The 72,089-nt window shown below is 38.6% G+C and overlaps 1 protein-coding gene across 1 annotated transcript; it reads left to right on the top strand.

The window, feature by feature from the left end:
• The first annotated feature begins 13,470 nt into the window (after nucleotides 1-13,470).
• On the top strand, nucleotides 13,471-38,799 carry ABHD6 (abhydrolase domain containing 6, acylglycerol lipase). Its single transcript, XM_070933625.1, has 8 exons — nucleotides 13,471-13,589; nucleotides 24,981-25,137; nucleotides 26,116-26,229; nucleotides 31,324-31,456; nucleotides 32,635-32,792; nucleotides 36,255-36,309; nucleotides 37,642-37,742; nucleotides 38,623-38,799. Exons 1-8 carry the CDS (start codon nucleotides 13,471-13,473, stop codon nucleotides 38,797-38,799), a joined length of 1,014 nt encoding a protein of 337 aa, XP_070789726.1.
• The last annotated feature ends 33,290 nt before the right edge of the window (nucleotides 38,800-72,089 follow it).

Genomic DNA, 72,089 nt, shown 5'->3' with positions numbered 1-72,089 from the left:
GCAGCAGGAACGGGACATTCCCCTTTTCCATTAGTCTCTACCATCTATTGACATCTTGATCTGGATCAGCGACATTTTCAGAAATCCATATTATAAGACACTATTGATAATTAATAAATCTTATGAAACAGAAATATCTATAATTAGCCTTATAAATAGTTGTTAACAGTAAATCAATTTGGTATATGAATTTTAAAGAATGAATGGAATAAGGAATTAGAGATTTTCATTTCATCTAAATAATGCACACCTTAAAGTCTGTATCAAAACATATGTGTCTTAAACTACACCTTATTAAATAAAATATAATATTTTGGACTTGTGCTTTTATAGAAAAGGAATGAGAACAACAATTGGACTGTAGGAGATAATAATATAACTACATTAAAATGTGTTTTGTGATCGTCTAAGGTTGTTGTATTTCAGGTAGAAGCCGCTACATATATACTGCATTTTCTGGCTTCATGATTCTGTGATAAGGAGCCAGGAAAGAAATATAATGAACAATAATTAGCAAAAAAAAAAAAAAAAAAGAGAGAGAGAAAAGAGAAAAGAAAACGAAAAAAAAAAGAAAGACTGCAGAAGATATGACAGCTGTCTTCAACTATAAGCTGCCATGTATGGTAAATGATGAGGCAGGATTCTTCAAAACTATTCCAGAAGGTAGGACAAATAAGCTAAACAACTAATTCCCACAACACACTCAAATTACCTACTAGGGCTATATCACTGTTATCCTTCTCATCTTTTCTATTATCTATTTCCTTATCTTCTTATGAGTATAACTTTGTTGCTTTTGTCTAATGATTTATATTAATTGCTTTATTTAGTATCCTAGTATGATGTATGTTGCTTGCATATTTAGTATCCTATGACTAACACTAAGTGTTATATTTTATGATTTATGATGAATGTATTTTATGATGATTATGATCATGATTATATGACTTGTTGCTTGTATGTATAGTGAGAGTTATGCACCGGAGAAAAATTCCTTGTGTATCCAATCACACTTGGCCAATAAAGAATTCTATTCTATAATGAAAATTTTCATTGAAACCCAGGAACAAATGACCTAATGGTAGGAGTCATTCAGCAGTGTGGGAAACCGTTTCAGAAGATGTGGACTTGCTAAAGAAGTTTACATATTTAAGATAAAACAAGCTGAAGTACATTTCCCTGAGGCTCTCTGCAGCCTCAAAGATCTGACAGGAGTTTCCTATTGTTTTGAGATGAGAAAAAGAGAAAAGCTATAAAACAGGTTTATTTCAGTACAAAAAAGAGCAAATTCTAAAATATATATATGTAAATTGCTGTGCCATTTTTATTGATTGTCCAACTAACAGCTTCATTTGGTTGCCAAGATGATTTTCTAATGTTTGATACTCAAAAAGTTGCCTTAGCCAATAAACAAACATCTTATTTTTTTCATTTTTCATAAGAAATATGTTTGCACATTTATAGGATGAGATTTACAAAGAATGTTTGTATTTTTAGCATGTTTAATATGGAATTAATTTGTATGCACAAGAATATTTTGGTGTTTTTTCCATTAAATATTCTTTAATGGAGGACTATGGAAAAGTCACTAAAAGTCACCTTCCATACATCCACCTCTCACAGTACTAGACAACACAGTATCAACAGTAGAGACCTTCAAATTTTTAGGTTCTACCATATCGCAAGATCTAAAATGGACGCCTAACATCAAAAACGTCATCAAAAAAGCACAACAAAGAATGTTCTTTCTGCACCAACTCAGAAAGCTCAAACTGCCCAAGGAGCTGCTGATCCAGTTCTACAGAGGAATTATTGAGTCTGTCACCTGCACCTCTATAACTATTTGGTTTGGCTCTGCAACCCAACAAGACAGGCACAGACGTGAGAGGATAATTAGAACTGCAGAAAAAACAATTGCTACCAACCTCCCTTCCATTGAGGACCTGTGTATTGCAAGAGTCAAAAAGAAGATTGTGAAAATATTCACAGACCCCTCACATCCTGGACATAAACTGTTTCAATTCCTACCCTCAAAACGACACTATAGAGCACTGCACTCCAGAACAACTAGACACAAGAACAGTTTTTTCCCGAATGCCATCACTCTGCTAAACAAATAATTCCCTCAACACTGTCAAGCTATTTACTAAGTCTTCACTACTATTAATCTTCTCATCTTCTCATTGTTCCATCACTCATCTCCTCCCACTTATGACTGTATGACTGTAACCTTGTTGCTGGTATCCTTACGATTTATATTGATATTGTTTCCTGATTGCTTATTTGTAACTTATGACTATCATTAAGTGTTGCACCTTATGATTCTTGATGAATGTATCTTTTATTTTATGTACACTGAGAGCATATGCACCAAGACAAATTCCTTGTTTGTCAAATCACACTTCTTGGCCAATAAAAATTCTATTTTATTCCATTCCATTCCATTCCATTCCATTCCATTCCATTCCATTCCATTCCATTCATTCCATTCCATTCTATTCTAAAAACCAGCTTAAACTTTGTCCCATTGATTCTTATCTCCTATTCCATTACAGGTTCACTTAGTGACTCTTCAAAGTTACAGCGGCACTGAAAAAAGTGACTTATGACCATTTTTCAGACTTACAATCATTGCAGCATCCCCATGGTCAAGTGATTTACGTTTAGATGCTTGGCATTTATGACGGTTCCAGTGTCCTGGAGTCATGTGATAATCTTTTCTGATCTTCTGACAAGTCAATGGGGAAACCGGATTTACTTAACATCCGTGTTACTAATTTAACAACTGCATTGACTCACTTAACAAATGTTTCATTTAGCAACATACATTTTGGGCTCAATTGTGGTCACAACTTGAGGACTACCTGTATTTTTCATACATTAGTTCAAAGATATCCCCAACATATTGTAGATAGGTAACCATACAATATTTTCAGGACCATCATTATAACAATACTTCTTTGTCTCTTGAAGGATGTTGTGAAACCTGGCTTAATAGCAGTAACTGTGAAAGGGATCTTGGCATCTTAGTAAACAATCAATTAAATAGGAGTCATCAGTGTGTGGCAGCATCCAAAAAAGCCAATGCAATCCTAAATTGCATTAACAGAGGGATACATATAATCAAGATCAAGTGAGGTACTAATGCCACTGTATAAAGTCTTAGTAAGACCCCACCTAGAATACTGCATCCAGTTTTGGTCACTACACCATAAAAAAGATGTTGACACTCTAGAATGGGGGTGTCAAACTCACGTCGTCATGGCAGCATCATGTGACATATCACAACTTTTTTCCCCTTTGCCAAACCGGGCATGGGCATGACCAGTGCGTGACACATTCGGTCCGTGGGCCATGAGTTTGACAGCCCTGCTCTAGAAAAAGTGCAGACAAGAGCAACCAAGATGATTGGAGGACTGGAGGCTAAAACATATGAAGAACAGTTACACGAACTGGGCATAGTTAGTCTAGTGAATAGAAGGACCAGGGATGACATGATAGCAGCGTTCCAATATTTGAGGGACTGTCTCAGAGAGAAGGGGGTCAATCTGTTTTCCAAAGCATCTGAAGGCCAGACAAGGAATAATGGATGGAAACTGAACAAGGAGAGATTCAGTCTAAAAATAAGGAGAAGTTGTCTGACAGTGAAAATTATCAATCAGTGGAACAGCTTGCCTTCAGAGGTTGTAGGATCTTCAACATTGGAAGCTTTCAAGAAGAGAGATAGCTATCTGTCAGAAATTTTACAGGGTCTCCTTCTTTGTGGGGGGTTGGACTAGATGACCTACAAGAACCCTGTTATTCTGTGCTTCTAATATTTCACCTGCCATGCTGAGTCTGTGATACTCAACTTCAAATGATTTTTTATTATTATTATTATTATTATTTTTTTGCATTTTTGCAAAATGCTCCAAACCAGTACTGCACTGTTTGGGCCCCATTCCCTGGGGGCAAGCCCAACTGAATTCAGTGGGGCTCCTGAGAAGGCAACCCTAAGATTTCGCATTGAAAATCAGTGAGGTCTTCAACCGTCTGCCCCGAAACCCAATGACAACCGGGACTGCAGCTTTAACATGCCCATTCCCGTTCCCCCGTTTCATTACAATTATTCATCGTGAGCTTTTTGTTTTATCTTAGGTGTGGAGAAATAGCTGACCCGGAACTGGACTTTGGCGTTAAAAACCTGCCAGGCTACCCTTGAATTTGACTCAAAGGCAAACCCATCTGGGTTTATTCTGCGATGATATTCTAAACAAAGGAACAGAGGCGGGAACTGCCTTTCAGATCGTCATAATTAACTATCGCGCTGATGCCCGGCGCGCTACCTACAGCACATCCATCTCTTGTCTTTAGCCAACCCACTCGCCTTTTCTGTCGGAGGGTAAGGAAACCACGCGCCAGCCTTGCCTTTAACACGCTGCGAAGCAGAAAAAGACCGGCCAAAGGAGGTGCCGGGGAGGAGGTTATTCGTGGGGCTGAAGTCGCTGCAGCGCCCAGGTAGATTGCCGGAACAGGGTGGGCACGGCGGGCAGCCCCTCTATCGGAGGTCTCTGCAATGCAAAATAGGGAGCGGGGAGGCTGGCTTGGCTACGGTTAGGGATGAGAGTCACATTGCAGGCTGGCTTGGCTACTGTTAGGGACAGGAGGAAGCAAATGAATGAGACCGAGAAGGCGCTTAGCGGTGAAGGATGCCGGAGCTGACGTTGCGCCACTGGCTAGGCGGATTAGCAGTGTGTGGGTTTTTCACCGGGGAGTAAAGGACCCTGGGACCCCACCCCCACCCCGAGGCCCGGCAGCCTTTGGAAGCCGGGCCGTGGCGGGGGCGCTTCCTCGGCAGAGCCGATTCCCGGTTTCCTAAGCTTCCCTCCCCCCCCCCCGGGTGGCCCCGCCGGCAGCGGGACTATGGCGAGGCAGGGTTTGGCGGCGCTGCTGGATGGATTGGCAGAGACTTTAGGCCCTTTTCAGATTCATCCCTCGGCCTTCAAGGGTTACAGTTGCCGAGGCTGGCGCGCAACCTGGTGCGCCCTACTTAAAGGAGCGATCCCGTCGCGCGAAGGACGGGGGTGGCGGTGGAGAAACCTAATTCCCCCTTTAAACGTCGCTCGTTAAAGTCGGGCTGGGACTGGTAGCAGGTGCTGCTTTCCTTCTGAACACGCGACCGTGGATGCAGACGAGGCCTCTGCCTTAATGCGTGCTTAAAAGTTGCCAAACTGCTTGGGGATTTGAGAGAACAAAATCGGACGCGAATCAGTTATAATAGAAAATCGGTAAAAAGGTCACGGATAGTCCGAAGGGATAGTTTACCAACCCTCTCTCAGTGAAACCCAGTAATTTGCTGCGGCAGATTTTTATGAAAAGAGCCCCTCAAAGTCCGTTCCCACCTCACACAGCCATACTGCATTACAACTTCCAATAGAAGAAAATATATGAGTTCAGGGTTAAACTATGGAGTCCTTGGTGCTCTCTGGGCTTGGTTGCTCACTTATGCAACTAGGGAATCATCCCTACTGCACTGATGATATTATCTATTTAGGTCTGACACAAAGAAACCAAGCTGAGAAAGCCTGGAGGATTCCTCCTTACACCATCTCCTTACTTTACTTGGAAGGCATTGATTCGTGAAGGCTGTTACGTTTAAGGAAGAGAAAAAAAGTCACATAACTCTGTTAACAGACTTAATACGTACATACATACAAATAGGTTAATGGACCTGTATGTATTATGCATCAGACACAATTGGCAGAAAGAATTATAATACCTAACTTGTGTTATTCTCGGAACATCGGATTGTGCTTCTATTGAGAAATGAGTCTAAAGTCCCAAGTATCTCATTCTCTTTTTATGGTAGCCTTTCCCAGTTTGGTTGAGATTAGGTGAGATCTGCAGAAGGGTTCAGAGATGGTGACCTTTCCTGAAATCCTCACACAACTATTTATGTGGGAAGGGAAGTTTATCTTGCTACTAATAGTGAGACACACACAATTCCAAGTCATTAAAAAAACTTTAAAGAGGAAGAAAGATTAATAGTGTAAATAGTGAGACACACACAGTTCCAAGTCATTAAAAAAAAACTTTAAAGAGGAAGAAAGATTAATAGTGTAAATAGTGAGACACACACAGTTCCAAGTCATTAAAAAAAACTTTAAAGAGGAAGAAAGATTAATAGTATAGAGTATTCAGTATAATAATCTCTTTTATTTTCCATGTTGCCCCTCTTTTTAAAGTTGTTTCACCCAGTGCAAAGATTATAGCTGTGCTGTGTTGGTATTGCCTGTAGTTAATCTGCAAAAGTGTGAATAGCCAATGTGCAAACTAATCACGCAGCTGGCATATAGAGTACTAAAAATTAGACATAAGGAGCTAATGTAATTATAGTGTAAAGTGTAAAAACTTGTAGTGTAAAGCTACAATTTTCTGCATAGATTACTGGATGCACCTGCTGTGATAAAATGGCTTCAATGGTAGCAAAATAGTAATGATTGCTAACTAATGGTTTAGGGTCAGAGGAAGCATGATCTAAAACAGGGGTGTTAAACTCATGTTGTCACGGCGGCGTGACGTGACGTATCGGAACTTCCCCCCCTTCGCTAAACTGGGTGTGGGCGCGGCCAGCGTGTGCCGCATCTGGCCCGTAAGCCAGGAGTTTGACAGCCCTGATTTAGAATATCCCTGCAATTGGAGGAGCAGAGGAAGAGGGCTGTTGCTATATTTCTTCCTTGTAGGTTTTTGATTTAATCCAGCAGAATATTCAAAAACATGATGAATTTGTTTTTGAGTTACAAGGTTCCACTCTCATTTGAGAGTAACCAGGGGTACTCTTTACAGGGATGAGACCTAAGGAATAGTTCTATGTTTTCTATGAATATCTAAGAAGATTTTCTCAGGCCATTAAACTTATCAAAATTGAATGGTTATTCAGTGTGGCTCTTCCTTCTCCTCTGCTTGTTGCTTACATTAGTTATTTTTAATTTTACTGATTGGGATTTTTGTAAACCATCTTTAGAACATGTCAATGAAATTTAAGGATAAAAACCCTGAAACGAAGTACAGATAGTCTTCAACTTAGTGACTGTTCAAAGTTACAACGGAACGGAACTGAAAAAAGTGACTTATGACCATTTTTCACACTTACAACCATTGCAGCATTCCCATGGTCATGTGATCAGAATTGAGATGCCTGACAATATTCCACAGTTAAATCTGGTGGTTTAATCAGTTTGTATTTGGAAATCCCACAATATTTTAACTTCATTTTCAGCTACATTTTCAGCTTTATATTCCCACCAATTTTTCATTACTGGCCATAATTGGCCAAAATCAAGCCTTCAGTTTCTTTTTTTAATGTTCCACTTGCAAGCCATTGTCAAGTTTTGTCCTTATCCACTTTCCCCCGTCTTTTGTAGAAATTGACCATATAATATTTTTCCTTGTCTGCATTCTATTCTTGTTTTTATTACATAATTTTGATATTGTTTTGTTTCCTGAAAATTTAGTAAGTTCCAATTTTTAACTTGCATCAAATGCTTGTTCTTGGCTGTCTTTTATGTAAGTGTTGTGGCCCGTCAGCGGCCTGCGCGGATCGTGGCTGATCACGACGAGGAGGCTGGTGTGTTGTGCCAGCAGCCCGCGCAGCCGGCGCTTGTGTCGGACAGCGAGGAAGCTGAAGAGGATGTGGTGCCAGAGGCAGAGACTCAGCCAGGGCCTTCAGAACCTCCAGAGGCTCCTTCAAGTGGAGAGAGCGAAGTGGAGGAGCCTCTCCTCAATGCTTGAGCACGCAGGGCTGCCAAAAGGCAGGAGTGGCTACTCAGGAGGAGGAGATCTCCTCGAGAGTAAGGCTTGAGGATAATTGGCAACTCCCTTAGTCTATTTAAGTTGCATGCAGTTAGTAATTTCTTGGTAGAAACAACGTGTAATTATCATCAGAGCATTTTTGGAAAAGTCTTATTGTATCTTGTTTTCTGGGCTGGTTGCCAACCTTTGCTGGACTTTGGTTTATTCTTGCTACTTAATAAATTTGATAAGGACTGTTGGTGTGTGTCAATATCCTCGGGAATCCGGAGCTGGGGCAGAACAGTAAGCAGCCAATGCATGATTTTTTGACTTGAAGTAAACCTTTGCTGCGTTTTTGTAGTGCAAGCATAATCTATTGATATTACCACAGGAATGTAATACATAGTGAATAATCATCAGTTTTCTTGTTTTTTGGTCCAAACCTGTTGATTCAGTTTGTATTCAGTTGAATAATTTCAGCAGTGTATTGTATGACAGGTATACCTCAGATATTGACTGGCTTTGATATTGTTTCCACTGTTCAATTTTGTCTTTAGCAATTTTCTCATTCTTTGGATGTATTCTTTATTATTCACATTTTGAACTTGTCCACGTTTGATGTTATCCAACTCTAAATACCCAGATACTTGTAGGCTTCACCCTTACAACTCCATTTGACATTTTGATTCTATTCCCAAAGCACATATTCCAGTAGAGAGAAGTTCCCAGAAGATGGGTTCCAGTATGAGTCCAAAAACTCGGAACAGTAAATCTCTGGTCCTGGTTGATCAACTCAGATTTGATCTTGATTCCATTACTGTTCTTGATTTTATCCTGCTTTATTGCTATTGTAACTAATTTCTTTAGACCAAATTCTACTGCTATATATTTGGTAAAAATTCTTACAGTATTTGTCAAAGACTGGATTTTGATTTTCGAATTTCCATGAAGCTTCAGATTATCCTTATAAAAGAAATATGAGATTCTATTAGCATTTTTTTTTTGCTGTGGGATAGCTGTGATTTGTTTTCTTCAAAATCACTGAAAGCTGGATCACAACAATGACAATAGGGTGGTAATGAGTCACCCTGGAAAATTCCTACCCTAATGTTGATAAGCCCATATTTTTCATTTCCAACCATCAATTCTGTGCTCCAGTGCTTCATTGTTTTTTCTATAAACATTCTAATATTTTTTCTGATGTCAGTTGTTTCCAAACATTGATGATCCAACTATGTGGTAATGAATCAAGACTATATGTAAATTGTTTGGGGTTTTTTTTGCCTTGTCTTGCAATTCTCCAAAACCATTTTATCAATCAAAAATTGATCTTTGATTTTCTGTTCTACTGGAAGGATATTTTCTTCTAAATAATCTTGGATGTTGTCTGCTATTATGTGAGTGTGAGAAATATAATATTGTAGGTGAGTGTGTTATGTCTCTAGTTTCTGGGTGCTGTTCATTTCACTAGGTTTTTAAAAAATCATTCATTTGCTGATATCTCCTTTATGCAATATTTCATTAAGCTGTTTAGCTATAATTAAATGTAAGCTAGTCAGATATTTGAACCAAAAGACATGCGACTGATTATTTTCAGGAGATGTTCCATGTTTAGTCCTTTTCACTCAATGTTCAACCTTTTCTCCTCTTATTGATAGTTTTTCCCTGTAATTTTTGTTAAATTCATCTTCAGATGCTTTTATCCATGCAGCATTTTTATTATAATCTTTTTGAATTTTCCATAGACCTTTCCAAACTTGGATTAGTTTCTTTGTGTTTAGTTCTCCACATTGCCATTTATACTTTGGTAGAATTGTCTTATTGAAATAGCTGGTTTTGCTTAAATTGGATGATTTGTGCTTCATAGTATTTGATTTTCCCCGCTATTGTTATTATTTTTTTGCTTTATGATTTCCAAAGGTTCTTCCATTTTTCTAGTGAATCTCTGCCTGAATATTTTATTTCTGGAATGAATTTTCTTTAATTTGCTAATAATTGTTCAGTGGTACTTGAGTTTGGATAAATTCTTTTCCAACATTCAAACATTCACTTTAAGTATCCCTGCTTTGGTGGTTTTGATTTATAATTGGCCATAATGGTGTGATTTTAAAACACAGTATACTTTTGTCTTGCTGTGATTGTTGTTCTTCCAATAATCCTACAGAGCAAGAAGCTCTGGTTGTGAGTCCTGTTGCCCACTTGTTGACAGATGCTCAGGAACTCTTAACATCTGTCACAGTCCTTGTTCACTTTGGCAATGTTTCATCTGGTATAGGATTCTTTTTCTATTTTTTTACCATATTAAATGATCGTTGGATATGCTTAGTCTGACTTTTCCCCTAAGACTTGTCTGACATGAATGCAAATTGACATGAAATCTTGGCTCCTAACACATCAGATTTAACAGTGGTTGTAAAAAAAGAAAGCGTGCATAAAAGATGTGGCAATACCAGAGGACAATAGAAGAGTAGACAAAGAATTGGAGATCACAGAGTATGAAGATCTGAAAATCAAAATTGAAAGATTATGGCATAAAATAGCTGTAGTGGTCCCACTGGTTAATGGTGCATAATTATACCACCTTCTGCATAACACCCCAGGCTTAACAATTGTCAGAAAAAAAGACCAAAAAAAATTAGTGTGGATAATGGATATGGCAGTACCTGCAGACAGCAGAAGAGAAGAGAAAGAACTGGAGAAAATAACAAAACAAAGACATTAATTTCCTTAAGAAAAGAAAAGGACTATGTGACCAATCACAATAATAACATAAAAAAGACAAAGTAATAGAAAATGAAGAAGCCAAAGTGCTTTGGGATTTTAGAATTCAATCTAACATACAACAGCCCGGACTTAATATTAATAATATGAAAGACAAAACAGTCTGGAGAGTGGATGTAGCAATACCTAGAGGCAGCAGAAATCACAATTTTTTAAAATGAAAAGCATGTTACTTTGCTGGTAGTCCTTGATTTATGACCACAATTGAGCTCAAAATTACTGTGAGACAGTTAGTAAGTGAGACAGTTAGTAAGTGAATTTTGCCCCATTTTACGGCCTTTCTTGTCACAGTTGTTAAGTGAATTACTGCCGCTGTTAAGTTAGTAACATGGTTGTTAAGTGAATCTGGCTTCCCCATTGACTTTGCTTGCCAAAAGATTGCAAAAAGTGATCACATGATCCTGGGACACTGCAACCGTCATAAATATGAGTCAGTTGCCAATCATCTGAATTTTGATCAAGTGAGCATGGCAATGCTGCAACAGTTGTAAGTGTGAAAAACGGTCATAAGTCACTTTTTCCAGTGATGTTCTGACTTTGAACAGTCACTAAATGAACTGTTGTAAGTGGAGGACTACCTGTATACATATATAAAATTATGTAAAATTATCTGAGATTTATTGGTTAAAATTTTTTTTTGGAGCCTAGAGGTCATAACTTTGTTTCCTGTGTTCATCATTAAACACAAATTTCAATTTCAATTTCAATCAGTGATTGGTGAAAATAATATCCTGCCCCCATTTAATTCACCATCCCCTGAAATCCATCCAAGGAGTCAGTGTACTCCAGGTTAAAACCACCTGAAACTGGTTTATCTGTTCATACCTGAGCACTAAATGTAATTACACGTAGTTCTTAATAATAGAAAAATCTAAATCTAAACCCCAAATTAGCCTGCTCATTCCGGATTTTCAGAAGTTATATATTTAAATTTCAGGTTGCTGAACATACAGGGGGCTGTGCAGATGTTAACACATCCTGAGCATCCTTTTCTCAGCCTACAAGGAGTGAGGAAAAATTTTATTAAAAGGAAGATAATTTATTAGAAAACATCAGAGTGGCAACAAGGGCTTATTGTGGGTTAGTTGTCCTTTCTGCAGTTGTATTTTTAGTATTATTCTAAATGCACTTAAGGTTCTAAATGCATTTGAAGTCATGTTTCCTTTCAGCTGGATGCATTATGTCTTCTCTCTTTGTGATACTCCCCTTTTGTTGAAGTCTCTTTTTACAAGAGAGGCTATACTGGAGATTTACAGCTCCTCCATAATTTACAAATACAGACTTAAACATAAAAATAAGCTTATAAATGTGTAGCAAATCTGACTTAACTAGGCTTCCAAAAAACGCTCATTAATTTCTCAAAGTATATCTCTCACTCCACTCCACTTTTCGTCTCCCATTCAGGTTGCAATCTGGTTTCAACTCTAGAAACAAACTAGAAAAGAACTTCCTGCAATTGAGTTAATCAAGTTAAGGTTGTATGTCTTTTGGATAACCTTTCCTCTTCTCCTGTTTCTCCATTAGCTTTTCAAGATACTTCTCTAGAGAAGCAATTTTGCATGCCTGTTTGTTTGCAGCCAAGAAGAGGCTCTTCCAGAACCAAGGATCTGGCCATTTCCCTCTCTTTTTCCAAGAGAAACCCAACCCATTGTTTCTGTGAATGCTTTTGTGGCATCAATGAAATACGATTCCAGCGTACAGTACCTGTGTTTGTCAATTCATTCTCTTTTAATTGAGTATCTGTTTTATATGTGGTAACTGGGTTTTTAATTCATCAAGTTGTACTTTGGCCTTTGTTTAAATATTGTATACTTTAGTGGACGTAAATTACAGGATCTTATGTTAGAGACAGGCTTCTTTAGTGTATTTAATAACTCAGAGATGGTGGTCTGAAAGAGTAAAGTAGTATGTTTTGCAAATGATCTGTGGTCAATATTGCATTGATAGTGTTTGGAGTTTGCTCTGCATTGAAATTAGTTGTGTAGATGTAAATCAGAAATATAACTTTGCCAACTATATGTTCTTTAATTAGTAATTGAAAAAATATAAGTAAACCTAATGTCAACTCTGAAGCGAACCTGGCTGAAGGCATCTTGTGCTGCCTCATAGTTGCCACAAACTCTGGGAGGGGGAAGGGAGGGAGGAAATAGATATGCTTGCTAATAGTCAAAACAAAAGGTTTTCTGGTGGGAACCAAGGTCATCCCTTGGCAGTTGAGGGAGGAGAGGCATGACCAAGTCCCCTGCCAGCTACTCCCATTGGACAATGTGACCGGTGACATCTGGGGAGGGAAATATTTGCTCTTTTAACTAGGGAAAAACTGTGGGAACATTTAGAGTTAGTTTTCACTAGCTGTGCCGATATGATGTATCCAATAAACATTTTCTTTGAGGAATCTACCTACCTTGGACTTCAGCAGATGCGTTACTTAGAACGCTGACACCTAACCCTTGAATAATTTAATGTTTTATTTGGTGGTTTAGAGAACTAATTTTTTAAGTGTAGTCTCCTAGTCTCTTCATTAGTTGTGCATTGGATTCTGCTGAATCCTGCCTCCAAAGTGGAATCAATATGTCAGAGTGAGAAATGGGAGTTTTGGATTTCAGTAATCAGATTATCCGCTGTCCAGGTTGATTTTGTGATTGGCTGCCCATTGGTCAGATATCTCTCCTATAGACATTTCCCTGTAGATGTCCCTCTTTACTCAGTCATCTCCTTTATTTTTGATCCTGAAATTTAACTGAAGGAAAATACTGGTATCCTGGAACATTTGAAAAAGAGAACAGATAGAGCTCAGAAATGATGCCTGAGATCCTGTACAATATCTGTTCTACAGCTTTGCCTTCAGGCTTTTGTTGCTTGGCTACTTTCAGACTTCTAATTTCTACTTCTTTTATCCATGCAGGTGAAGAAAGCAAGATGGATCTTGATGTGTTAAACATGTTTGTAATCGCTGGAGGCACTTTGGCCATTCCCATTTTGGCATTTGTGGCCTCCTTCCTCCTGTGGCCTTCAGCACTGATCAAAATATATTACTGGTAAGCTTTTCATTTTGCTTGGCATCAGTTTCTGTTGCTATTATAGAAAAATATGCAGTGCCTGGCATTTGCTTAATTAAAATGAAGAAAGCTACATTTCTTCCAAAAAGAGTTCTTGCTTTCCACCTTGTTATACCTGCTTTCTTGGCACTGCAAATTCTAAACTGGAGGTTGCTGAATGATGCCAGATGTAACATGATGTTCCTGTGGTGGGAAGAAGAAAGAACCTAGTGTAAATATTAAAGATTAAATCCTTTTGGAACATGATGTCCTTTCTCCTCCAAACTGTTCATTAATGAACATTGAAAAATGTTTCACAACTTTAAGATGTGTGAAGCTCATGTTGGTTGGGGAGTTCTGGGAATTGAATTAAACAGATTAAAAGTGCTGAGATTGAGAAGCAATGTTGTAAGATACCAATTACCTAGATGTTGAAATTAGCCTAGTTAGGCAGTGTTTTTGAAAAGTCTGAATCATAGATTCACTTAAAGTCAGTTTCTTCTAGGCATGATGAGAAAATACGATCTTATGCCTAACATCAGCTAGGCCAGTCACTCTCATTCCAACCCATGTCATATGGTTGTTGTTGTGGGGAAAATGAGAGGTGGAAGGAATAATAAGTACGTTCTTTGCCTTGAGTTATTTATAAAAATAATTAAGGCTGGACTATAAAAAAAACAACATAACATAATCAGTGACATGCATCCACTGCTCTTTGTAGAGTTGATCTCTGTGTAAAATACCATTGCTGGAAGATGTCTTATATGAGATTGGGTGTTGTGATCATTTAATGGTCCATATTATTATGATAAACCAGTAATATTCAAGGATTTCAGGCAGAGGTCTCCTCTACCACCTGACCCTAAAATTCTTTTATCTCAAGTTGTTCAGGATTGAATGAAGCACCCTTGCCAAGCAGAATAGCATTCTTCCACTCAGCTGTGGCTTATCTGAGGTCGGGGTAGACAATTATTTTACAACTAGGTCTGTATGCATGCATAATAAATAACAGGGTGCTAGAATATTTTAATCTCCTGTAAAATTGTTGTTACTGTTAATGCTCAGTTAGTATAATACAGAATTCTCTTAACAGCATGTATCTAAGTAGCAATGCATGTATTTAGTTTTGGTTGCTAGGCAGTAGATTATTACCTAGGTTACTTTGTCTGATTTAGGAAACTAGATCCCCGTGAGTAAAGATGTCGAAAGCTTATTTCCTTGAATGGGGACAATTCTTTACCAAATGGAGCCATCCACAAGCTACTTTAAATGATTAAGCATAAATAAAAGTTAGGTGGGATAAGAATATCATCTTTGATGATCTTAGCACAAGGAGAATTATTGACAAAGGAACATGAGAGGGAAAGTGAAGGACATGTTCCCCTGTGAACAAGGGGAAAAGGGCTATCTTAACTGTCAAGCATGGAATAGAACAAGGTAATTGGTTTTCCTTCTCACATATGTAACACTCATCAGCATAATGCTGCTGTGACCATTATGGGATTCTCTTGTGCCTGGTTGAGTCTTCCCTTTGGAACAATTCCTGCTGGACTGTATATCATCAATAGCTGATTTTTGTCTTTTTTTTCTTCATTGTTGGTTGGTGCACAGATTTTCTGCTCTTCCATCAGAAAAGAACAAACAGCTCAAAATTAACACATTCTCTGGAATATGGCTATCTGGGAAATTGGATAGCTTCACTGTAAATGCATTATTAACCCCCAGTACCAGGTTGAATCCAGACTTAATAATATCTAGATAGATTTACTGAAATTAATAGGCTTAAGGTGGGCATGATTAATTTGTATCTCTCCAATTTTAGTGGGCCTATTTTTAGAACACCAAGTCTGCATTCAGTCCAGGGTTATGCAATATATTGTCTTGCCTTTTTTTGTGCTCCCCCCCGCCCCCCCATCCACTGCAGAAAGTAATTGTGTCTGGGAGCTGCCTTTTTTCTTTGTGGTTGCCCAGATCTTTAAACCAGGGGGTAGGCTGGATTGATGGAGGAAGGGGACTGGAAGTCTGTGCTTCATATTTGGAAGCATTGGGATGTTTTAATCAATTTTAATAAAATAGATGTTTTGGTGCTTACCTAATTGCATTGCCTGGATCCAGCAGCTTGTTCAGGAGTTGGGGCTGTAAGGCTGTATATGGCTCCTGACCTAAAAGGTAAATAGACATGGGTACAAATGTATGATGCACGGAGGGGCATTTGGGAATTATAAATAACAGCCAGTACTTGTAACACCTGCCAATTCATCTAAATGTTCTGTAGAAGTAAACATGTAGAGATTGCCAATAAGAGACCTGCAGTTGGGTTTTGTTTTATTTGGCATTGTTTCCAGCTCCCCCTTTTGCTCTACTGTGATTGAGACTTGATCTTGACAATTATGTCAAAAGAAATCTAAACAGCTGCTTTGTCTTTGCCATGATTCACCATGGAAATAGACACGAATTCGCCATGGAAATACACACAGTCACAAAATGCTGATTCTTCTGCTTTATCCCCACAAATTCAAGGGCATTGAAATTCCCGTTTTAGTCAGATTTGAAACATTTTCCTAATTGGAAACAATTAAAGATAGAGTTTTAAGAATAAATTGCAAAACTGATCTGTGGATTATAGGTTTCTTTATCTTAGTCACTTCATCTGGAGACTGGGTGAAAGCGAATGTATGCCCATGTTTATTCTTTGGGCTGGAAAAATTCAATTCCTGGACTGATTGCCCTGGTTTGGGTGCCCTTCGACAATCAAGTGAAATTCAAGGCAGAAATGTTCAGTGACAATACCATCATCCTTCTCCTCATCCTACAAAGGCAGATGTGTTTGTGTCCTATCAAAATTTAATAGTGGCTTCCAGATATGTGGGGAAAATTCTTGGGAGTTTCCAGCCAGGAAATCTAAGAATTGTAATCTGTTATTCTTGAAAACACTAGGTTAGGGAAAACCTGTTGCAGTGTAGGACCTGCACCTATGAACAATATTTAAGATATGTGGGTCAATCTTTAATTTATACAGATGGGGAATGCTCAGGAACCTAAGGAAAATAGATGTTTTCTCTCTGCCTCCCCCAGCATTCCCACTGTGTTTGAGGTAGATGGTTTCTCAGCGAGATACCTGATGAGTTGGCTTGAGTTTTTTCCTTCTATTTTTTCGCCCACATTTTGGTCCTCATTCTTCAATGTTTCCCAGTGGCTGCTGCAGCTGGTAGTGATACTGTGCAAGAGATAATGTCACCTTTGGACAGTTAGTCTGTCCTGTATATTGCTAGTTCATCTGCAGGCCCTGAGTAAAATGTTGATTTGGAACATCTTTCTAAAAATATTGATATAGGAACAAATTGTCCCTTGTGTAAAGAAGAACTTTTGGACTCAGAACATAATGTCAAAAACCTCAAAGCAGGACCTTCATGGTACAAAAAGTGATGGAGGTCATATGCCTTAGGCAAACTCAATCCTTTGGATCCCACTTTCATTTAACGGCAGTCCTATCAGATATATCTTAAACTGCCTGTGGAATCCTAGAGATTAGTCAGTTCTGGTCAGGGTGGATTTGATTTAAATCAAACTGATTTAAATCACGATTTAAATCACGATTTAAATCACTAGTCAGTAAGGCTTGATTTAAATAATAGTTTTCTACATAAAGACTAATTCTTGCTGGTATAACTTTAATATGCAAGTAGATGAAGATTTTTAGAATAACAACTTTTCATATTAGTTTTTTTATCCCCAGTTTAATAGGTTAATCATTCATATTTGGACAACTTTTCTGTTGTACTTAGGAAGGAGAAAAATAATAACAATTTAAATAGATTTATTCAACTGAAACAATAACATTACAGCATATGTTATTTGCTTAAACAAACATCCATGTTTGTTAACTAATTTGGCTAAACAAAATATATATATTTTAAGAAATTTAGACTGTCAGCCCAGCCTACACATGAAAAACTACTGTCCTCTATAGCTCACTCGTCATCTTCATCTTCTTCTTTGTTCATAATCTGGAAAAGAAAAACAAGCTTTTCTGCTTTATCAGGTCCCAAACGATTTCTTAATTTAGAATGAATGAGTCCAAAGGAAGAGAATATTCTTTCAACGCCTGCAGAAGAAGCTACTGCTGTTAAAAGTGAAATCATTACTTGAACAGTTTCTAAATCCAAGTGCTTAAGTGACTTCCACCAGTTCACTGGTGTGACTTTCATTAAAATATCTTCAGCAAACATATATTTGTTGAATGGTTCCCCCTTAGCTTTGAAGTTTATTGTAGTTGGCATTACAGATGGATGATTGCTGGATATCCATGTCATAGCTAACTCCTCTTCCTCAGCACTTAAGTTTTGACCCTGATACTGGATATTGACAATATTTGCCAAAAAATAAGCTGGAGACAGTACTTGTCCCATTCGTTTTTTTAATGCTTGTAATTTAATTCTGTCCATGTGTAGTTCCGTTTTTAAGTGTTCACTCAGTTCCTTCCAAATTTCAACAGCATCAGCAATAAAACAGCTATTTTTCTGTATTTTGTTTAAAGCTTCAGAGATGGGTTTCAGGATGCTCAGCATATGTTTAACATTTCTCTTAAACCCAATGTTGAGGATTTTGGCCGTGACAGTGCCATCTATTTTATCTCGATTTTCTTCACAAACTGTCATCAGAATAGGCCAGTTCTTGATATACTGCTCAAAATAGTCCACCACAGAGTTCCACCTAACATCCTGTGGGAGCGTTAGCTTGGTTCCACCCATCCTTTTCAGAGGTGCTGCAGCAAAATGATTGTTACGGAAGTATTTAGCAATTTCAACAACGTTAGTCTTTATTTCTGGAACACTTAAGTCTTTGGCTAAGAGGTGCAGCAAATGAGCACTGCAACCATATGTTATTAGCTTTGTATTCCCTTCCTGCTCTTCTAAATTTCTTCTCATCTTGGATACATTTGCAGCATTGTCTGTGACCAAACTGCATACTAGACATTTGAATTTTTGTTCACATGTTATTATAGCTTTTACTGCCACTTCTTGGAAGTATTCTGCTGTGTGTGCATTTCCTGACGTATCAATTGTTTGTGCAAGGAAGACTTTCCCTTCTTCTGTTGTTATACAAGCACATACAATAGGATCATTGTGGACATTACTCCACCCATCAATACTTAGGTTAACAATTTTACCCTCCAGAGCTGTTGCACATTGCTCCATTTCTCTGTCATACACTTTATCCAGCAGTTTCCCTGCAACATCTGCTCTGCTGGGTGGACTGTCTCAGTGATTGAACCATATTAATGAAATATGGGTTCTCAGTCAGACGGAAAGAAGAGTTCGTTGAATAAACAAACTGGGCAATTTTTTCATCAATTAACTCTTTTTCTAATCTGCTAGTTTTTATCAAAACTTATCTATGGTGGTTCCAGGAGGGAAGGGTTTTTTCTTTCTTTTAGGTGATAGTGATATGTGGCTGTGGGTGTCTGATGATGATGATGATGATGCTAATGAAACACTATCCTGGATGGATAACTCTGAAACTGTAGAACAGGAGGATGGTGATCTTGAAGGTGGATAGTTTCCAGAATCCATGAATTCCCCTAAACAAAAAAGTCAATGCTGTTATTTTATTGTTTATACAATTTCTGCTTATTGTACACAGCACTGCCCCAAAAGGAATATTTGCTTTTCTTCATAACTGTACCAAATGACAGTAACATGCAGTAATAATAAGAAATATAATTTTGCTCAAACATGATAGTTCAAGGCAGTCTTTAGAAATATGATTCAATAAAAATGTTTACCAACCTGAAGATCCTGCCTGTTCAAATGAGTTTCTTTGGTCATCTTCATCACAGCACTTCTCATGATGTTGCCTCATTCGGGCCACCAGGCCTTGCATTTCTTTGTTGCAGTGTTTGCAGTTTGCACGCATGCCTGCCTTACTGATAGGTAAAGGAACTTCATTAAAATATTGCCAAACTGGGTCTCTTTTATGGCCTGCTGCTATTATAGGTTTTTTCCTCCAAGGAAAGAATGTGATAAACCTCAGGTCATACACACAAAAAGATCCAAAGACTTGTCTGTCTGTGGCTGTGCAGTATTGTGCTCAGAAAGTTTCACTTTCATTTTGTACTGCTTGTCTGCTTGCCCCTTCCTCCTCACACTTAGTTTCATTTTCTTCTTGTGCAGATCTATACCACTTCAAACAATCAGAAAAATATTGTTTCTATTCTATTCACTGAACTTCTTGAAACTTAGCACTGAAGGGGTTGATTCTGTATTCATAGGTTTGTAGAACAATAGGATTAAGGTCTTTTTCTCAACTCTGTTCATGTTATAACATTTTTGTTGTGAAGAAGAGGCATGTGATCTCTGCCGAGTTAAATTCAGTTTTGAGAACTACAAAAGTAAACCAAGCATCTGTGATAATATCTTGTAGGCAGAGAAACTGCCCAATAATCTTACAAAAACCTCTGGAAGAGCATGACATTGTGAATGGATTAATGGAATTTATTTACCAAAAAAAATTAAACATATACAGCCTTATTCTACATAATTAAAAAACTAATCTTTATTTCATGATGGCATAACCTTTGGATGGTAATATATTTTCCTCAAAAAGCATTTTATTTAAAAAAATCTGATTTAAATAAAAAAAAATCCGATTTAAATCAAAAAATCTGATTTTTTTAAAAAAATCATTGATTTTTATCCACCCTGGTTCTGGTGGATAGTATTTGATTGGGATTTGGAAACAGTGAGTTGAGATTCCTACTGATTTACCCTCTAAACAGCTTTATAGTGGCCCTTTGAGATATTGGTTAATCTAACGGCCACTGCAAGGACTAGTGTGAGATGACTAGGTAGTAGAGCTGCCAATTAAAGGCTGGGAATACTAGCCTTTATATTCCAGTTGGAGGAGTGAACTGTGGAGAGGTATCTGGGCTGCCTAAGTGGAAGATGAGAGTTGAGGAAGGCTCAGAGTTTTAATAGGGTATCTTCAATGGTCGAGGGGTGGGAGGGTGGGGGGGTGCGGGCAAAAGATATCTTGATAAGATAAGATATCTATAAGATTAAAGCCCTGTATTGGTTTTTTAAAATACACACATTGCATGCACAATGCACATATAAAAGGGGCAGGGCTACAATAGTGGGGCCATGGACCCCATCTTGCCTTTTTGACCCATCTTCTTTTTTTAGTCAACCTTGGAGTTCCAGGTTCGGAATATTTCCCCCTGCCAGGTTAGGGGTATTTTTAGCACTCAAGTAGGTTAATATTGACAAGAGATAGACAACTATTTAAAATCCTTATTTTAGTTATTCCGCAAAAGTCCATTTGTTTTTATTTTTTGTTACTTTGCTATCTAAGCATCTCTGCTACCCTACCTTTTGCCTACCCAGTTCTATTTCTTAGAAACTTAAAAGAATTTCTAAACCAGCATAGGGGTTTAATGTCAGCAGAACAAAAGGATAGCAAAGGAAAAGAGCTCCATAACAAGGCATGTTACAAAAAAGTACTTTAAAAAATTTGCTGACATATCTAGTGATTAATATTTTGCTAATGTGCTGCAATGTAGATAGGAAGCAGCTATTTTAACTCTCTTTTAAAGTGTAAATCAAAAGTACTTTAGCTCTGTCTCGTTTGTATCTGAATAAACATGACCTAAGTGAGTTTGTGTTAGAAAATCTGTTTTATTATGTGGAAATGGTAGCAGAGCAGGGGTGGGTTCTAATTTTTTTTACTACCGGTTCTGTGGGCGTGGCTTATTTTGTGGGCGTGGCTTGGAGGTCATGTGACTGGGTGGGCGTGGCTAGCTGGTCATGTGACCGGGTGGCCATGGCTATGTGTATAGGGACTACTCAGAGGGCTGAAAAAAGTCATTTCTGACAGGTCCTCGCACTTTTGACTGGTCCTCACACTTATTACCATCCTCACATTTATGCCCGTGCAGCATTCTTAACAACCATGTCACTCATTTCACAACTGCTTCTCCTCACCATGGTGACAAGATAGGACAAAAAACGTAAAATGTGAGGACAGTCGTAAATTCGAGGAGTGGTCAAAAGTGCAAGGACCAGTCAAAAATAACTTTTTCAGCCCTCTGAGTAATCCATATGCACAAAAGGATTCAGCAATAGAGAGGGATGAAGGAAGGAGAAGAGAGATGGAAGAAGGAAGGAGAGAGAGGGAAGGAAGAGAAGGGAGGAAGGAAGGGAAGGGAAATTAGAGTAGGGGTGAGGGTAAAAGAGGGAGGAAGAGAGGAGGAGAAGGAGAAAGGAAGAGGAAGTAGGGAGGAGAAGAAGGGGGGAAGAGAAAGTAAGAAGGAAAGAAAAGAGAGAGGTGGTAGGTTTGAGGAGAAAGATTGCTGTACAATTTTTTTAAAAAAATTGATTTATATGCTGCCCTTCTCCAGAGACTCAGAGTGGGTTACAATGCGTTAAGCAATAGCCTTCATACCTTTGTACATTTTATACAAAGTCAGTTTATTGCCCCCACAATCTGGGTCCTCAATAAAAAAGATGAAAGGGAAGAAAGGCAACCCCAAACAAATACAAAGATATTAAGATAAAGAATGAATTGTTAAACTTTAAAGAATAAAAGAGAACAAATATGAATAAATAGCAATAATTAGAAACACACATACAAACATACAATGTATTTTCTTACATTACATTTTCTTACAGAGTATTTGGCCGGTTCACAAATTTAAACAGTATTTAGTCATTTCAATTAAATTTACAATTGCTATATTTCCTTTTTGCCATATTTATTCCTCATCTATTTTTTAAAAAAACCAATATTACCCTTCATCCTCATCTCTAATCTTAATCAAATTCAATTTCTCCCTTCTATTCTATATTATACCCCTTCCCATTGTCATCTATTTTTATATCCATCCTCACATTAGTTAATTATGTAATATTACAGTTGTTTAATACAAATTCAACATTTTAATATAAATCAATTAGTTATATAACTATCTTTTTTGTATATTAATCAATATGAACATAAATATTCCAATTATTTCCATGCAATCCAATTTCTTACAAATCAATTAATTATATTTATCAATAATAATAAACCAAATAATTTCCCCTATATATTCCTCCAAACCACAATTTAACCATTTCTGCTTTCAACACAATATACAATTAATACTATCTCAATTATTACAATTCCCTAGTTAAATAGAGCTTTTTTTCTTTTGTGTTTTAAAATCTTGAACTCTCCTCTTTTGCCCTAAATTTCCCATTGTTACTTTGCACCTACCTTTTTTGGTGAGGAAAAAGAAAAGAAATCTGCCTCTGCCTAATTTTCCAACGTTGCAGCAAACAGCAAAGCCAACAGCCTGCTTTACTTTCAGTTTTGTTTTTCAGCATAGCTAGGGGAAAAAAAAAATCTGCTCCAGCACTGTTTGCAAGCAAGCAGCAGAGCCCTGCACAAAACAGCTGAGAGCAAATCAGCTGAGAGTCGGGAGGCAGATCTAATCAACGGGCTAATTAGCCTATGCTGAAGCTGAAAGGAGTTTTGCTTGCAAGGAGGTAACTGCTGTGAGGCACAGGCCACTTAGCACCCCCTGTCACCCCCTTTTGCCTCTAACGCCCCCTGCCGTCCCCCTTGCCTCTTACCGCCCCCCTAAGGCATGGTACCTCCCACTTTGGGAACCACTGGCTTAACTACTTAACAACTGGTTCTACCAAAGTAGAATCCCACCACTGGATCTACCCATTTATTTTTGATTTTATTTTGATTTTATTACATTTCTATACCGCTCTTCTCCCGAAGGACTCAGGGCGGTGTACAGCCATATTAAAACAAACCCATCACAAAAATTAAAAAAACCGTTAAAATAAATTAAAACAATTTGGCCGTTATTAAAACCCTTAGCTAAAACCCCTTTAAAACAAATTAAAAACCATTAGAATTAATTTATTCGGTCAGGCCGGCTTGATTGAACAATAGAGTCTTCTGAGCACGATGGAAGGCGCGGAGGTCAGGGATCTGAATACATCCTAACATGTATTCCAACAGTTTGAATCCAGGCTACAGTACTAATTTGCAAAATTAAAATAGTAGTAAGAAGATTACACTCTTCAATACTAGAATATTTCAAAAGTCAGTCATTGAATATATATGATGATTAATATGTCCTCCGTTCTCATCCTAGATAAAATGAATAAATCATATATATATATACAATCTTTTTCTAATTATTTGATTACTTAGCAAAAGGTTTAAAGGAAAGCTATAGAAGGTCATGCCAGCATACTACTGTAGTAAGGAGCCAAAGGCATGAGTTAACTCAGGAAATGAACTGTAAGCCAGAATTCAGGGCTGAAAAACAACCAACAGGCAGAGAAATCTGGAAAGGAAAGCATTGAAGGTTCCAGATACAGAAGCATCCAGTGGCCACCCAAGCAGATCATTTTTCCATTAGCTACACACTCTGTGGACCACTGTTTGCTCTTACTATGTATATGTATATGTATATGTATATGTATATGTATATGTATATGTATATGTATATGTATATGTATATGTATATGTATATGTATATGTATGTATGTATGTATATATGTATATATGTGTGTATATATATATATATATATATATATATATATATATATATATATATATCCAATGTAACTGGATCTATCCAATTTATATTTCGCTGATAAAGAAATAAAGGGACACTAGTATAGATCTTCTTCAAGCTATTTAGCTCTCATTAGCTAGCCATACCCTCACTTGGAACTTGGGCTGCCTGCATGTTAGGCAATTGTATTAACCTCTGAGCCACAAGTTCTCCTCCCTTCATCAGTTTGAGCCAGGGGAGAGATTAAGTGTTTTTCTATCGAGACACCTGGTCTACCCCAGCATGTGAGAGGGAGCATACTGCATCCCTTTTGGTTTGTCGTGAATGCGACTGCTTGAGAGCTCCTGGATTGGAGCTAGGCTTTTTCAGACAGCAAGCATGCATTTTGCTGCCTATTGGGAGACTAATATAGATCTATTTCGGACTGATTGGTCCTCATCAGTTAGCCACACCCTTACCATATGTTCCCTCCCCATAGAGGCTAAGTATTTGCTTTCTTCTCTTGTCGTAGGTTTTTGTTATATATTATATAATCTCTAGAACAGTTAATATTCCTACAAAATTCTCAGCATCAAAGGAACCATTTTTGATAAATGTCAATGAACAGCTCCTTATTTTAAACCTTTTTTTTAAAATTCCAGGATTATCACCATGCTGCTTGAACAACATATAGGCATGTTGGTGTGTGTGTGTGTGTGGATAGTGTTTGATTAATGGAAAGCAGAAAAGAGGAGAAGGAAAACTAAACTTGGACTGAACTCATTGCTTTACAATTTTTCTCCTTTGCCTTCCCCCCTCCTCCTTACTAGGTATTGGCGTCGAACCCTGGGCATGCAGGTGAAATACGTACATTGTGGTGATTACCAGTTTTGCTATTCTTACCGAGGAAGATCCAGCCACAAACCCTCGATCCTCATGCTGCATGGGTTCTCGGCTCACAAAGATATGTGGCTTTCTATGATCAAGGTATGCCTCTGTTTCTTTGACGTTAAAACAATTTCATCTTGGAATTCAAGTGTCACCTGAACAATGGGTCTTTAATCCTTGTGTGTGTGTGTGTGTGTGTGTGTGTGTGCAGCTGACTTTCATTGTACTGAATGTGGTTCATACTGTTATCTCATCTTGTAATGGGATGGCTGAAATTAACATGAAATGTTGATATTTCTGTTAGAACAGTTTGTATTTTCAGAAATAGTGTATGAATCAACCCCAGGATTAAGATAATATACATTTTGTTAGAATGGTTACTACCAAAGTATCTTTTCTGTCTTCACCCATGTATTTAAGCAAATGCACTTGATTCTACTAGGACTGTGGAAAATATGGTCATTCTTTCACATACCTATCTTTCAGGTACAGGTGACTGGTTTTTGCTAAGTTGGAAATGAATTATGATGTTGAGCCTGGAAAAGAGGATGCACCCTCTTCGCTGTTGGACAAAAAAAAATCTACTTAATATGTTTTAAAAACTGCCATATGTTTGGGCACATGGATTCTCATAAAGAACTTGAGGTTGATGAAGAGTTTGTGACTGTGCTTTCTCTTGTAAGAAGACTTTTATGTTTTACAATACAAAAGGAGAAACTAAAGGACCACATGTGGTCCTCAACCCTAGAATGGAACTTCATGATGGGAAAGAGCTGCCATTTCCTGTTTTACAAGAATGCTTTGTGCTGAGCCAATCTGTGGCCAAAACAAGGCTGTTCAACTCCATGGGTAGATTCTTGTGTTCTGCTAGGCCAAAATATACTTTGCTTAATTTTGGCTTAGCTTGTTGTACAAACCCAGCCAATTACAGTTATTTGCAATAAACTATTGTTGAATGAGTGGTGGCTTAATATAATGTATAAACCAGGATTGTATTATAATAATGGTCCTACAGAAATGTTGCCCAAGTTTGCTTTTGATGATAAAATATCTTCTGCTTATGTTTGTTTTTCACAGTTTCTTCCGAAAAACCTTCACTTGATTTGTGTTGATATGCCAGGTCATGAGGGTACCACTCGGTCATCTCTCGATGACTATTCCATATATGGACAAGTGAAAAGAATACACCAGGTAAAATCTGCAGAAGTGTCCCATATATTGTTGCAGTCTTTTGGTTTTTTAGAGCTTCCAGTTTTGAAGTAATAAAAAATGAATGGGGAGGTGTGTTTTCCTTTAAATTTGGGGGAAGATAGCTACCACAGATTTTTCTATCTAATACTTTCTCTATGCATTGAACTTTGTTGGGAAGTAAGAGAGTTTAACTATATTAAAGTTGAGTTTAGTACAAGTAGAAGCAGAGCACAGACTCCAGACTCCGTCTTGTCAAGTTTTTTCTCTGAAGAGATTGTGGCTTTATTTTGTGTGTCATAAAGTATCTTTGCTGTTTATTACATACTTGAGCAATATTGAAGGTCACTCTTTCCAACACATGTACCATGTAGGGCATGTCAAGTTTTTCAACTTTCAATTTCCAAACATTAGGGTTGCTCAAAATTTGTGACATGCCAGAACCTCATGGTGAGAACGGCTAGAAAATAGTGGAGCTCTGCCAGACTCTCTGAAATGCAGCTGGCAACTGCTTGCTGGGAAACCAGGGTTAAGTCACCCCGGAAGGATGGTGAAGAAAGAGAGATGCTTCATTGATTGTGAGGAAACAGCAATTTCTTCATTGATCCAAAGAAAGTTCTCCTGAACTGCAGCAGGGATGATGGCCATTTTTGGTCAGTCACAAGCTGGGACAACCGGGACACTAAGATATTGTGCTGGAGTGGTGTGTGGACATAGCAGTGAATCTGGGTGAGAAAATTCCCAACTGTTACCTTAGAGATTTAACCTAAGTTAAAAGTTCCAAAAAATGATCTCCAAACGTTAAAAAAGCAGCAATTGGATTTATGGAGAAAAATTAAAAACTAAAAATTAAAGAGGAAGATTAAACATTCAGAAGTAAAAGGAAAACCTAAAGGATGATTTATAACATAGAAAGCCTTGAAAAGCCAAACAACATTATGAAAAGTGACTATTGGGAGAAATTGCTCTTTTAAATTCTATATCTAACTCCTTTGACTGGATGACAATCAGCTGTTTTTGACTTTTACCCTCTGTGGAAGATTGGAATTGGGAGCAGCAGAGTTATCTACTGGTGGAAGAAAGTTACTGCAACTTGTAAAATTCAAAGGAAAGTGAAGAGAGAAAGTAAATAACATCTAGAAAGCTACTTGACCTTGATTTTATCTTAGTAGGCGATTTGGATGCTGGGATATATTTACTGAGCTTTTTGAAGATTCATAAGGCAAATTTAATTAAACACTAAAACTTCATTGGAACTCTACACTGAAAAGCGGATTTGAAGAAACTTGGTGGGTTAAGTTGGATTTGGGTTATCAACATCACATGAAAAAAAAGAAAAAGAAGAAAAGATAAATAAGACTTTAAAATCTGGACAATTGGGAAGGCATAAATTGGAAATTCTAAAGATTGAAAAGCACAAATTTATAGCATTTAAGGATTAGAAATTTAGGGGACCTGGAGGAATAACTTGGGGATTGACCAAATCTTATTAACAATTGACTTTTTCTGGAGTTTTCAGATATTTGGATACAGGGATATTAGAGGTATATTAATTTGTTACAAAATGACCCAGCAGAAGAGACAATAAAGTTCTGTAAACAAAATGTTAGAAATAGTGACAAAGAATTATAAGAAGTTGATGGGAATATTTAAAGATAAAGACGTGAAAGTAGGAGGCTCTCAACAAATGGTGGGGAAAGATGAATATAACACACAGAAGACAGCTGAGAAATTAGGAGGAGTGGTGGAGGGGACAAAGCAAAATAAATTACAAAAAGATAAAAATAAGTTAAAAATAGATAAAAAACAGCAATAATAAATACTAAAAATCAAATAGACAATCCTTTAAGACCTTATAGTAGAATAGAGAAAAAAAAGGAAGATCTTTCAAAAATAATGAAAGGATTATGGATGAATATTCAAAAGATGCAGCAGAAGGAGATAAAGGGTAAAGCAGAGGGAACAATCAGTCTGTGTAAAAATGCTAGAAAGACATATAGGATTCTAAGAGAGAAACATAAAAGAATCACCAAAAAAACCAATATATGGTGAAATTTTAAAAAGGCTGAGATGATGGATAGAGATATAATATTTTGCAATATACCGTGTTTCCCCGAAAATAAGCCCTCCCAGGATAATAAGACCAATTGGGCTTTTGAGTGCATATGTGAAAATAAGCCCTTCCCGAAAATAAGCCCTCCCTGAAAATATTTAACCGCATGCACAGCCGGTTCCTGCCATTTCCTCTGGTTAGGGTTAGGAAGACAGAGCTGGAAATAAGGTAAGACAGCAAGAAGAGCCCCATATTGCTCCACGTGCCGCAAAATAATAAGACCTCCCTGAAAATAAGGCCAAATAAGGAGCCTTGGTAGTACAGTGGTCTAAAGCACCCTGTTATTAAGAACAACTGCCTGCAATTACTGCAGGTTCGAATCTCGCCAAGGCTCAAGGTTGACTCAGCCTTCCATCCTTTCTAAGGTAGGTAAATTGAGGACCCAGTTGTGGGGGCAATAAGCTGACTTTGTATAAATATACAAAAGAATGAAGGCTATTGCTTAATGCATTGTAAGCCGCCCTGAGTCTCCGGAGAAGGCGGCATATAAATCAAATTAAAAAAAAAATGCTTATTTCGGGGTTCAAAAAAAATATAAGACCGGGTCTTATTTTCGGGGAAACACAGTAGTAACAATATTGAAAACTAATAGAAATAAGTGGAAAGTTAAAATTGGGAAAATAGTAGCACATACATAGATATATAATAGAATTTATTATAAACATAAATATATTAGGAGGTGGAAGACTAGGACTAGGTATATCTAAAGGTATTATTATTATGATTAGCAGGATGTAAAAAATATATTGGAAAATATAGTTTTCAAGGACTATAAATTCAGGGAACTTAGAAATATAATCTTGGGGACTGATTAAATCTTATTGACAACTGGTTTTATTGGTGTTTATAGAAAATTGAAATATTGAAAATATGGTGGAACACTGAGCAATATTTATAATATTAAAATATTAGGGGTTAATAAGTATATTGTATAAAGAAATGTTATTGGGACTTCCGGGGTACCGTCAGGCTGGTGCGGTGCAGGGAATTGGAATCTCTACTTCTCCTGCCCGATTTTCCATGTCTGGAAGCCGATAATGGCAACACAGAACCTTGAGGAGGACAGCGAATGAAAGGGGATAGCCCAGAGATGGTGGAGTGAAAGGCGATCCTCCACCAAGGAGGGTGGAACCCCCTGAATCCAGCGTGGAAGAGACCAGCTGTCAGAGCCCGGTCCGGAGACATGGCGACCTGAATGGAAAACGAGGAAGCAGAATTGTGAGAAGCAACAAGAAGCATTGGCGAGAAGAGTTTTACAAGGGTAAAGAGTAAAGAGTAAAGTAAAGGGGTGGGACTGTCATTATCAGAGAAAATGAGTGGAGATACTTACATGCAGTGGGGCAGGAAGCAGAGTGGCTCTTGACTTGAGCACCACACCACTGGCCTGTCACACCACTTTGAATTTATTATTTTTAAATAGATTACTTGCCATACAAAATACCAATAATCAAATAGAAACGCTGCACCTTCCCCCCCCCCCACCTCCGTATACCTGTTCCTTCATTTTTTTAATGAAAGAAAAAATAGCGATCACTAGACGGCATAGGAGTTTAAGGGTGGAGGGGTAAAGGGCCCATGTGGTCCACCCCGGGTGTTCTCTGTAAAGTGGCCTTCACACACACAGCTACCTTTAGTTGGAAATCAGCTATAAGTTACAATTATAAATTATACTGTTTTGGATGGTTTGGGTGAATCTGCATATTCCTTCTTTATCTGCCACGTGGAGTTTCTTAACTGGAACTGGATGTGTATCCTGGATGATTACAGCAACCATGATACAGTAGTTATGACTTCAGTTTGTGGCTAACTCTAACTGGACATTGTATGATTGATGTTTATGTAGTCGACAGAAAGAAACTTCTATTTTGAACAGTGGACTAGAAAGGACAGCAACTTGGATTAATCCCCAGCTGTCTCCTACAGTTTCCTTCTCAAAACATTCACAGTGTAGTATTTAAAGTCTGCCATACTCTCTGGAACGGCAAGCTGACTTTTAAATGCCTACACCAACTTCTGTAGAGTATTTGGCTGGTTTCTGACTTGAGAGTGAGGTGCAGTGGCATGGGGTAAATGGGAGGGCCACAGGGTGGGAAAGAACTGCTGGGAATAGTGAGTCTTGCTCCTGGCTCATCAGTCCGCCTTCTTCTGGACTCAAGCATCAGGTCTTCTTTATGGAACATCCTGAACCCTACAGATGGCACTGGCAAACTGGTGGCCCGTGGGCCGGATGCGTCATGCATAAGCCATGCCCACCCCAGCTCCGTGAATGGAAAAAACTTCGTGAAACGTCACGTGACAGCAACGTGACACAGCGAGTTTGACACCCATGCCATAGAGGATGGAGGAAGGAAGAGAATCTCATTAGTCTTAACAAAAAATGAGAATCCTACTATCTTTATGGTATTTTTAAAAGTCTCCCTCGCTAAATAGCCTCCTTGAAATCACATATGACTTCTGGTGACTCTATGAACACATTCTTGTACTTTTCTTGGCAACAGAACAGAAATGACTTGCACGTGCTTTCTTCCAAGATGTTTTTCTTTACTTCTCAGTTTAGTCCACTGTTCTTGGGGTTCTCTGGAGGTCTCCCACCCAAGTACAGACTAGGCCTGACCTGCTTAGCTTCTCAGCCAAAATTACCTAGTCAGAAGCTAGTCACATCTTGAAATTTCAAAAGTCGAAGTTAGCAGGATTTTGCTACGGTATTTTAAAACTTGCAGTGTTTGCTCTTTGGGGATATTTACTTCTTCCTGATCCAGCACAACTTTTCATAAGTAACAGCAATTCTTTCTTAATTGAAAAAGAGCTCCCAGATTAAAACAATTTCTGCATCCAGTCATTATTTGCCTATACACTGATCTTGAAATAAGCTTTCCTAATCCTTCCTATTCTGGACTAGGAGGGAGAGCAACTTGGATTAAGCCCCAGCTGTTGTGTTGTGATTTGCAGGATGCTGATGCCTGGCCTCTCCTTTAATTTTTCAGTTTGTTGAATGTATCAATCTGAACCGAAAGCCATTTCATCTGCTTGGAATTTCAATGGGTGGAAATGTGGCTGGTGTTTACGCTGCTCAGTATCCCGCAGAAGTCTGCTGCTTAACTCTTATATGCCCTGGAGGTGAGTCCCCCCCCCCCGTTTGTGTTGGATGCACCATCTAAGGTGCTTTTGGGTTGAAAGGATTAGCCAGTGACATCACTATTGCCCGGGGAAACCCATGGGGGGCTTCTTTCATATTCCTGTCAAGGAGCGGGAGCGAATGATGGGAGCTCACCCTGCCACGCAGCAGCATTCGGGTCTCGAACACAGGCTTGTTAACCTTCAACCCAGGGCCATGTGAGCCACTGCATTCCTGCAGGTGAATGATACAAAGGAGATCTAACTTCTGAGAAAGTACCATAGTAAAATGGTAAAATTGGATGGGATCCAGAAAATTATGTTTGCATGATAGATCCTAGGAAGAAACAAATGGATTTTAAGTCTTTTTGCAGTTAATTTTGTCCTTGGTTCAAGAAATCCTATGTACTTTTCCACCCCCCTCCGCCTTCTTATTATTTATTTTCTCATCTCATCCCCATTTTAGTGCAATAAATATGTTAAGTCTATTGAAGGATTCTTCCCCAAGCTGGATGACTTCCAAAAATGTGGGCTTTAAATTCTAGAAATTTCAATGGCCTATTTGACTGCACAACTCTCACTGTTGGGGAAGGTTGCAGAAATTAACATATTTCTGTTGTAGTTTTGAAAGGGAAATAACTTGCCTCAAGATTTCAGTGGTGTGTTACTGAATTTTATGTCACAACTTGGGATCCTGCTGTAGACTTGGTCATAGGCTAAAGGGCTACAGTTGAACTGTGGTTTGAATATCATTTGTTGTGATCTGACATCAAGAAATTAAACATTTTGGAGCACATCTTCTCTCTTCCAAGAACAGTCCCTCTTTAGTGGAAATAGACACAGGTGAATCATTCTGGATCTTTCTTTCCCAGTCTGGTGCCCTCCAGATGGGCTAGGATGAGAATGTTGAGGGATTAGTCTACTGTACTATTTAGAGCAGGAGATGCTTCGCAAATGCTCACTGAATTCAACAATAGAGATATTTTTAATTGACTTCGTAGTTCCATGCATTTAACTGAATTGTCAACTAAATCCTTAAAATAAGTCAGAGTTGTCTTGTTATCTCTTCCTTTTCTTCATTTTCCCCAGCTTTTATTTTATTTAATCCTCTGGCAGGGTTATTGATAAAATCTATTGCTTGTGATCTTACCACACAGTACTTCTTTCTTCTTTCATTACAGGTGTGGACAGTGCCAAAGAAACTGCCTTTTCAAAACAAATGAAGGAGCTGAGGAAGAAGGGCTGCTTTGATCAGATTCCTTTGATTCCTTCCACTCCGGAAGAAATGGCAGACATGTTAAAACTATGCTCTTATGTTCGCTTCAAAGTGCCCCGTCAAGTAAGCGAGTGGCATCATAGGAAAATATCTTTAACTAGAATTTCCCCCCACCCCCAAATTAGTTGTTTTATTATAGACTACTAATAATACATTGTAGAGACCAATGAAAATTAAGTGCAGTGGTGTCTATTTAATAGAAACTGAAAACTGTTAATACTGAGATTAAAGTAAATTAAATTAGCAAATTCATATCAATGTACATATACGCATATATGTACGAAGATAGACTTGCTTATATTATTTATTTATTTAAGAAAATTTGGATGGCCGCCTGCTCTCAGTGATTCTGGGTGACTTACAAAAATAAAAACCCAAAATACAAACAATAAAAAGCAAAGTCTCCCCCCCCCTTCCATAGTTGTTGCTTAATTTGACATTGATTAGAAGTTGCAAAGAGCATTGAATTATTTTCTAATGAAAAAAAAGTTTATATTTTTGAATGTAATATTAAAGCCTCTGCTATTTACAGATGAAACTCGAAAAATTAGAATATCGTGCAAAAGTTCATTTATTTCAGTAACGCAACTTAAAAGGTGAAACTAATATATGAGATAGACTCATTGCATGCAAAGCGAGATAGTTCAAGCCTTGATTTGTCATACTTTTGATGATTATGGCTTACAGCTCATGAAAACCCCAAATTCACAATCTCAGAAAATTAAAATATTCTGAAAAGGTTCAATATTCTAGGTTCAAGGTGTCCCACTCTAATCAGCTAATTAAGCCATAACACCTGCGAAGTGTTCCTGAGCCTTTAAATGGTCTCTCAGTCTGGTTCAGTAGGAATCACAATCATGGGAAAGACTGCTGACCTGACAGTTGTGCAGAAAACCATCATTGACACCTTCCATAAGGAGGGAAAGCCTCAAAAGGTAATTGCAAAAGAAGTTGGATGTTCCCAAAGTGCTGTATCAAAGCACATTAATAGAAAGTTATGTGGAAGGGAAAAGTGTGGAAGAAAAAGGTGCACAAGCAGCAGGGATGACCGCAGCCTGGAGAGGATTGTCAGGAAAAGGCCATTCAAAAGTGTTGGGGACTTTCACAAGGAGTGGACTGAGGCTGGAGTCAGTGCATCAAGAGCCACCACACACAGACTGATCCTGGACATGGGCTTCAAATGTCGTATTCCTCTTGTCAAGCCGCTCCTGAACAACAAACAACGTCAGAAGCGTCTTACCTGGGCTAAAGGCAAAAAGAACTGGTCTGTTGCTCAGTGGTCCAAAGTCCTCTTTTCTGATGAGAGCAACTTTTGCATCTCGTTTGGAAACCAAGGACCCAGAGTCTGGAGGAAAAATGGAGAGGCACACACTGCAAAATGCTTGAAGTCCAGTGTGAAGTTTTTACAGTCTGTGTTGATTTGGGGAGCCATGTCATCTGCTGGTGTTGGTCCACTGTGCTTCGTTAAGTCCAGGCTCAACACAGCCATCTACCAGGAGATTTTGGAGCACTTCATGCTTCCTTCCGCAGACGAGCTTTATGGGGATGCTGACTTCATTTTCCAGCAAGACTTGGCACCTGCCCACATTGCCAAAAGTACCAAAACCTGGTTCAAAGACCATGGGATTACTGTGCTTGATTGGCCAGCAAACTCGCCTGACCTGAACCCCATAGAGAATCTATGGGGCATTGCCAAGAGAAAGATGAGAGACATGAGACCGAACAATGCAGAAGAGCTGAAGGCCGCTATTGAAGCATCCTGGTCTTCCATTACACCTCAGCAGTGCCACAGGCTGATAGCATCCATGCCACGCCGCATTGAGGCAGTAATTGATGCAAAAGGGGCCCAAACCAAGTACTGAGTACATATGCATGCTTATACTTTTCAGAGGTCTATGTACAATCCTTGTTTTATTGATTTCATGTAATATTCTAATTTTCTGAGATTGTGAATTTGGGGTTTTCATGAGCTGTAAGCCATAATCATCAAAAGTATGACAAATCAAGGCTTGAACTATCTCGCTTTGCATGTAATGAGTCTATCTCATATATTAGTTTCACCTTTTAAGTTGCATTACTGAAATAAATGAACTTTTGCACGATATTCTAATTTTTCGAGTTTCACTTGAATGACTAGAAACTAGAAATTCCCATCATTAAATGAGGACCATGCAGTTCATTAAGGACCTCACATGATCATGATTTACCACTTCCTGCCAGCTTCCCCATTGATGTTGGGAAAGTTGGAAATCACAGTCATGTGATCATGGCTCACTGCAATGCTGTATCGAGTGTGTAGATTGTGATCCTGTGACTGTGGGGATGCTATGATGGCTGGAATTTCATGGAGACATTGTAAGCCCATTTTCTTCAGCACCATTGGAATGTTGAATAGTTGCTGAATGAATGTACATAACCTGAGGACCACCTATAATCCTATTTTTGTCACTTGACTTCAGCAATATTCAGTGAATCCCTTTGAGAGTTTATTGTATGATTTCTATAGAATAGAATTATTTATGTTATTTTATGTCTTTCTATGTCAGCAGGCTTGAGAACAGCATACCTTTATGAGTCTTTTATTCACCTTTTTCATTCTGGGAGTTTCAGCTATGATATCAAATTCCACAAGAGTGATGGAATTTTCATCATTAAACTGTAAGCCAAAGATTTGGCAAAGGACATTAAAAGCTTGGTCTGCTCCTCTTTGGATAATAACATATATGAGGAACAGAACAGAGGGCTATAAGAAGCCGCTTTAAATGGAGACAGACTTCTTTCCCAATGTTTCTTCAGAGCTCACACAGGAAAGCCTTTGCCAATTCCAACTGGAAATACCAGTTTACTTAATCTACTGTGAACTGGCAGCCCTTGGCAACTTGTGAGAGGCATTTCATTTTTCCTCTAATTGATTCTAATTTCCTGAACACTTAGCAGCCGTACAGGTGCTAGAAAGAAAAATTACCTGTTATGTGCTATGTTGGAGGGACAATTTTTTTTTAAAAAAGAATAAAAATAAAAGAAATGGAACTATGCAAACACTTAAAAGTTAGACTCTTCACTATAAGGGGCATGCAAATCTGACTTAAATATGTGAGTTATACAAGATCCACAAATTATATTAAAAAAAAATTATATAAAATCAAGATGTGGGGATGATTTTTTAATGGATGAAGCCTTGATTGACTTTTCTTGTTCCTAGCTACCTTTCTGATTTTCCTTGATTTTCCTTTTTTAATTACCAGGCATGTGAAACTTTTAGTTAAATTTTCTCTGGTAATATAATAGGCCTCTGTTTTCCACATTTTCCTGCACAGCCCTTTGCTGTCATAAGTCTCTAAATAGTTTATATCTTAATTTAGTTACTTAACACCGACTGCAAATCTGTGTGTTCAAGAGTCAGATTGCCTGCAAATGCCCAGCAAGCTCCTAGAAATGAATAAATGAACAACATAAATATTTTTTTTTAAAGAGGGAATGTTGTGCCCTGGCCTCATTTTTTAATATCTCATTTTATATTCATAGATCCTGCAGGGCCTTGTTGACGTTCGGATCCCACATAATGACTTTTACCGAAAATGTAAGTGCCTTATAACAATTTCCTCTTTGATTTGAGCTGAAAACAGCTCAAAACATCTGCAGAGCGGTTCAGAAGGGAAAATTGCTCTGCCCCTTTTGTACATGACATGGGCTGGATTTGCATTTTGTCATCTTGATGAAATCATCAGTTTCTGATGATGCGACTGATTGAGGACACCTAATTCATTTATTTATCAATTTTTATCCAGAAAAAAAAAATCTAGTTGTTTTTCATTAATGAAACAATGCCAAAACAGGATGCTTTGCATGTTTTTTGTACATGAAATCAAGGTGGCATACATAATGCTCCCTCCTATTTTTTATCCTGCAACAACAACCCTGTGATTGGGCTATGAGCAATATTGATAAGAATTAAAACAGTTTAATTTATAATTAATTTATAATAATTTATAATTTAAAATAATTCATAATTAATTTACAAACTGTTTTAGGGTTGTTTTTTTTTTTACAAAAAGAAACTTTGCATATTTAAAGGACTAGAATCCAGTAACACTGGATGGAAGCTGCATAACAAAACAATAGCCAAACAGAAGCCTTTAGTTTTGAGGACCCGGGCAGAAGAAATCTGAATTGAGTGTTTTAGTACATTTGATTTCGGAAGCCTCTGCTAACAAATTGCTTGTGTGCTTCCTTTCTTCACTGTAATTTGGTTCTAGCTTTGAGTAAATATCTCATTTTGGGAGACAAAGGTTAAAAACTTTGCAAATGTTGAAGAGTCTTTTTACATGCTGTTTCAATTCCTCCCCCTTGCTTTTCGATTGGTATAGAAATGCATGATGTACAGCTAAGAGTGAATACCTGAGACTGTGAGAAGATAGAGAAATGGCCATGGGAACAGCGGTTTGGGTTATAACCGCAGAAAAAAATGTTTCATCTGTGTTTGTTTTCCAAGGAAATGTAATTTTGCTGCACCGGAATTAATCAGTGAATGAATGGCTAGGTTTGTTCCCTAACCCTTTTAGCCTTAGCATTTTCTCTAGATTTGCCCAACACATCAAATCATAAACTGAGGGACCCTCCTCACCCTGGCACTGTTGTTTCCTCAACTGACCTTGTTAAGTATGTCTTGTGAAGCCAGTCAGCAAATTGTCTGAAAAATCTTTTGTGTCTCTCTGCCTGTGCAGGTTCTCTTCCTGCTAACCTCAGTAATTGTTTTCCTTGTTTCTGCTGTCTCATTGAGAGCAGTCTGTTGCCGTTATTTTCTTTCTGGGTTAAAATCTTGAAGTCTGTTTCATCATAATTGGAATTCCACGTTGCTTTGGGTGGACTGATTTGCTTCCTTCCCCCTCACTTCTTTTTCTCTTCTGTAAAGTGTTTCTAGAAGTGACAGATGAAAAGTCACGGACTTGCCTCCATGACAACATGAGCAAGATCAAAGCTACAACACAGATTATCTGGGGGAAGCAAGATCAGGTACATCAATTTACCTCTAGGGTCTTTAACCAAGACCAGTCTGTACTATTCTCTCTCTTTTTTTTTTAGTATAATGTTGCCTCACTTGTGAAATATATAATTCACCTGTATGGTATTGAGTAAAATGTTTCAATCCCCCTTACCTCAGAATCACTTTTAAAATTATACAACCTGTCTCCCTGACTTCTCATTGGATTTCCTGCAATTTGATTTTATATGAAGAAAATAGAGGGAAGAAAAGAGCTGGATGAGCCTGAATGAGAATGGGCCTAAGTATATAGTGGTACACAGTCATAGTCTCCAGCAACCTTTCTTTAAAATCCTCAATTCTCGCACAGAGCCCATGTCTTTCTTCTGCTAACCATCTCAAGCTATAACAAGCATGGACTATCTCCAACAGCCTATAGTGTTTTTGAGCCACGAGATTTGAGTAATGAAATATACTTCATATATCAATTATTGCCATGATATAGCAACAATTCCTTTTATTAGGGGTCCTTGGTGCTCTCTGATTTTGGTGATTTTCTTGCAGACATTTCATTATCCACAGTGGGTAAACATCAGTGCTAGACTAGCCCTGATGATGTTACCTATTTTTGGTAAGAAACATCTGCAAGAAAACCACCAAGCTCAGAGAGCACCAAGGATCCCTCATTTCAACCTTGACCTACAAATATTCTCCCTTATGGAACTCCATTTATGAAAACAAGTGTGAAAATTGTGGCATTTTTTTTTTTTTTAGATTTCTTGTCCTAGTTGTTTCCTTGTGCAGTCAAATTGGTTCCTTTGTGAGCCAAATTTGGTGCTGAGGCAATTCAGAATATCTTGCTGAATTCATCATGGAAGTCACTTTTTCTTGGTTATCTTTTTCTCTCTCTAGTTGCTGGATGTTTCAGGAGCAGACATTTTAGCAGAATCAATCTCTGGTGCCCAAGTACATATTCTGGAAAATTGCGGGCACGCTGTAACCGTGGAACGGCCCAGAAAAATAGCAAAGCTTATTCTGGATTTTGTCACCGCCGTACAGAATGCTGAGAATAATAAGAAACTGGCTTGAACTTTTCCTATGGGTTTGAACCCTTAAGCCTAGATGTTTCAGTTGAGAGGAAATACTGCTAATTTAATCAGTTCTCAGGGATCTTATAATACAGAACTTGGTGATTGTGCCAAAATCCCTGAAGAAATCTGAATAATTCATGTATTTAATTTAGAAGTTTTATCAGTGCAATGACTCTGGGATACTGAACAGTCTCACATACATATGCTAATGATAATAAACTTATAAAAATCTGCATTTCTAGATATTTTGAAGGATAGTGAAAGACTTACAAGGTAGATGTGGAACGCACTTTCCCCTCAAAAACAATCCTCTGTTTTTGATACCAATCACACATTTTAAAATATCCAATTTGAATTGGACAACATGATTATTGCTAGGTAAAGTAGGAAAAAAACCACTGTCTTCTGTTGTTAGTGTGCTCCTTTCTTGGTCTGGTATTGTTTCACTGAACTAAACATCAGAGAAAAAAAATGGCAAAGGGCAAATCCTTTTGGGACAGATTCCTACAGTATATGGGTTCTATGTTATCCAAAAAATGTGCATCTTGCCTTTCATTTGGACTTTACCTATACAGTAGCATATCAATAATATATAATTATTGATATATTTATAAAAGCTAAAATATGACTGTGTCAGAAAATTCTGTATTATGGAATGCATTGGCCTCTTCTAGGTTTATGCAGTGACTTCATGCAATCGAGCATAATACCTAGTTAATTGGAATGTAGATGGCAATTGCAACTGATTTTAAATATGTAGGAAAAATGGCCTAGAGCGAAATTTCATACAGAGAGGGCCAAAGTGAGCTTCCATCTCTTAATATAGATGACTTTGTATGAGGAAATGTTGTGACAAAAGGCTTGGATGATCCAGATATTCATTGAAGTACTATTAGTATTAAGTTACGATTTCAACCAAGAAAAAATATGCACTACATATTAAACCTATGAAAGTTTTCCTGATGCAGTGCAAGTCTTCAGTGTTTATATTGATTTATGAAGAAGGTGGTTTTGTATTCTTCCACAGCTCCACAGTTTATATGTATGCAATGCATTAGGAGCAAATTGAAATATTGATGTCATCTGGACCGACTATAATTGCAATAGTCAAGCAGTTGTGAAGTAGCTGGACCCCTTCCTTGAAGGGCAGGTCGCTGAGTATAAAACTTGTGCACGTGTGGTTGTATGTGCACACAAACATACACATACACAGAGGTTAAATTCCATTAAAGTCCATATGACTATTTCTGATGCAAGTGATTAGCAAACTCCCTGTGAAGAGTAATTTTACTGTACAGCTAATTAAGTAAATGGAGCTGTCCCAAAGCCATTTCTGGAGCCGTTGTTTCAATCTAGATGGGACCTGATCCGAGCAATAACACTATATGTAAATAAATGTAGAATTGATCAATTTTTGGTTAGAATTGGGTGGAACTGCTTTTTCAGCTTCCCCTGCTGCCCCTTTTGATTAAATGTTCTACTGAGTAAATTATTTACTTAATGAATTCTGTAAATTCTGTGAATTGTTGAGTTCAGGTGGAGGAACAATAGAACTGAAATGTGCACCAATAAAGTAGAATTGGGGTATTCTAAATGTTTATTTGTTATGCTCACCAGACTCTTACAAAGTGAATTATTTAACAATCTTCCACGTACTCTGCTTTTAAATTAATATCTAAAGAATATAAAGCATACAGTATTTCTTTTCCTGGGTATGTGTTCTCATTTCTGAGTGCAGTTCTTTAGTGAACAAAAATTCTGTATCAGATTTCGAAAGTTGGACTTCTTACATCCTTGTAACTCCCCTTTCCCTTTTTATATTTATATGGAGGCTTGTGAAAACCCCTTCCCACCAAGAAACATTCAATGAATGTTGTTGTTCCATTGAGTAACAATTTGTAGCATATTGGGTATATGTAGTCTATACCCAATGCATATTTTAGAATGGCAGTTAAATGAGTGAACTGATTCCAAAGTAATTTGACTTCGAACAAAACTTGTATTTGTTGAAACATTAAGAGAATATGTTGATACCAGGTGTGGTTTCTGATTTTACAACCACTGTGGAAGTGACATACCATTATATAATACTGTAATTTTGTTCCAATTAAAATACTTTATTGTGATTGATTTCTTCCAGTCAAATCCTTGTATTTTCAACTTCTATTTAGGAATGCAATCAAATTAACTTGCAATGCATTTTCATTAGAGAGTCATGAATGGTCTATCTTTTTCTCAAATAGGGTTGGGGGAATTAACTTTTATTGAGGAAAAATGAGAACCCATGCATTTTATTTAATAACTGATCAGTATATCTAGAAGTAGAGATTAAAAACCATACAAAACCAACAGAGAACAGGTCAATTTTTAGTATGGCTCTCAGAAGCCAATGTACTGTACATAGAAAGACTCAATTAAAACATAATTGAAATATCGAAGTCTTGAATTTGTGTGGTTTGTTTTCTCCCATTCTTTCTTTTATTTCTGGTGTTCAGGCTGTAAGTGCCACTGTTTGATAGCTAAACCTACCCATTGAGCCTGCTAACACAGGTAGGTAGTCCTTGGCTTCCAACAGTAGTGGGATTCAATTTTTTTAACAACCAGTTCTGTGGGCGTGGCTTATTTTGATGGGCGTGGCTTGGTGGTCATGTGACTGGGTGGGTGTGGCTAGCTAATCATGTGACCAGGTATAGGGACTACTCAGAGGGCTGAAAAAAGTCATTTTCGGTCCTCACACTTTTGACTGGTCCTCACACTTATGACCATCCTCACATTTATACCTGTTGCAGCATTCTTAACAACCGTGTCACTCTTTTCACAACTGCTTCTCTTCACCATGGTGACAAGATAGGGCGAAAAACATAAAATGGGAGAACAGTCGTAAGTGCAAGGACTGGTCAAAAGTGCGAGGACCAGTCAAAAATAACTTTTTCAGTCCTCTGAGTAGTCCGTATGCACATAGGGACTATCCAGAGGGCTGAAAAAAGTGATTTCTGATAGTTCCTCGCACTTTTGACCGGTCCTCGCACTTTTGACTGGTCATCATTTATGCCCATTGCAGCATTCTTAACAACCGTATCACTCATTTCACAACTGCGGTGCTTCATGTGACCGGGTGGCCGTGGCCAGGTGGTCATGTGGCATCGCTTCTTTGCCCTAATGACAGTTTGCTGCAATGGTCATAAATGTGAAAAATGGTCATAAGTCACTTTTTCCAGTGCCATTATAATTGTTGTAAGTCAAGGATTACCTGTACAAAAATACAAAAAGCTTCTTTGCTTGCAAAAAGCTGCCTTAAATACCAATCATTAGATTAGAAATATCTGCAAATTGGAGTTACAAATCAGGGAGAGTGCCAGAGCACCTTGAGGAATTAAAATAGTTAAAATGCAATGATACCTATCAGCAGCCAATTCTTGCTCATAAAGTGAAACCCTTTAGCAGAGAGGTCATTTAAGCTCTCCAGAATGAAGCAAAGGAGCAAACAGAGTATCTGTTGCTTGTTAAAACAATGACCAAAACAAATAGACACAGAACTAGTCAGATTTCCAAAGCTGCTTCTTTTCAGGAACAGAGATTAACATTTTCCCTTCCAAACAAAGCTGAATAGGAAAAATTATCTCATCACTAAACACAGGCTTAAATATCACCAAGCACAGAATTAAACTTCACCAAAACTGGTGAAGAAAGGGTATGTAAACTCATGTTTGAATGTCAATCTTTCTAGCTAGCCAATAAACCTTGCTGAATGTCACTCATCTTGGTTCCTTGTCATTAAAAGCTTCTGCTTCGTTATTCAATTATTTCTTCAAAGTGCTGATCATTGCACCCTGGTTGGAAGAACTCCAACAGGGGAGTATTTCCTCCTAACAGCGGTGTAAAAAACTTAAAACAACCCTTCCACTTTAAGAAAGTCAAGCAAAAAAAAAAAAAAAAAAAACCTCCGAGAACCTCCGGAACCAGAAGCAACAGTAAGTCTAGGCGTACTGCCAAGAATGTAATAAGGATTAACGGAGAGGCAGTTTCTGTAAGCAGGGCAATAAAGATTAGGCTAGGAAACAACACCGAATGTTCTAATTCCTTACAGGATTAACCCTGGAAAGTGGGAAAAAACAAAAGGAGATTTCTTTTAACAACCGGTACTCCGAACTGCTTAACTACTTAACTACTTAACAACCGGTTCTACCGAACCGGTGCGAAATGGTAGAATCCCACCACTGGCTTCCAACCATTCAAAGTTATCATGGCGCTGAAAAAAGTGACTTACAACTGATACAACTGCAACCATCTCAACAACCCCATGGTCACGTGATTAACATTCAGGTGCTTTGCGATTGGCATTATACAATATTTACAAGAGTTGCAGCGTCCTAGGATCACATCACTGCCATTTGAAACCTTTCCAGCCAACTTCTGACCAGCAAGTCAAAGAGAGGAGCTGGATTTGCTTAATGACGGTGCTTCATTTGACTGCAGTGATTTGCTTAAGAACTGTGGCCAAAAAAAGGTCATAAAACTGGCCACGGCTCACTTAACAATCACTTTGCTTAACCATGGAAATTCTGGTTCCAACTATGGTTGCGTGTTAAGGGCTTCTTGTAGTGGTATATAACCATCTGCCCCCACCCTCCCAACAATGTAAAATTGACTACCTTGTGATCAATAGTCACAGTTGACTGCAGGGGTGGGGTGGAGGTGGAGAGAGAAGTAAATATACGGTGGCTGGGTGGGGGAAATTAAATACAGTGAAGTCCTCCATTGGAAAGTCTCCACGGAATTGCCATTTGTGAAAGATTAATAATGTACTTTTGAATGAATATGGAACCAGTTTCAGGTTTTAGACCTCAAGATGCTCTTTACTTTTATATTTTCTTCTCTCAATAGCTTCAAAGAAAGCAACGTGGAAGTTACTGCTAGTTTTCCTAACTGCTTCTTAGGTAGCAAGAGATGAGAATTTGAGCAAGGTTCAAGAGGTTAGGTTTTAACAGTTGTTTTCCATCAATACGGACCCCAAATTTTCAATTCAATTGTACAGAAGATGAAGGATGTGTGTTTGTGTTTTATTTTTATAGTTATAATGTACACTGAAGATGACATTTAATTTTGTTGAACGAGGTGCAATGACAATAAACTAAACAAGTCTTTGATACAGTGCCAGAATAAATAACAACTTGATTTAGCCCAATGGTCTGACCATTATTTAGTCCTCCATAGCCATTCATATAGAGGATGTTGATCAAAGTTTTGATAAAAATCAAAGCAAAAATCCTAAACTAAACTAAAATAAAGTTAAAATAAAAGATTCAGGCAATTATTTTGCTCTGGGAATATATTCTTGTGCTTTTGGTACTACATTGGCCATTCCTGTGCTGATTGATGAGCTGAATTTTGCATTAAATTGCTTGAGAAACACAGGTCTATTGCAATGTGATAAACATTTTGGGCTGTGATACAAGCAAGGAGCTGATAAATTTGGCTTTTATGATTACAACAAATCTAATTTAAAAATTCTTTAGTTGTTCATACCTACACCCTTAGGTCTTATTTTTGATTTGCAACTTCATATTCTTTTTCAGTGTTTTTTGTACCTGTTGCTGTTTCAGCAGAAGGATGTGTAAAAAAAAAAAACAACTTCCTTTCATTTTTAATGGTCTGTTTGCAATGACCAATATTAGCCTGTTGTGGGAATCCAATCACTGTGATTGCCAAACCATGGGTTTACAGCTTAGTGCAAATTGTAAATGCAACCAATTATTTCTTCTATAAAACATCTTAAGGTAGAGGTTTGTTCTGAGTTTATTGCAGTCAGAAAACCCTTTGCTTTCTTCCTTCTCCCTTTTGGCTTACTTTGAAGTCCTTATCCCTACCCCACTCTGCTCTGAAGGATCTGTTCCAGAGGTGGGTTTCAGCAGGTTCTGACCAGTTCTGGAGAACAGGTAGCAGAAATTTTGAGTAGTTCAGAGAACTGGTAGTAAAAATTCTGACTGGCCCCGCCCCCATCTATTCTCTGCCTCCTGAGTCCCAGCTGATTGGGAGGAAATGAGGATTTTGCAGTATCCTTCCCCTGGAGTGGGGAGGGACTGGAGATTTTACGGTATCCTTCCCCCGCCATGCCCACAAGCCACGCCCACCAAGCCATGCCACACCCACCAAGCCACATCCACAGAACCGGCAGTAAAACTTTTTGAAACCCACCACTGATCTGTTCCCTCTTGAACTGGAAGCACTGCCCAATCCTAATAAATGCCACAAGTTACACCTTGATTCTCAGCTACTAAGAAATGGTAGGTAACTAGTGAATATTCTGGATGTCAGTAAATCTCCAGGTTTTTCTTGTTTTCTTTGTATGGTTTCCTAAACAAATCCATGATAGGAAGGATTCAGAAAGGCACCGAGTGTAGGTGACAGTTGTTCTCAACATCCTCTATAAATGTTGGTTGTCACAAATAGTGAGATTCTTAAAAGGAATTAGAAGAATTATAGCTATAAAGCAGCGGTTCTCAACCTGGGGGTCGCGACCCCTTTGGGGTCGAACGGCCATTTCACAGGGGTCGCCAAAGCCCTCTCTTGCCCCCCCCACGCCTTCACTCACCCTCACCCTCTGCCTCTGCTGGATCGCCCGGTCGCTGTTCGCTTACCCCGCCCCCTCCCAATCTACTGCTGCCTCCAGAGTCCCAGCTGATGGCTAGAGGGAAAAAAAACTTTAAATTCTTGCCGCGGGGCTTCAAAGAGTCCCTACTCTCAGCTGTTTTGCAGAGGGCTCTGTTGCTAGCTAGCTGCAAAGAGGTAAATTCCTGGAGCAGATTTTTTTTTCCCCTAGCTATGCTGAAAAAGCAAAATTGAAAGTAAGCAGGGTCTTTGGTGCAACGTGACAAAATAAGGCAGAGAGATTTCTTTTTCTTTTTCCTCACCAAAAAAGGTAGGTACAAAACTGCAAACAATGGGAAATTTAGGGCAAGAGGAGGTTCAAGATTTTAAAACACAGAAGAAAAAAAGCTCTATTTAACTAGGGAATTGTAATAATTGAGATACTATTAATTCCATATTGTGTTGAAAGCAGAAATGGTTAAGTTGTGGTTTGGAGGAATATATGGGGGAAATTATTTGGTTTATTATTATTGGTAAATATAATTAATTGATTTGTAAGAAATTGGATTGCATGGAAATAATTGGAATATTCATGTTCATATTGATTAATATACAAAAAAGGTAGTTATATAACTAATTGATTTATATTAAAATGTTGAATTTGTATTAAACAACTGTATTACATAATTAACCAATGTGAGGATGGATATAAAAATAGATGACAATGGGAAGGGGTATAATATAGAATAGAAGGGAAAAATTGAATTTGATTAAGATTAGAGATGAGGATGAAGGGTAATATTGGTTTTTTTAAAAAAATAGATGAGGAATAAATATGGTAAAAAGGAAATATAGAAATTGTAAATTTAATTGAAATGACTAAATACTGTGTTGGAAGAAATATCCTTCTGGGTTCTGCTCCAAGTGGGGAAAAAGATACTGGAAACATGGAGACTGCTTGGAAAGATGGTTTAATGGTGGACAGGATCACATGGCTTGATGGGGCCCATTGTGTTAGTTTCTGTTGCTATTGTGTTGCAAATGTCCTTTGACAAAGGATTGACTTTCTGCCTCTGGCCCATTAACAAAGGGTGGAGGGCAGGAAGGTGGGAGCTGCTTTGTCTGTAAAATATGCTTCTCCATTTCTCATCCAGGGAAATATAATATTCTGCCTTTTTAATATTTCCCAAAATATTTCATTCTTCTAGGAAAGGGATGGGTGCTAACCTCCTACAACTGTTTAAATTTGTCAACCGGCCAAATACTCTGTTCAAAGAAAATACGTTGTATTATATGTGTGTTTCTAATAATTGCTATTTATTCCTATTTGTTCTCTTTTATTCTTTAAAGTTTAACAATTCATTCTTTATCTTAATATCTTAATATTTGTTTGGGGTTGGCTTTCTTCCGTTTCATCTTTTTTATTGTACAGCAATCTTTCTCCTCAAACCTACCACCTGTCTTTTCTTTCTTTCTTACTTTCTCTTCCCCCCCTCTTCTTCTCCCTACTTCCTCTTTCTTTCTCCTTCTCCTCCTCTCTTCCTCCCTCTCTTACTTTCACTCCTACTCTAATTTCCCTTCCCTTCCTTCATCCCTCTCTATTGCTGTATCCTTTTATGCATATGGACTACTCTCAGAGGGCTGAAAAAGTTATTTTTGACTGGTCCTCGCACTTTTGACCAGTCCTTGAACTTACGACTGTCCTCACAATTTACGTTTTTGCCCCATCTTGTCACCATGGTGAAGAGAAGCAGTTGTGAAATGAGTGACATGGTTGTTAAGAATGCTGCACAGGCATAAATGTGAGGATGGTCATAAGTGTGAGGACCGGTCAAAAGTGTGAGGACTGAAAATGACTTTTTTCAGCTCTCTGAGTAGTCCCTATACACATAACCATGGCCACCCGGTCACATGACCAGCTAGCCACGCCCACTCAGCCACATGACCTCCAAACCACACCCACAAAATAAGCCACGCCCACAGAACCAGTAGTAAAAAAATTTAGAGCCCACCCCTGGTTGGGGGTCACCACAACATGAGGAACTGTATTAAAGGGTCGTGGCATTAGGAAGGTTGAGAACCACTGCTATAAAGGGAAAAAAGAAACAATTACTGTGTTCTCTGTAATTACATTTTTGCATTTTACATCTCACAATAAGCTCATCTGAACAGTTTACTAAAGGGGGATAGCTCCACCTAGAGGCCAGAAAGGGCAATTTGAATGGTCTTTGTTTAGCAACCACAATTAGGAATGGTTAAGGAAAGCAGTCGCTAAGTGAAACTGTGACTACACTTATGGTCTTACTTCAACTTTTCTTTGGATATCTGTAAAAGTTTTAAAAGCAAGGATTGCTCATAAAGTTACTTTTTTTTAATCACCATCATAATTGCAAATGATCACTAAATGAGACACTCGTTAAATGAGGACTTCCTGTACCTAAAAAGACCAAAGGGACACTTTAAAAAAAGAAAGATTTTGCCAAGATTTCTTTTTTTGTTTCAAATGATCTCGGTGCTTAAAAGTGATAAACAATTGAAAGAGTGGCAAAGTGGAGTGAATAAGTTTGTCTGGAACGAGAAAAAACCGAGAGTGAAATTGAAAATTATGCAAGATGTTCCAGAAAGGGGAGGTCTTAAACTTCCAAACCTACAATTATATTATGAAGCAGCAGCTTTGACTCAAGCAAGCGACTGGTTTGGAAGGAAAAAGACTGGAATATTGAATATAGAAAGTTTTGATCTTGAATTTGGATGGCATGCCTACTTATTTTATGAGAACAAAGTGGATAAAGTATTTAAAAACCATATACTTAGAGACTCTTTGATGAGGGTTTGGAAGAAGCACCGACTCAAATGGGATTACAAAATACCGCTATGGCTGGATCTTGGTCATATTATGTGGAATACAAATATAATGTCACTCGGGGGGGGGGGGGGTTATATAAAGAGGTTCTTTTTACAGATGGGGGCAGATGGCAGTTGAAGACATTAGAGATACTGTTGGACGAAGGGATTAACTTAACTTGGTTACAATACAATCAACTTCAACTGAGATGGAAAGAGGACCAAAAAACTGGTATTATGTTGCATGAGGAAGAATTGGTTAGACATATAAAAGAGAAAAGTCCAATGCATATTAAAAGGCTTTATAATGTTTTGTTAGAAAGGGATTCAGAAACTGAATTGGTTAAAGACTGTATGATTAAGTGGGCACAAAATTTTGAAGAATCAGTGATGTTGGAAACATGGGAAAAAATTTGGGTTCAGAATGTTAAATTCACACAGTCGCAAAATTTGAGGGAAAATTTCTATAAAATGTTTTATAGATGGCATTTAGACCCCAAAAAATTGTCGTGTATGTACCCTAATGTTCAGCCAAAATGTTGGAGATGTGATTGTTTAGATGCTACATATTATCATGTTTGGTGGACTTGCAAGAAAGTTAAGGCTTTTTGGATAAAAATTTGGTGGGTTATGCAGAATGTTTTGAAGAAAAAAATTCAATTTTCTCCACAACTGTTTTTATTGGGTATAGTTAAGGGTTTTACATTGGGTGAAACAAAGTTGATATTGTACATGATAACAGCAGCGAGATTATTGATAGGTAAATACTGGAAAAATGAAGCTTTGCCCACTATCGAGGAATGGACTTTGAAGATGGCCAGTTTTGCAGAGATGGCGAAGATTTCAGCATATTTAAAAGACTGTTCACAAGAGACTTATGAATGGGAATGGAAAAAGTGGATAGATTATGTTCAGAACAAATATCAAACCAGGAAGTATCAAATAGCTTTTATTTGAAAATGTTATATTAAGATAGAAATATTTTAATGTAATGAAGATGAAAAACTATAAGGGGGAGGGAGGGGTTCAAGTTTTATACAAGGGGGGTTTTTTCTCTTGATCTGAGTATATTGTGTGGAAGTCCGGGGGGAGGGGAGGGTTAGGGAGGGTTAGGGAGGATGAGGTTGGGATGTTTGGGGTGGGTTGAGGGGGGGGGAAAGGGGTGAAAATGTAATTGTAAAACTTTTGCAATAAAAAAAAAAAGAAAGATTTCATAGGCAACAGCAGTATTTGATCAATCTTACCAAGGGACCAAAGAAACTAGGTCTCGCCTATTTAGTATCAGGATGGAATTTTACCAGCATATAGAAAATGTGGTCTAGATTTGCAACAGAAGAGAAGAGAAAGAAGAGAGGAGAGGAGAGGAGAGGAGAGGAGAGGAGAGGAGAGGAGAGGAGAGGAGAGGAAAGAGAACAACAACCCTCCCGTCCTTGCTGGGATATTTCTCCCCATCCAGAACTGGACTTTCAGGCACTGGTTCAGGTCTCCGCCTCATCTTCTGCCTGGCCCAGGTTGAAGATAGGGCAAGGGTCAGCAACCTGCACCTCTGGAGCCGCATGTGGCTCTTTCACGCCTCTGCTGTGGCTCCCTGTCACTCAAAATATGCATCACAACCAGGGGTGAAATGCTCCCGGTTTGGACTGGCTCGGGCGAGTAGGTAGTGATGGCGGCGGGCAGTTTGGAGAACCGGTAGCAAAAATCTCTGCCCCCGCCCCCCACGCCCAGCTGAGCCGTGCGATCATCAGAGCCTGAGCCAAGCTCTGACTATCCAAGTTCTGACGATCCCAGCTGAATTGCCTGCTAATCAGGCAACTCAGCTTGGATTGTCAGACCCATTTAAAAGAAAAAAAAAAGTCCCCCCCCCAGCCTCCAGCTTGCTTACCTTAGCTGCTGGTCATAACGCAATCCATTGCATCAGCAAGCAACTGAATCTCCCTGCCTGCAATCAAGCTCATGGGTGAGCAGCTCTATCTGCAACTTTAAGACTTGTGGACGTCAACTCCCAGCAAAGCTGGCTGAGGAATTCTGGGAGTTGACATCCACAAGTCTTAAAGTTGCCAAGGTTGGAGACCCCTGTTCTATTGGGTAAGTTTTTTTCCCCTTTGGGAGCTTTAAAAAAATAGTTAATTGGGTTTTTTTTTAGTTGTTCTTTTTTTAGACCTAGCCATTTAAAGTTTAGGAAGTTTTAAATTTAGCTGTTTTTATATAAAAATAAAAATAAATATAAAATAATATTTGTGCAGCTTTCTGAGATTTAGTGTGTTTCTGTAGTGTTACACTCTAACTACACAAACACACAAAATCTCACAAAGCTGTATGTGGAATTTTGTGTGTGTAAAGTGTGAAAGTTGGTTTTTTGGCTTTTTGTGGCTGTGTGAGGTTCCTGCTTGTTGCAGGGCCATTTTGGGTCTAGCACAGCTGCTTTTACATTGTGGGTGAGCCAGTTGTGTTGTGTTGTGTTTTGTAGGTTAAAAAAGGGCAAAGAAGTGACATTGACTTGGCCACGCCCACCCAGTCACCTTACCACCAAGCCACGCCCACTAATTAAGCCACGCCCACAGAACCGGTAGCAAAAAAATTTAGATTTCACCCCTGATCACTACCACCAATGTGCGACACCCGCCGGCATGCGATTTATTGAGCTTTTCAACTCCCAGTAGACCAACCATGGATAAATCCAAGAAAACAAAAGTTTCAGAAGAAAACTGAACGTTTAATTCAATTACATATGTTAGTTTTGTGGCCGCTCAAGAAATAGCCAGGCAGGGGGAGGGTTTTGTGGCTCCCGGTGTTTTCTTATCTGTGGGAAACAGGTCCAAATGGCTCTTTGAGTGTTTAAGGTTGCAGACCCTTGAGATAGAGTATCATCAGCATCCTGATGACTCTTACATGCTGGCAGATGAGCTCTCCCAATCCCTTCATGTATAGTTGTGCTTTTTGGCCTCCACAACGTGTGGATTTCAGTCCCCAGAATTCCCTAGCCAGCATGTTAAGGGGGTGGGGGTGGAGAAGAGAGCCAAGCCCTGTGACATCCTATAGCAGAGTTCCTAAGGGCCCAACTTCTCCTCTCTTCACCTGCTTAGGAAAGAGAAGAAACATTACAAAATAGTGTCTCCTGTTTCTGGGCCTTTCAGATATCCCAGAAGGATAAGTCTCCAAAATCATTAGGGGAACAAACAGGACCAGGAGATTCACCCAACCCTATCCTAATTCTATTCAAGATCAACAACAAGAATGACTAAGAGAGTTTCAATTTTATATCTAAGTCTATCCCTGACTGGAAAAATTTCAGATAAATAATTTCATCCAAGGTTACTTTTAAATGAAGCCTTCCCTGTTGGCCTTCAGAAGGCCTTGAGAACTTGGCTTTCCCCCCAGATGCTGAGTATCTTCTGTTTTACTGTTAGAGAAATTTGTAAAGGCCTTGACTGGTAGAGTAAAGAAACATTTTCTCGTCTTTTAAAATGCAGCCACAAGGTCAGTGTTGGGCTTTATGGTTACTGGAGAAGTTTAGAGAGCTGTCTTCTCCCTTTCTCATAACAAACGCTAACAGTTGAGGTCATTTCTTGAATTTGCAAGATGAGAGTTCCAGAACAAGTTCAAGGAAGAAACACTGCGTCTCCCAGAGCACAATTTGTGGATCTCTAATCCAGAGGGCTTTAAAAGCAAAAAGCAGAAGGCCAGCAGGGATTCTAGATATTGTCTACCCTAAGGTCTCTCAGCCTTGTCAACTTTAAGATGTGTGGACTTCAGTTCCCAGAATTCTCCAGCCAGCATGCTTGTTTCTGAGGGTTGAAGTTCACACTTCTTAAAGTTGACAAGGTTGAGAAATACCAGCGTACAATACCAGAAGTGGAATATTTTACAGTATCCATTTTTGGGGAAGGTGTGCAGGAAATCTCATTGTGTATTTGCTGATTTTCCGTTGATACAGTATCAGTTTTGCCAGAGAGAATCGTTTTTTTTTTTTTAAACATTCTTAAAATGTAGATTTAGAAATTTGTCTGACATTTGATTCATAATATAGTTAACCCATATTAATAGTTTTCCTGTTTTCTGCTTTTTTGTTTCTTTTTTTGTTAACTTGGTCAGCTCTATTTTTTTTAGTTTTTTTTAGCTTTTCATAAAAAATAGTTTTCTGTTTTTGAGGTGTGTGAGTATTTTATATTCTTTTTCTATTTCTTTCAATAAAATGTGTTAAGACAGTAAATAAAAATAACTTTAAAATACATCAGAATATTGAACCTGGCTGTGCCCTGATTTAGCACGGCTAAATTGTTTACTCCTTTCTCTTGTAAAAGATTTTGCACCCTGATCCTCAATGAATGGAAACTTTGCTTGCTGAGTCGTCCCAAAGGTGCTTTTTCAAGAGGCAACTGAACTTTCTGGTTTTTCTTTGAAGACCTTTCACTTCTCATCCAAGAAGCTTCTTTAGAGCTGAAGAATGGATGAGAAGCAAAATGTCTTCAAAGAAAAACCAGAAAGTCCAGTTGCCTCTTGAAAAAGCACCTTTGGGACAACCATGACTTGGATGACTGAGAATCTCCATAGACATTTTGCTTGCTGAGGCAAATTCTAATTCTGGCAGCAGGTGGCAGCATTGTCTCTTTTAAAGGTTTTTTTTTTCACCTTTAGTAATTTGCTGGAATGTCTATACTGAGATTATAGGGTTCCCCCCCGCCCAAGATGTTTGCTTATTCAGTTTTAATGACTATTTCTTTGATCCTATTATATTGATATTGGTACTGAAAGCTTGGTTTCTAATAGCAATAATAAAAATATAAACTCTAAGTATAATATCTACTCAACGCTTAAAACATTTCCATAAAAGCAGCCACTCACTTTAGTGTAGTGGCTAAAGTGTTGGATTAAGGAGCAAAGAGATCCAGGTTCAAATTCCTCCTCAGCAGTGGTGAAATGTAAAATTTGTTGCTACCAGTTCTGTGGGCGTGGCTTGGTGGGTGGGTGTGTCATGTGACTGGATGGGTGTGGCTTGGGGGGGGGTCAGGTGACTGGGTGGGCGTGGCCAACTTTTTTTTTTTTTTACTTTTTTAAAGCATTTTTTACTACCGGTTCGGGCGAATAGGTAGTAAAAAATGCTTTAAAAAAGTAAAAAAAAGGTTCTGACGATTGTGTGGCACAGCTATGCCCCACGATAGTTGGAACCTTTTTTTAACCTTTTAAAAGCATTTTTTTTACAACTGGTTTGTCTGAACCGGTAGTTTTTATCACTACTGGTTTACCCAAACCGGAGTGAACCGGTAGCATTTCACCCCTGCTCCCCAGCCATAAATGCTCTCTAAGTGTTTTTGTGAATGTTGCCCTTTCTCAGCCCAACCCAGCCTTACAAGGTTGTGCGATTGTGTGCTCCTGAATGAAAGCCAAGAGATAAATCTAATAAGTAAATAAATAAACATTTTTTATTTATTTAAACGGATTATCTAGACCCTTTTCAGTCTGGCTTCAGGCCTGGCTACAGCACGGAAACTGCCTTGGTCATGCTGATGAATGATCTCTGGCGAGCCCGAGATGGGGGTCATTCCTCCATCTTGGTGCTACTTGACCTCTCAATGGCTTTCAATACCATTGACCATGGTATCCTTCTGGGACAACTAAGGGAGTTGGGAGTGGGAGGCACCGTGTTACAGTGGTTCTCCTCCTATCTCTCTGGTCGGTCACAGTCGGTGTTGGTAGGAGGACAGAGGTCGACCCCAGGCCCCTCGTTTGCGGGGTGCCTCAGGGCTCGGTCCTCTCTCCCCTCCTATTTAACATCTACATGAAGCCGCTGGGTGAGATCATGCATTTAATTCTGTTTTAATGCATTTTAATATTTGTATTGTGTGTTTTTAATCTTGGCTGTTCACCGCCCCGAGTCCTTCGGGAGAGGGGGCGGTATAAAAATTTAATAAATAAATAAATAAATAAAATAAATAAATCTGATGATACAGGGTGAGGTATCAGCAATACGCTGATGATACCCAGCTGTATAACTCTACCCCGCGTCAATTCAGTGAGGCGGTGGATGTGATGTGCCGGTGCCTGGAGGCCATGAGGGTCTGGATGGGAGTCAACAGGCTCAGACTTAACCCAGACAAGACCGGTGGCTGTGGGTATTGCCTCCTAAAGACTATGTTGATTGTCCATCCTTGGTTCTGGGGGGGGGGAGAAATTGACCCCCTCAGAACGGGCTTGCAATTTGGGTGTCCTCCTAGACTCAAAGCTAAGATTAGAGCAACATCTGTCAGCTGTGGCTAGGGGGACCTTTGCACAGGTTCGCCTGGTGCACCAATTGCAACCCTACTTGGATCAGGAGGCTCTCCTCACAATCACTCATGCCCTTGTCACCTCACGCTCTACATGGGGCTGCCCTTGAAAAGTGTTCGGAGACTACAGTTGGTCCAGAATGCAGCTGCACGAGCTGTCATGGGTGCACCTAGGTACACCACCATTACACCGCGAGCTGCACTGGCTCCCTATTGGTCTCTGGTCACAATTCAAGGTGTTGGTTATTACCTTGAAAGCCCTACATGGCTCAGGGCCAGGTTATCTTTAAGACCGCCTTCTACCGCATAGCTCCCAGCAACTGGCAAGATCCCACAGAGTTGGTCTCCTCCATCAGCTAAACAATGCCGGCTGGCAGGCCCGCGGGGGAGGGCCTTCTCTGTGGCTGCCCCAGCTCTCTGGAACCAGTTACCTCCTGAGATCCGGACCATCCCCACCCTATTGGCCTTCCGAAAAGCGGTGAAGACCTGGCTTTTCTGGCAGGCCTGGGGCCGGAGATCTGGCGAGATCCGGTGTGAATGGGTTTTACTTGTTTTTAATGTTTTAATTTTTAATGTTTTTATATATGGTTTTTAAATGCATTGTAAGCCACCTTGAGTCTTCGGAGAAAGGCGGCATACAAGTTGAACAAATAATAATAATAATAATAATTACCTGATCTCTATCATTCTTGAAAACAGAACCTTGCACATTGGTCTTGGGTAACAGGAAAGCACATTCTGGTGGAATCGTTCGATCATTCCTTCAGAGAGGTCAGATTCCCCAACGTGATGCAATCCAGGTATATTAGGACTACAATTTCCAGCATTCCAAAAATGGGGGAAAAATACATGTGTGAGTGGGAAGCTCTGAATTTCCTCCTAAGACAGTCCTGGCATGGACATTGACATTCTCTAATAACAACAGTTAATGATCCTTCTGTTAGGATATAATTTAGACAGAGAACAGAGCTCCAGCCCAAAATCACCTTCATAATCTTATATAGCCAATCTCTGAGGCTAAAGGGTGGACATTACAGTTAAGAGCATTAAAGTATAGTACATTCATTTCTGCTGTCTCCAAGTACAGAATGTGATGTCCCGGAAACTGATGGTAAGAAGATGGCATGCAAGTGGGTAATGCTTTCCTAGTTAATTAGGTCTGGCTGGTCTGTAGCCTTTCTGAACCAGAGTTGAATGATACATGCCAGGATGACAGCTTAATGAAATTACCAGTCCCAGCAAATTAACTAGTGATGTATGCATAGTCTTGCTATATTGTTATCTCCTAGAGGTATCTGAATGTACTGTATTTAGCAATAGTCTTCTTAGCTAGGCCTGGAATACTGCTTTAATGTTCCATGAATGTAGCATAATCTTAGATTAACCCCCTTCCTCTCCTCCTAGTACAGTCACTGTAGGAGGCTGGCTATTTGAGAAAGATCATCTTGTGAAGAGTAGTGGCAAAATCACATTAAGAATAAGGTCATTAGTTGTAACTGATTAAGATGAAGGTCTATAGCTCTCTTTGGATAATCAATATCTGAGTTTAAAAAGACTGTTATATTCAGGCAGATAGGAGATAAAGAAAAATGGTCCTATAGATGCACAAAAGGATAACTATTTTTTTTTATTAAACATGGCTAAAGTCTTCTTGGGGACAAGTTCAGGAGTGGGTTCTACTTACCTTTACAACCGGTTCGCAACGGGATCGCTTCTGCGCATGCACAGATTGCTTCTGGTGATGTCAGGGTCAGTGGGCGGAGCCTCCCGCTGGTTTTACTACCGGTTCTATAGAACCGGTCCGAACCGGGGGCAACCCACCACTGGACAGGTTTACACCTTACATGCATAGGAACGTGCAAATCAGTCTGTATCCATTTCCAGTTTGCATGTCTTGAATACAGTTTTTTTCCATCCAGTTTCCACACCATTCTGCAAACTTCAGCTTCCCCTAATGTCTAAATATATGTCTAAATATACATTTCTTTGCATGCCATGGTTGAATTTAAAACTCTATGGCTCTTCTGACTAAAGATGATGGCAGTTGATGTTCAGTTCTTTCGAGGACACTACATTTATTTATTTATTTATTTGTCAAGAATGTATTAGGTAATTTATATAATTATAAGCATGAATTGAATACATGAAATAGATACAAGTAGAGGAAACATTAGGACAGGGACGGTAGGTTGGTACTCTTTACAGACCTCTTAGGAGTAGGGTGAGGTCAACAGTAGGCAGTCTTAGGTTAAAATTTTGGTGGTTTGGGAATGAAACCACAGAGTCAGGTAGTGCATTCCAGGCATTGACAACTCTGTTGCTGAAGTCATATTTTCTGCAATCGAGTTTGGAGTGGTTCATTTGAAGTTTGTATCTATTGTGTGCTCATGTATTGTTGTGGTTGAAGCTGAAGTAGTCATTGACAGGTAGGACATTGTAGCAGATAATTTTATGAGCTACGCTTAGATCATACCGAAGACGGTGTAGTTCTAAGTTTTCTTAATTTCTTTAAAACAGAGAGGCAAAATAAAAATTAAATGCTCCACTTGTACATTTCCAGCTTCTCATGTATATAATCCCATTTCAAAGTATAAATATGTCCCTGTTGATTTGAACTTTAATCTGGGTACAGACTTGTTTCTCTGCTGAAGAGCTGAGGAATATCCTCCGAGAGTTGGTGAAACAGTCCCTGCCTTGCCAACAACACTTTGTCCAGGGAAAATAAACAAATTTCTGTAGGTAAGGAAAATGAAAAAAAAAAAAATCCCTCCCATCCATCTTTCCACAGAACGTGTTTCCAGCACGTACACACTGCTTGACTCAGAAGCAGACAAGGAGAACCAGGGGAAATTCCAGAGTTTTCTTTTTAAAGAAAGAAGATTGCTATACTGAATGCTCATTTGCGTAGAGAATAAGACCCAGTAACCGGAGTAATATGAAAGGAGAAAGTGAAGCAGAGGTGCTGATTTGATATTTGTGTGAACTTGAAAACACACGGCTGACTAGGTTTTCAGTTCAATCACACCACTAACTGGAGAAGTGTAATTAGACTCACAACTGTCCCAATATGGTTTTGAGTTGAAACCGCCCCTTCCAGATAGACTGGGTTACTGGGCCACACCACATACTGGACTCTTAAACTGACCCGATTACGTTGTTTAAATAAAGCCATAGTGTGAGCTGCATGTAATTCAGGCCAAACAGATCAATGTTAATGCTCTTTAGTGGCCTGAAAAGAAAGAAATCTGAAACTTACCCTGTGTTGACCTGCTCCCTACAACCACTCTACTATTTTTGACTGGCCTTATCGGACATCTTTATTCATAAGGTAATGGTTCAGGCAGTGAAGAATTCTAAATGGACATTTCAGAAAGATGCTTACTCTTCCTTTTTTCCCTATCTCCCTCAAATTCTGTCTGCATCTGTACATCTTTCTATCTATATCTATCTGTCCCAAAGATAGCAACAGCACTCAGACTTATATACCGCTTCATAGTGCTTTACAGCCCTCTCTAAGTATTACCCATCTCCTTCCACTTATGACTGTATGACTGTAACTTCGTTGCTTGTATCCTTACAATTTATATTGATATTGTTTCCTGATTGCTATTTGTACCCTATGACTATCATTAAGTGTTGTACCTTATGATTCTTGATGAACGTATCTTTTCTTTTATGTACACTGAGAGCGTATGTACCAAGACAAATTCCTTTATTGGCCAAGTGTCCAATCACACTTATATTCTATTCTACTCTATTACAGAGTCAGCCTGTTGCCCCCAGCAATCTGGGTACTCATTTAACTTCAGAAGGGTGAAAGGCTGAGTCAACCTTGAACAGATCAGGATCGAACTGCTGGCAGTAGGCAGAATTAGCCTGCAATGTTGCATTCTAACCACTGCGCCACCATGGCTCAGATCAATGCATCACAATGTTCCTCCACCTAATGCCTGAAATAGAAGTAGTCCTCAATTTACAACCATTCGTTTAGTAACCGTTCAAAGTTACAAGGGACTGAAAGTGACTTATGACCGTTTTTCACATTTACAACTGTTGCAGTATCCCCATGGTCACGTGATCAAAATTTAGACGCTTGGCAACTGACTCATATCTATGATAGTTCCAGTGTCGCGGCGGTCAGGTTTTGCAAGCTTCTGACAAGCAAAGTCAATGGGGAAGCCAGATTCACTTAATAACCATGTTACTAACTTAGCAACTGCAGTGATTTATTTAACAACTGTGGTAAGAAAGTTTGCAAAATGGAGCAAAATTCACTTAACCACTGTCTAGCAACAGAAATTTTGGGCTCAGTTGTGGTTGTAAGACAAGGACTGCCTGTATATAGTTTAACCAAGGGTGTTTTGAAATGTGACTTTGCAGGTTTGCAAGTAACTTAGAGGCTGAATCACATTTTTAAAGGTTAATTAGGCATATGCAAACAAAATGGATCTAGAGATCAGTCAAAAACTATCCATCACCCCAGCAGTTTGACTACTTTGTTCTTTAACTTTGTTACTGTAAGGGGCTTGCACACATTCATCATTTTAGAGGGTGATAGAATTGCAAACTTTGAAAACTTCTGGTGTACTCAGCTAATGGAAAACTAGTTCCTCTTATTTCTCTTCTCTTGGACTCATCAGTCTTTTTTCCAGAGGCCCTTGAAACAGATCTTCTCCTGGGAGATAACACATGGCCTCCTGCATATTTTTTCAAACTCTACGCCAGTTCGCTTATCTTTATATAATAAATCTTATTTTAAACTAATTCAGGTTTACTGGTGCTTCTTCTTGGAAACTGCATTTTTTTTTTAATTTGATTTATATGCCGCCCTTCTCCGAAGACTCAGGGCGGCTTACAATGTGCTCAGCAATAGCCTTCATCCTTTTGTATATTTATACAAAGTCAGCTTATTGCCCCCACAAACTGGGTCCTCATTTCACCTACCTTAGAAAGGATGGAAGGCTGAGTCAACCTTGAGCCTGGTGAGATTCGAACCCTGCAGTAATTGCAGACAGCTGGTCTTAATAACCAGCTTAATAACAGGGTGCCTTAAACCCTTGTACTACCAAGGCTTTTTTAAAGCACGATGAAACTTTCTAAGTATCTTTGAAAATGGAAGGCCGGAATTTAAGAACCTATGATAGATGCAGTTTCAGTAATTATGTTTTCACATTTGTAGCTCTGCCTTATTCATGGATAAAGGGGGTTGTTGGAAGAAATGTTCATCTGGTTCAGTTCGAAGTGGGGAGAAAGACACTGGAAATATGGAGTTGATTGGAAAGATGGTTTAATGGTGAAGCAGAACCACCAACCACATGTGATTCTGGGCAGCTGACCACCTGCTTTGATGAGTACATGGATTTTTATACAGCTTGTTCTACAGTATTTTGTAACTTAGAGGTTTGTTTTGTGTATTTTGTTATTCAATTTTAATTAGTTTGTCTTGTGAAGGCAGGCAATGAGTTGGGGTTTTTAATCTTGTTTAACAAATGTAATTAATCCTAGATGCTGGCTTCCTTGGGATTTTAATCCTGTCTTGAATGGATTACCAAATCTGCATTTCTAAAAGTTGGCCCCTTAGTTTCTACTTGGGGCAGAGCACTGCGGCTCTGAGTTTCTGTCTTTAGAAACATGTTTCTCCTTTAGGGAAAATATAATATTCTGCCTTTTTAATATTTCCTAAAATATTTCATTCTTCTATGAGGGGTGGGTACTAACTTTCTACAGGGTTAAATATAATTTCAACTGATTTCTCCTGTTTCTTTGACTTTCTCCATAGCTTGTTGCTTGAAGTATTTTTCAAAACTCATTTCAAGTACTATATGGAGAAATGAAAATAAGGGAAGAACTGTTTGGGCAGTGGGAGGCAGAGAAGTTTGCTTTTTTAAAAAAGGGTGTTAAATGCACTCTTGCACCCCACTTTCAACATTAATAGACATAACATGGGTGGTTGCCATGCATCATTGCAATTAGTTTGGCCTGACAGATTCCGCTCTGGAGTTTTGCCCTACCTAAACACAGAAAAAGACGAAGATTGAAAAGAATGCACTGAATTTCCTTGAGGGATCTTCATTCGTTTCCTATTTTGGATTAAGAAAGCAAAATGTTCCTGCTGTAGATCTTCCTTCCTGAATAAACACTTTCTTTGTGGATTAGTTTCCTCTGGAGGATGATTTTAAAAAATGCATTCCCCCCCCCCTCCCCAGCAAGGAGACACTCTGACAATAAAATGACAGGCTGCAATCCTAATTTTATTGATGTAGAATACAGAGTTTTATCCAAAATCAATGAAATTTAATGGATAAAGAATCGAGGACTTCAAATATTGAAAGCTATAGGTTTATCAATGCTTTTCACAGGATTCTAAAATATCACACACCTTTTTTATACAAGGGAAAGTTCTAATTGGATGTAACTAAGATGCTGATGGGGCAATTTCAAGGCTACTCTTTCTTTTTAAGATTATTTTATGTTTAGGATTAATTTAACTTTAATCTGGAGCTGGGCTGGAGGATGTCCTTAGACACAGAAATGTTCTCTGATTGTTCTTTAAATAGGGTTCATTTTCTAAAAATAGGACACATCCTATTTGTAGACTACATCCTATTTGTAGTCTATTTTTTCTTAAGATGAAATCCATCCTTGTGTGAAGTGTATGGGATGAGGATGAATATTACGTTTGATATGACATCAGTTGTGCTTTAAAATTAATTGCAATGACATATAGATGATATGATTGTTGTTGTTAGTCGCAAAGTCATGTCCGACCCATCTCGACAATGTTCCTCCAGGCCTTCCTTTCTGCTCTGCCATCCCCCGGAGTCCATTTGCCCCAGGGATATTTAATCAATTCTCCTTTTAGTCATATTTCCCATTAAGTTGGGTTTATGGACGATGCTTAAACTGATGACTGAATTAACCCATTTTCTGAGTTTGTACAATACATTTACCCATAAAACAGCCTGATTCAGACAATCCATGAAGTCATAGGAAATCTAATTTAATTTAATTTAATTTAATTTAATTTAATTAATTCAATTTATATGCCGCCCCTCTCCGAAGACTCAGGGCTGCTCACAATATATTTTAAAAAATCATTATAAAAAAACATTTAAAAATTAAAAACATTAAAGACACTAAAAACTCATTCACACCATTCAGTGTAGATTAATGAGAGAGAAAAAAAAGAATTTCAACAACTATAGAATCAAGCTGCAGCCTAACAAAATTGACAAAAGTGAAGGAGATTTGATTACTTTCTGAATGCACTCTATGTATAATAGCTTTCCAAATAAGGCTATACTTTGTGAAACTTTTTATTTCAGGCAAGAATGAGATTGGATGGCTCTAGTAGCAGAAGAATGTGGATATAAGCAGAGATCAAACTATTGTCTTTCAGTCCAAAGGTTTTTGAACAATCTTTTAAGACACTTGGCTGAGTTTTCACAACTTTAATTAAATAGCTGAATCTGCAAAAAAAAAAAAAAAAAAAAAACCAAAACCCTAAGCTTGGTTTTTCACCCTAATTAGTTCTTTTGATAATTTGTAAGCCCACCAGTTTGACTACTTTGTGACAAAATGTAATATGAAAACCTAGAAGATGAGTTAATGCATTATCCATGTTAAATATATTGTGTGAGACCAATTCCCAAATTGCACTGCAAACAGACCACAGTCATTTGTTCTGAACATTATGTATGTTTGTGTATTTCTGCTGCAGCTGCCAGCTTGTCTAACTGAACCAAAGCCTTTGCTTGTCCTCTGAACAGTCTAAAGTCTGAGTCTGCACAGAGCCTTCTTGACCTTATTTATTCTCTAACTTCAGAAGAGTGAACTAAAGGAATTTCATCTGGGCTGGACTAAAAGACCTCCAAGGCATTGGCAAGAATGTTCCCCAACACTTCTCCAACTTGCTGGAAATGTAAATTTTATAAAGGAACTTATTATCACATGTGGTGGACCTGTCCAAAAACAAAACAATACTGGCAAATGATTAGAACACAAGTAGAAGAAATCACACAACGAAGATTAGAAATGAGACCGGAAACCTTTCTTCTAGGTATAATAAATGGACAATATGAAAAGGAAATAAAATATTTAATCATCCATATAATAACAGCAGCACGAATAATTTTTGCACAGAATTGGAAGAGTAGTAACACACCGACAGAAGATAGAGTAATTAATAAGATTATGGAATGTGCAGAAATGGACAGACTAACAAAAGAATTACAAGATAAAGAGGAACATGATTATTATCTAGTATGGGAAAAGTGGTATACCTGGTTGAAAAATAGAAAAAGGAAAAAAGAATAGGGAGTAATTGGAGTTACAGAAACAGGAACATAAATCACTAACATAAATTAACAGTGAATCATAAAAATAGATATATGAGTAAGATCAAACAAGGAAGAGTCAAAACACAAATAAGAACATACATTACTGTTGTTTATTTGACAATATATATTTGACAAAATGTATATTTGAAATCTTTGTTTACATGTTTGTTCTGTATGTTTTGTTGTCACTAGTTCTGTTTTGTTTGTACTTTTAAACAAATAAAAATTTATTTAATTTTTTTTAAAAAAAGAAGACCTCCAAGGTCCATTCTATTCTATTCTATTCTATTCTATTCTATTCTATTCTATTCTATTCTATTCTATTCTATTCTATTCTATTCTATTCTATTCTATTCTATTCTATTCTATTCCATTCCATTCCATTCCATTCCATTCCATTCTATTCTATTCTTTCCCAAGCTGATATTTCACCCTTGAGATGTAGAAGTTCATCTGGGACTCCCAATGCTATTGAGCAACCAGACCAATCTCAGAAGCAAGTTTCTTTTAGGGCACTTCAAGCTGACCAGAAGTGCAGGACTTTTGAGGTAAATCTACAAACAAACAGAAGGACTTGAATACACAAGGATTATCAGACACTCACATCATGTTCATTTGTGAAGTGCACTGTAGAAAGTCACAGTCCCTTCTTTTAAAAGTAACAGGACAAAAGACAAAATAATAAGAGTATCAGTTTTTTTTTCTGTAAAGAAATGTCAATTTATTTTAAAATGTTCTGCAGAGAAATGGGAACAGTAAGTAATGTCTGAGTGATTGCTACACACAAGTGCCCATCAATAATTTACCAAGTTCTTTCTTCTCTTTTCTCTATAGCAATTAGAGACTGAAGGCTGCAATCCAAAGTACACTGTTACCAAGAAGTCACCAAGTGAGTGGACAATCATCTGTTGGGACATGCCATGCGCTACACATATTGGATCGCAATCTTAAATGTTCGTAAGAATGAATTATGGGGGAAAGCATGGGAGATACTTTCAGCTAAATACAATTAGAAGTATACAATAAATCAGCTATAAAGGCAAAGTTAAAAGAGACTGAACTTGCATTCTAATTTCAACCAACTATGTACTGGTTACATTCAGACAATATTGGTTGCAAATACATTTAAGCATAAATTAACCAAAGAACCTGGATTTGCAAAGCTACGCAGCTTACAAATTTAGCATGTTATGAGAATACATCTGCTAGGTCTTTACCTGACACAATAAAGCACGGGTGGCAAACTTGCAGTGTCATGGTGCTGTCATGTGACATATTGCGACATTTCCCCCCCTTTGTGGAGCTAGGGTGGGCGTGGCCTGCGCATGACGCATCCGGCCCACGGGCCACCAGTTTGACACCCCTGCAATAAACCATGCATGTGAACACAGTCACACCCTGATTATTTTCTCCAAGGAAAGTGAGTCAATTTTATCTGATGGATTGTCAGAGAATAGTCCCCTACTTGAAACCTGCTTTAAATACAGCTCAGTGATCATGCATGTCATTTTATATAAATTGATATTCTTTTGTCCTTTGGAAGGAAACAAATTTCATATCCTCAATTTCCCCACCCCCCTGTGACAACATGTGAGTAGCCATGCTACTGGTAATATTTTTTTCCAAATGTTCTTCAGCTGCTGGGTGTATGCGCTACAGGAGACAAGGGATTATTTAACTTTGTTGCCTTTGCCAAATACTGATTAAATCGGGTCCCAAGGCAGTTGTCTGTTTTGAAGTGGTGATGCCTTATTTAAAGCTTTGGGTGTCCATATTTAGGTGGGCTAAGGAATTGTTCCTGACAGGAAGCATCTGTGCTGGAGTTAGGGGATACATTCCAGAGCAAATTTCTTCATAGTAACGTGTGTCAACCCCTGCCTAGACTTTGGTGTGTTCACAGCAGTGCCCTGTAAAGATCCCATGCTGTGACACTTTAATCAATGATGTTCAGTTTCTCCCAAAGCCTTTCCTATGTAATCCTATTTATACAATGGCACAACTGGAGAAAACTGTCCTGCATCTTCATCATTCTATCAAGGCTCATTAAAGATGTGAGATTATCTACTAGAGATATTTCTGAATAGCTACTGCTGGTCCATCAGAGAAGATTTTCCTAAGCAGCATTTAGGGCCCTTTTCCTATTTCTACCTAACCATATTAACATGCTGCCTTTTTGCTGTTGTCCATGACACTGCCTTTGTTTTATCTCCAGTCATGAGAAAAGCAAGGTCAGGTCATCCACAACTAAAACTGTATTAATCAGGGATGGGTTCAACTTACCTTTACTACCAGTTTGCAGCGGGAGCGTGCATGCGTGTTCGCTTCACTCACACGCGCGCACGCTTCTGCGCATGCGCAGATCACCCATGATGATATTGTGGTAGGTGGGTGGAGCCACCCACCAGTTTTACTACCGGTTCTATAGAACTGGACCGAACCAGGAGCAACCCACTATTGGTATTAATCTATATTAAAGTGATGTTTTCCTTTATTATGGCATGCTATCAGGCAACCTCCAGATCAGAGGTGGGTTTCAGCAGGTTCTGACCAGTTCTGAAGAACTGGTAGTGGAAATTTTGAGTAGTTCAGAGAACCGGTAGTAAATATTCTGACTGGCCCCACCCCCATTATTCTCTGCCCCCCGAGTCCCAGCTGATCGGGAGGAAATGGGGATTTTGCAGTATCCTTCCCCTGGAGTGGAGTGGGAATGGGGATTTTGCAGTATCCTTCCCCTGGAGTGGGGTAGGAATGGGGATTTTACATTATCCTTCCCCTGCCATGCACACCAAGCCACGCCAACCAAGCCATGTCACGCCCACCAAGCCACACCCACAGAACCGGTAGTAAAAAAATTTGAAACCCACCACTGCTCTAGATGTATAACATCTGTCAGTCTTTGTAATCTGTTAGTTTGGAAGAAAGTCAGATGACTGCAGGGACTGCAGAACCAGGATAGGTATTGCCAATGGGGAGAGTAGATGTCATAACAGTATTGTTATCTAGCAATTTTAGGGTAGGTAGATAGATAGCACTTCAAGTCAACAGGAGGGAAAGGTCTCCAAAGACTTTACCTACTTGTCTTCTGTACAAGATTCTATAAACATGAGGACAGTGTTCAGAAAAGGGGAAGGGAGAAAGGGAAGAAAAAAAAGAACAAGAAGAACCTGCCTATCAACTTCCATGAAGGAAATCCATATAATATCTTTGCATCTATATTTTATATAATGAACTCTGAGCATCTGCTGAAACCTAGGTACTTATTCAAATAGACAATAAATCCTTTGTGGATACCATACCCTTGCCAAGGGCCTGGGGCAGGACTTCAAGACTTGCTTGAAGAAAAGCATGATTGGGGCTATTCCAGCATTTAGGCAGTCTTTCTCATGGCAAATTTATGCTGAGAGGACTTCAACTCCCAGCCAGCAAGAAGTCTACACATTGTGGACTTGACAGAGGTGTCAATATTGAGGAACACTGTTCTGGAGCAATGCTGTTCTGGAGGGCAGATATGTGACAGAGAAGACACATTTCTGGGTCCCATAATGTGGCATTGCTTGATAGATGGGAGCTGGAGTACGCCAAGTGTTCAGCTCTTATAAGATGGACAAAGAATTTGTCATGAATATTGTAATTGGCCAGGCCCGTTGTGTGAATAGTCTGGTTATTAATTTCATGAATGCGTCTATCTTGTGCTATCAACATTCTAAATGAGCTTCTGCTCCAAACAGCTGCCCTTTTCTGATGCAGGCAAAAGGCTGATTTGAGAAGATATATGATGAATCATTGTGCCATATGGGATTGGAATAGCCTTTGCCTGTTTGCATTCCAGCACCCAACCAATGCATAATATTCACTAGACCTGTGTTTAGAAAGAGCCGAATTGACAGATCACTGGCATGAAGCACTCCTGCACCTGTTAGTTGGGCCACTTGACAGATGTCAAGATGCACAGTTCTGAACATATGTCTATATTTTCCCCATTGTACATTAGAGATAATAATTGGTGGTGGCTCTTCAATTAGAGGGCAATAGGTGGTAGGAAGGGTAACAAAGTCAGAAGTATCCAGCAATCCTTTTCCTTAACTTGACCCATAGTAGGTATGTTAACAGGACTTCCTTCCACGGTGGCGCAGTGGTTAGAATGCAGTACTACTTCTGCTGACTGCCAGCTGCCTGCAATTTGGCAGTTCAAATCTCACCAGATTCAAGGTTGACTCAGCCTTCCATCCTTCCAAGGTCGGTAAAATGAGGACCCAAGTTGTTGGGGGAAATGTATTGACTCTGTAAAACCGTTTAGAGAGGGCTGTAAAGCACCATGAAGCGGTATATAAGTCTAAGTGCTATTGCTATTCACTAATCTTCTTTTGTTGCAGAATAAGGACCACCAATGGGAATTATGCATTGCATGCCACTATTTTCTTCTGACTTAAGAACTTCTGGCTTTCCACTGTATAGTGATTTCTAGGTCACCCAATTAGTACTGTGTTGAATGACAATAATGAGGACAGACTTTATATCATTTCAATGATGGCTGGGTGATGCTATAGAGAAACTATAATTTTCTATCAGGAAAATAGCCTGAGTTGTGCACAAATTTAGTTCAGGAAGGGCTGGATTTCAATGACTGCTATCTAACTATGACTGAATATTATTATTAATAATAAATTACTGAATTTATGTTCTGACTCCCAGTGACTCTGCAATCTACCACTCCCCACAAGCATGTCTAAACAACAACAACAAAAAAAATGCAGTTCAGTGAGAAAAATAAGGTCCTGCACTTAGGTAGGAAAAACAAAATTTACAGCTAGAGAATAGGCCACTCCTGGCTTAATAGTAATAACCGTGAGAGGGATAGGCATCCTAGTGGACCACCACTTAAGTATGAGCCAGCAAAGTGCTGCAGCTGCTGAAAAAGCCAAACCAGTCCTAGACTACATTGACAGAGGAATAGCATCAAGATTATGAATATACTGTTTTATACCGCACTAGTGAGGCCACATGTGGAATGGAGGTGGGGGGGGCACATGATAACTGCCTCCAGTACTTGAGAGCTGACAGAGAGAAGGCGGGATTGACCTATTCTCCAAAGTACCAGAGGACAAGACAAGAAGTAATGGGTGGAAGCTTGTTAAAAGGAGATCCAATCTAGAGAGAAGGAGAAAATTTTCTGACAGGAAAACAATTACCATATTTTTTACTCCATAAGACACACTCCTCCCCCCCCCCAAATGTGGGTGGAAATGTCTGTGTGTCTTATGGAGCGAATATGGTGAATAGCAGCCGGGCTGCGGTGGTGGGGTCCTTTTACAGTGCTGAACCCCACCTCTTCTGTCTTTGTCATGGCCCACCTCTTCTGTTTCTTTTCTGCAGTGCAGGAGTCAATAGGCAGAGCTGGCACATGAGAGGATACCTATCTGTGGTCCTCTCAGGCTCCGCCTCCTGCCCTCACTACACTGCTGCTCCATATTTGGCGCTCCATATTCAGTGAGACAGCGCTCCATATTCATATTTTTTTCTTGTTTTCCTCCTTTAAACCTAGGTGCGTCTTATGGCCAGGTGCGTCTTATAGTGCGAAAAATATGGTAATCAATGGAATTCCAATCCTGGAGCTGTAGGTGCTCCATTACTGGAGGATTTCAAAAATAGATTGGACAACCATTTGACCAGGATGGTATGAGGTCTCCTGCCTTTAGTAGGGGATTGGACTAGAAGACCTCTGAAGCCCCTTCCAGCCCTATCATTCTATGTTCTCTTCTCTATGAAAGACAAATGAAGTGGAAGAGACATAAGGCAAAGGACAGATCTGGGCTTTACGCTTGTCCCAATGCCAGTATGTGACATCCAACACTTCTTGGGTGCAGGAACATATGACATCATCCTCCATCCACTTGTAGCTCATCACAAATGTTGATTGATAAAAGTTTGCAGAACATGTTTGTGCATATGTATCTGCTGGCGGTATAAAAGTCATCAATAAATCTTTGAGCTTATTCTTCAATTTCTGTGATGGATCAAAACATTTTGGCCGTGAGATTTGATCATTGGTAGGGGGGCAAAATAGAAACAAGAGCAAATTGCTTGTCTTGAATATACTATATTAGCTGAGATTTTTAACTTTCTTTAATTAAGGCAGTGAATGCATTTTCTCAACGGCATGAATCAAAGGAAATATACGCATACCTTTAATTCACAAGAGTCGTTTCTTCTGCACTTAACTGCATAGTAGTATAATCCAATGAAAGATAGGCTCAGAAACTTAAATCATGCTCATTGGCATTTACCACAATGAAAGAAAACTTACCATGATGCATATACATGAACGGTACTGCAAGTTGTACAAGTGATTTTAACAGTAGCTTCTACTATTGGGATTTTATCATAAAGAGATCTGTGTTGCTTGCCATTTTCAAGTAAATATAGACATGATCAAACTCTGTAAATTATAGCATATTCCAAGCTACAATTATTGCCTGAAAATGCGACCTCGACTCTTTAATAAGGTTGATGTCCAGCAAATGTATTGATAAAAAAGCAAACATCCAATAGCTAAACTCTACCACCCATTTCCCAGCTATTCCAGCTTGCCAAACATAAATATATGGATGGGTGAGCGAGTAAAACACATGCATGCGTGGGCGTGCACAAGAGCGATCAGTTTATTTTTGTATGATGCTGGGTGACTATAATATGAGTCAGCAGAAAGCTTTGGGCACTTTTGGAGAGCAACAGATATAACATACGTAGGAGTTATTGTTGTCTTGAGTTGGTTTTATGGCCTAGAACAGTCATCCATGACACACGTGTTAGACCACAGCTCTCCTAATATTCAATTTGTTCTCAGGATAATTCTCCCCAAAAATGCTTCTAGGTAACTTTCTCTATATCAGCCTCCTACACGTTGGAAGAGAGCATCTGTGGGATGAGATTTGCTTTCCTTTCCTTCCTGCTCCTGATGAGATTCACTAGTCACCTTTGTGAGACAAATGGTCTGAGAAGAGAAGCAACTTCCTACCTGGATATTGGATGATTTGCAGATCAGTTCTTTTTTTTTTTCCCAATTTACCACTAAAATGCAAGAAAGGGCTGCTGCAGTTTAAAAGAATTTGTCAACTGAGTGCTTCAGAGGATTGCTTCAAAATGGCCAAGTAATAATAATAATAATAATAATAATAATAATAATAATAATAATAATAATAATACTGCAGAATTGTCAGAACATTCTCAGATGCAGATTCAGACTATTGATTCACACAAAATGGTTGAGTTTTTGCAACCTGCTAAACTAGGCTAAAAGCGAGTTGAACAGATTGTGGTCCAGTGCTTTGTGGGAATCCAATCATTGTTTTAATACGATGTGTGTATGATGCCATTTTATTCAAGCATAGTATGGCAGTTTGGGCACAGCATTGGCTTAACTAATGTGGACTTAGCATGTTGTGTGAGTCTAACTAATAAAAATCACTTCTTCTGTTTTTTTTTTCCTGAGGCAGATTAAAACCAAAAGTTATCTTTTCATTGCAGTTTCCCTCCTATTCCCCCCCCCACCCCCAAGAAAGATTGACAGATGGTACTTCAGCTTCAATACCTCAAAAATTATACTGGGAACATTTTCTTCCCACTTGTCTGACACAAAACAGCTCTGCCACAGTTAACTTTGGATTTAAACACTGCCTTTCCTCCTCTGCATGAACGCTGGAGGAAAGAATGACAAATGTTTGGATAATCCATTCATCTAAAACAAATTTTTTCTTATTCTTTCACTATACCAGAGACGGGATGGACCCAACCCTGTAAAAAGCCCCTTATATTTCCAAGAATATCCAGGATCTGCTCTACCAGCTCTTGGCTTTTATTATCTCAGAACTACAGAAAAGAACCATCAGTGAACAGAGAAATGGTGGTGTGTGAATCCAGCCAGTATTTAAAACATATGGCGCCTGTTAATATTTTTTCTTTCTCAACTTACACAACAACACATTCCCCCTCTCATTGTCTCCTGGTCCTTATTTTTTAAAATACATTTAGAAGGGCATGTGCATTTACTGGACTTAAAACAAATAAGAAAATCAAGCAAAAATGACTTGAAATGCACAGTTTCACAGCAGCACAGTTGAAGAAATGAAAGCTATGGATTCAGTGGACGCCTTCATGGAGGGAGAAATAAAACAGAATTAATTGGAGTCCATTGGACTCAAGCACTTAGCCAAATGTGGCCAATCTCAAAAAGTTAAGCTGGGCTATAACTGGTTAATATTTGGATGGAAGACCTCAGGAAGTGTCAGGTTTGTAATTTAGTCAAGACTTCCTAGAAAAAGGCAATGGCAACCCATTTCTGTGCTGATGCCAAGGAAGTTATGTGGTTATGTTCATGAGATCATCAGGAATGGAGCCCAACACAAAATAAATTAACCCACGGGGGCAAAATTTTCCATATGAAGCAACCTGCATTCCCGCACATCTCCAAAAGTATTTACGTAATCGCCATGATAAACAGGAAGAAAGGATGTGACCTCTCATTTCACTTATAATTGCAGTGTTAGAGATATCTTGCTGTCACACAAAATGCATGAATAATAAAATGCACATGATCTTTTTTCACCCGTTTATTTCCCCTGCCATGTTAACCTTATGCATTGCTTTAGGGTATTAGTCTTCCCCTCACGTTAAATGCAATGAATAGTTGTGCTATTTCATTGGCCTGCATCTATAGAGATGAAGTTAGTCTTGGGAAAAAAATACCAACACAGCAAAGCCTTAGGAATGAAAAGGCTCCGACACCTTGTTGAATTGCTGTAGATTGTACACCTATAGCAATGGAAACTTTCCAAAGATGTTCTGCTATCTAATAAAGTCTAAAAATACAATTATGTAGTAACTTTGAATAGAATCTCAGCTGAAGGAAAGGAGTTGCAGATACAAAAGGTTATCCAAGGATCCTGTTTGCGACTGATAAACTTGTGTTCTGAGTTATCAACAAAGGCAGTGTTAATCTGGGCCTGGGTGTCTGGAGACAGGTTGGAATTGGGAAATAGCAGGAATCTATCGTTTGCTTTGAGAGTGTAAATCATAGATAGCACATCACATCTCTTTTCCTTATTTATTTATGTGATGGGCTCTAGAGGGCCTACAGAACTTACAGTGAAAACATACAATATAAAAATCAATATCATAAATTTTAAAACAATAAAATCCACAATGTTCTAAATAAAAACTAGAAGTAATAAGCTGTCAATGTAATAGTAATGAGGACA

This window comes from Pituophis catenifer, unplaced genomic scaffold, assembly GCF_029215685.1.
Source record: "Pituophis catenifer annectens isolate HBS135680 unplaced genomic scaffold, rPitCat1.0.hap2 SCAF_2, whole genome shotgun sequence".
NCBI classification, from domain to species: domain Eukaryota; kingdom Metazoa; phylum Chordata; class Lepidosauria; order Squamata; family Colubridae; genus Pituophis; species Pituophis catenifer.
The sequence above is the reverse complement of the archived record's forward strand: the minus strand, read 5'-3'. Positions and strand labels throughout refer to the sequence as shown.

Bases quoted from the DNA above. Each gene is read 5' to 3' on its own strand.
- ABHD6 (XM_070933625.1), top strand. From the start codon at position 13,471: ATGGATCTTGATGTGTTAAACATGTTTGTAATCGCTGGAGGCACTTTG. The intron at 31,457-32,634 runs GTGAGTCCCCCC...CTTTCATTACAG, and splicing joins AACTCTTATATGCCCTGGAG to GTGTGGACAGTGCCAAAGAA. The intron at 37,743-38,622 runs GTACATCAATTT...TTCTCTCTCTAG, and splicing joins TCTGGGGGAAGCAAGATCAG to TTGCTGGATGTTTCAGGAGC.